The sequence below is a fragment of the Coffea eugenioides genome, unplaced genomic scaffold (assembly GCF_003713205.1).
Source record: "Coffea eugenioides isolate CCC68of unplaced genomic scaffold, Ceug_1.0 ScVebR1_13;HRSCAF=70, whole genome shotgun sequence".
Lineage (NCBI taxonomy): Eukaryota > Viridiplantae > Streptophyta > Magnoliopsida > Gentianales > Rubiaceae > Coffea > Coffea eugenioides.
This window is the reverse complement of record NW_020861799.1, coordinates 42,988-107,442: the sequence shown is the minus strand read 5'-3', so window position 1 is coordinate 107,442 and position 64,455 is coordinate 42,988. Positions and strand designations below refer to the sequence as shown.

The following is a 64,455-nucleotide window of genomic DNA, read 5'->3' as shown; positions in this document are numbered from 1 at the left end:
TCATGAAGGCCTCGGATCCTAAAGGCCTCGGATCAGTCTCAACAGAAACACAGGCGAGGCCTCGGATGTATCTGGTTATGTATGGATCCGAGGTCGGATCCATAGATCCGCGGTCTGATCTTTCTGGGCTTCCTAGGATCCGAGCTCGGATCAGTGTTTCTCTGCAACAATTGCAGAAACTGCAATTTTCCAAACATTTTTCCCCTTTTTCGGCCAATTCCAATTCACACATTGGACAAACATTTTATCAATTCTAATCTCGTACGCACATGTAATTTACCATAACCACTATATCCGAGATCTCAAAACACAACAAACACATTTACATTAGAATTCGAGGGGTGAGGTTCTTTGGTCTTTTTTGCACTTTTACACTAAAAGGGCATATTTTGGCCTTAAATACATATGAAATAACTAAACTTGAGCTTTTATAACCATGATGTCACCAACACTCACTTGAAATGCACAATGCATGTATATGCATGAGAATTTCAAGCACTTAAAAGACAATTTGCCCAGAAAAACTCCCTTAAACCACGTGTTCTTCAATTGCACCTCAAGATGGAAGTTCCGACATGTAACTAATTAACCGTGTATAAAATATAGGTGTACACTCGTATAATGCATAAGAATACTCATATAACCTACTTTTTTTGTACTCATATAAAGTGAGAACTAAGATACGCGCGATCGCAACATTCATACTCATATTATCCGTCATTTTAGAATATATACAAAATGTCACAAACAAAATTGTGTAATCCATAAGTTAGGTTAGTTATACAATAACAATACGAGTAATGGAATCAATGCTGCCCAAGTTTCCCATGAGTACCACATGTTGTTGGTTTGGGTATTCTTTGGCTTCGACGTGGCTGGTTTGGCACTACTGTATGGCCAAGAGTCCGTTGTGTCAACAGTGTATTATCTTGAATTTCAGTGCTTGTGCCTTCACCTCCTTCAAATTGCTCAGAAACATCGCGATGTGAATCCCTATCGGGCGTAAACTCTGTGTAAGTCACAGGGGACCTGTGATAATGGCCAATCGATCCACCTCCGTCATGCATGACATCGGTCTGAGGTGTGACAAAAGCAGATGCGCCAGCTTGGTCTTCAGTTGCCATCGAACCTCCATGGAATGCAGTTTGCATGGTGGGCTCTGGTGATCGGAATCTACGACGTCGCCCACCGCCATGCTGACTTCCGTGGGTATTTCTAGGAGCTCGCTGAACACGACATGGATCAGGGTATAGTGGAATCTCATGTGGTACGTGTGGAGGACGAAATGCAAGTCGGCGGGACTCTCCTACATGATGCAAAGATGTGGATGCAAAGTCCCTCAACTCTTGAAAATATCCGCTGTGTTGTTCATCACTAACGCCAAGAGAGTCCTGTGCCATGAAATACATGCGAGACATGGCATCGCTCTGCAAAACCAATGGACCGAATTAGAAGGACATACAGAATCTCAAAATAGTTTAAAAGGTCTATAAAAGTATTTGTGCTTGTTAAAAAGTGGGTTGGAAATAAACTATACAAGATATTGTGCCCTAGCGCTATCACCCCGGAAGCCCTCAGGGAAAGCGGGAAATCGACTCGGGTTTGAAATATAAATCACCGTGCGCTCCCGATACCACTGAACATACTCATCCGATGGATATGTAGTATCTTCAATTACTGTGCCATCTTGTATATGCACACGTCGATCATTCCAAATATCAATATATTGTCTATGTGTGGTGCTCCAGTCTTGATTCGCCCTACCACGACGATCTAGACAATGTAGAGCTGCCTGATTATCCGTCAACCTCATATCAGGCAGGGACTGATGAAACCCAAACTGCCGCATAACTCGATGAGGGAGGTGCGGCTCAACTACATCCCAGCAAATAAGATACGTTTCGGACCTCCAAATGTCCTGACCTGCAGTACAATACGCAGGAAGAGAAGCGAGAACGTCCGCCGAATATGGCTGCCATACGAACTGGAAAAAAATATAACATGAAAAATCCAAATCTTTTTTTTGTATTAAGAACTAATAAAAGGAACCGAGCCGAGCACGGATCGAAACTGAATGAGTTCGGATCCGGCAGAGTTCGGATGAAAACCGATTTATGAATTCTTGGATGATCCCACGCACATGTAATATAGCAAAAGTACAATACCCACTCTAGCAAAACACATCAAACACATCATATGCTAGTCAATACCTCTTCAGGCCGCAGGCCTGCTAACTGATCTCGGAATGCGGGCACAACATGCCTAACAACTCTGTGTACGTCCAAATCATTGTTCCACCTAAAAAATTAAAAAGTACGGTACATGTTTAGAACAAATTATATGTTGGTGTCGATATCAAAGGTCACGAAAACCCCCGAAATAAGGGCGAAACGACGCACCTAGCTCCATATGGACCAGGGTAATGCTCCAACGGCGCGATTCGGTCCGGACGCATGGTTGGTATATGTTCCCAAATCCATAGCTGTTACAAAATTAGAATCAATGTTAAAAGTGCAAAATGGAAAAATGAAAAAGTCCGGTGATAAATGTCCCTATTGAGTGCAATGTACCTGTAGTAAAACTAATGGACCGGCAATAGCCGATTTGGCAGGATGCGTGGCATCACAAAGTGACCGATAGAGAGTCGCCAAACACGCACTACCCCAACTATATTGCCCAACAGTTTCCAAGTCCCGCAGTAATGGAAGATACAACAAAGGAACTTTGTTGCCGGACTTATCGGACAATAAGTGTCCACCTAATATCAGTAAGAGGTAAATGCGCGCACGCTGCCTACATTCCGCATCTGAAGCATCGGGTGGCAACTCTGTATCCAACACTCTTGCTAAACATCCCAACTTTAGCCTCTGTCCATCAAAGTATCCAACTGCTGGCGAAAATCCAAGGAGCTCCTCACAAATGGCTCCCCACTCCTGAATGCTGCGGTATGTGTCTACCCCTATAACCGGTGGACCATCGATGTTCAACCCCCACAACACCTCTACATCCTGTAATGTCACGGTAGCCTCTCCAACCGGTAAATGGAATGTATGCGTCTCGGGCCGCCATCTCTCGACTAAAGATGTGATCAAAGAATGATCAACCATCTGATATCCACTCTCAAGCACGCCCTCAAATCCAGCCAAGGCAATATAACGCAAAACCCGATCAGGAATAGGCGTATGCGACCAAAATCCTCTGTCACACCGTCTGACATCTAACTGATTGCCCTCAATATGTCCGTGGAAAATTGAATGCGCCCGGTGTGCAGTTCCCCCCGATATAATGTCGTGCACGTATGGTCCTGGATGTAGACCTGCAGGGATAGGAGTGTCGGCCATATTCCGGATGCAAATATCTACATCAATTAAAGACGGTGAGTCATGCATAAGTAAAACCCTAAAAGTGGGCAGTATCCAGTTTTGACATCGTAAATCGCGAACTGAATGTTTTATTTTGTAGCAAAATTTGACCAAAGAACTAAGATACATCGAGTGAGAACTTTGGGGCTGCAGGTGTAAACAGGAAATTCTATACTTATCAAAGCATTGAACGAGTAGCGCATTTGACAAATGATAAATTCAAGTCAGCAATGTAGTTATTTAGAATAAATCCAGCATCGAACACAAATGAACTAGACTATAAATCCCACGTTCAAAAAGTTGAACTAACATGAAACAAAAATATCTAGGGAGTCGATAAAATCAAGGCCTATAATTCGGACAATTTCTCCTATTGTGACCCGTCTGATGACAATTTCGACATCTTCTTGGTTCGTCTGGATCCCTTTCATCCATCTCATTCCGAATTCTGCTAGCTCGCACCCGCCCTGCCCGGCGTGTAATAAATTTGCTCTTGTCTGCCTGCAGGGCCCACCCAGGATAGAGCCAAGTATCTTGATGCGGCAATGGGTTAAACATGCCTGAATACTGGACCGCCCACCTTGTTTTAGTAAACTGCTGGTCCACAAGCAATCCCGGATTGTCACCTCTATTCCTGCACACCGCCAAAGCGTGTGAACAAGGAAGTCTGTATATCTGCCACTTTCCACAAGAGCATGTCTTATCAAAAAACCTGATGGTTTGCGTATTGCCTCCTTTACCATCGACGCGCCGCCCTGTGATAACCTTATATACGCCCGATGGGCCATCGAACTCAATGACTCTGTGGGCGCCTGCCTTCCGCTCAGCATATTTAAAACGCCGCCATATCCTTGGGGGAAAAGGATTGCGACAATGTGAAGCATCTTCCCTTCTCGTCTTGAATAACGCAACTGTCCGATGAAATGTCATGTCAATGCATGCACGAATTGGCAAATGTCGTGCCCCGTGCAAGACATTATTATAGCTTTCGGATATGTTGGTAGTTAGAATACCCCACCGACGGCCATCGTCGTGAGATAGACACCACTTTTCTGGACTAATGGCTGACAGATAATTCCAAGCATCTGGGAACATGCTCCGTAGTTCTCTTCTGAACATCCGCCACTTGCGCAATTGTCTTGCCCTTCCCATTGCCCAACACAACTTACGAAGGTGTAAACCTTTGAAGTGTGTCATCAAATTGCTCCTAACATGTCGCAGGCAAAATCTATGGTAGGCTAAAGGTTCCGCCCAATAGTCAAAGTGTGTCATAGTATAGATGATACCATTGTGGCGATCGGAAATGACACATATAGGATGTCGATCAAGTGCCACATTATATCTTAATTGTTCCATAAACCACGACCAACTGGAAATCGTCTCCTCATCAACTATGGCATAAGCAAGTGGCAGAATGTGGTTGTTCGCATCTTGCGTGACTGCAACAAGGAGTTTGCCCTTGTATTCGCCACGCAAATGAGTGCCATCAACGCATATAACCGGCCTGCACATGTGGAATGCTTCAATAGCCGGTCCAAAAGCCCAGAATACATACTTAAAGGTCTTAACTCGATCCGAACTATCCGAATGATGCGACCACTCCACCACGGTGCCTGGATTGGATTGCACCAGTGCATCGAGATACTGTGGTAGTTCGGCAAAATTCGCTTCCCAAGATCCAAACACAAGCTCAATTGCTTTACGTCTCGCGTACCAGGCTTTTTTGTAAGACACATCAACCTTCAAGTTTTCTTTAACGGAACTTAGTATGTTCTTGACCTTTAATCCAGGGTCATCTTCAATGCTACGGAGGATGTACCTTGAAATAACGGAAGCAGTCAGGCTTGTATTGTTATTTCTAATCATGTCGCCCAAGCAGTTATGGTCATTCACCCACTTTGTAATTTGCCACATTCCATGAGTCTTTTTCTTTACGGCTCTAACACACCATTCGCATGGTGGATACGATGGCGCGGTTGAAGTGGAAGGATGTCGATCAATTGATGACTTGCACTTAGCAAACCACGTGTTACTCTTACTCTCAATAACTCTGAACTCCCTATTGTGATTGATGGACCACATCCTAACTGCTCGGCTGAGCTGCTGCTTACTCTCAAATCTCATATGAAGACGTATATTATTATTCTCCTCACTGAATGTTACAATACGCTCCAATCCATCCTCCTCTTCCATATCATCATGATCTATATTCCCAAGATCGGAGAAAAATGTCATTCCTCTTGGCACATATGCAGAGCTGCCAGCTGTGCTATTGCGTCTGTCCAAGTGGTCCATATCGAGGTTTACTCTTAAACCTCCACCTTCATGCTCATCATCCGAATCACTACCAGACACATCTTGCGACTCCGACTCTTCAACCTCTTCCGCATCAACTTCCGGGTCATCTTCTTCCACATCATCTTCAAGAGAGCCAAGGAGCCCATCGTGTATACTAGCATATACATCATTTTCAGCTGAACTGCGACAACCTTGCCCAGGGTTAGACTCGATCCCAATTGGAGAAATATGGCATGATGGACCTGGATCTCCAAAACTTGGAATCGAATCCAGGCCATGAAAATATTCCTGGGCACCCATGGACCCTGATGTGAGCCTTGGTTCTAATGAATCCATAGATCGATCACCATGCATATAATGACATGCTGATGAAGTCTCTGGAACGACTACACTAGAACCGAAGTGCAACTTTGTTGGATCCATGAATGCATGAACCAGCGACATCATTGGACCAACAGTACCTATTGCTCCAGTGAATACGCTATTAACTACAGGCATTTGGACGATTTCTTCCTTCTCGATATAAATCTCCGCCATGTATGAAACTCTTTCGATCCAAAGATCGTACATTACATCAAGAGTTTCATCATCCACCACTGCGGAAACAGTATATTTGGAACTCTCCAACGGTTGACGAAGAAACAATTTCAGCTTGAACATCCCTTTATCGACCCCAATATAGTGGTAAATCCTGTCAACCAACTCCCCGTATCCAATTCTATGCCTCAAAGTTAATGTCCGGTTGGAAGTACGAGGCATATAACAAACAAAGTCACCTTCGTAATGTATTTGTCCTCCCCAGTATAGGTTTACCCGCAGAGGTCTTTCTACAGACATGTTTGTAAAATGAATCCCTATTTTGGGGACAATATATTAGAATTAGAAGTCCAAGCGTCCAAACAAATGAAAGAGAGGATGGACTATAGGTCGAAATTGGAACTATTATATAGACTAATTTCGATCCATATGTTTATGAAAAAATTAAAAACAGGTATGAAATATGCTATAAATAACGATAGCAATAGCCTAAAACCGAACGCAATCTTTAGAAAATTTGGACAGAGTCTCCCCTAAAATTACACTAAAACTCCCTGCCAACCAATCCGAAAAGGGAAGCCGATTAAGTAGTAATCACATTTGCCACACTACATATTGTCAAGAGACCCTATAATTTTCAAAGTACAGGCGTAAGAAATGTATTTAGAAGTTATATATATTTGGGCTCCACATTCACACCTCATAAAAAGATCCACATTCACAATGATGTGATATTCTAGCTATGAATCTTACAAAATTAATGTTATTTTTTCAAATAACCTAATAGTGAGTTACCCTCACAAAGAAAGATCTACAAAAATTTCGACATAATCTCCCCTATAAATAGCCTCAAACTCCCTGTCAAACAATCCAAATATCCATGAAATTCAAAAGCTCCAATCTATAAACTACATAATGTCAATAAAGTCCCAAAGCTCCAATTGCAAAACATACAATATCCAATGTACATAGTGTTTCGACCAAAAGTAATAGGGTCGATAAATAGATTTTAAAAAAAAATTCTGATGAATTTTAAAAGAATTCTACAAATGGGGCATTTTGAGCATGGGATTACATCCAAAGGGTCTTCGCCTTCAGCAAATGCGAACTCACAGAGCTCGAATTTTCGCACGCTGAAATCCACAAATAATTTTAACAAAAAATAAAACAATAGCTCGCATTTATTATTATGAAATGGACGGATCCGAGCTCGGATAATTTATTGAAGCCCTCGGATCCAACAGGGTTCGGATCCTTCTCGACGGATGATCAGACGAGACCTCGGATCTGAGTAAACAACTATAAATCCGACCTCGGATCCTTATGATCCGAGGTCGGATCTTTCTGACTTTAGTCGTATCCGAGCTCGGATCTTTCTTTTTCTGCAATAATTGCAGAAATCTGCAAATAAACTGCAACTAATTGGAAATGGAAAAATTGCCAGTCATCGAAAAAGATAACGTATTTCCTCAAATCCACCACAAAAATTGCAAAAATAAGCACAACCCACGTCACATTTACACCCAAATTGCACAACAAATCTGAACCTGCCCTTGGATGATAGTATTCAACTATTAATTAAACTTACAAAGCTATACGTGAGGCATTGCAAGTGCAAAAGCCTAACCTTTATGCTGTTTGACAGTTGCAATGGGACGGCAATGCGGTCAAATTTTGGGAAGCGGCAAACGCGAAACCAGTCTTTCGATGCTCCGGTCTGCTCCGGTCTTTGGATGCTTCGATGTGCAGAAACCAGGTCTGTCTGTTTTCTTTGTTTTGCTAAGCAAAATTCGCTTCCTAATTCTTTGTTTTGCTGTTCCACAGCTATTCAACCAGCTATTCTTTGTTGGGTCTTTTTTTTTTTCGAAATGGGGTCTTGGCGGTTGTAGGGGAGCTTGTGAATGCGAGGTGAGCTCGCATTCTGAGAATGCGAGGTCATACAGCTCGCATTCTTAGAATGCGAGGTCACAGAGCTCGCATTCTCAGAATGCGAGCTCGAATCGACCTCGCATTCGCAAAATGCGAGCTCGGTGAGCTCGCATTCTGAGAATGCGAAGACCCCCTTTGTAGAAACAAATCCAAAAACCGCCCTCGTTGTAGAAATCTTTTTTTTTTTCATCACAAAATAAGAATTCACCCTCAGTCCTACCTACCTCAGTTTTGTTTCGATACATTAGAAATACTATTGTTAAGGTTATAGCCATTAATGCTGCTCCAATACCAGAGGTAATGAATATTACATGAGATGTTTTCTTCCTGGTTGACTTGTGATCTATGGAAGTGCTGCAAGGAGGAACAAGAAATCTTGTACTACCACATAGACCTCCATTAGACATGAATGATTGACTCGTGAAGTTTTTGAAAGGGCCATCAGATGGAATTTCACCCCATAAATTGTTTAAAGAAAGATTGACGTAACTGAGAAATTGAAGTGCCACCAAGGACTTTGGGATTAGACCTGAAAGATTATTATTGGATAAGTCCAAGAACACCAAATTTGACAAGTCACCCATCGAGTCTGGAATAGATCCTTGTAGCTTATTTTCTGCCAAAGAAAGTGTCAATAGCATTTGCAGACCTCCAGTTGAGCTCGGAATGTTTAAAGGGCACCAACCGCTTTTGGAATTGAACCTGTGAAAATACAATGAACTTGTGACAAAAATTTGCAAGAACTCGAGTCATTAATAATTAATTGAAAAGCACGTATCATTCATCCATCGACTTACTCATTTCTATAACAGAGTTGATGACTAAAGTTATACCTACCTCTCAAATTGTGGTCACCAAGATATAATAATTCTAGTGTTGTCAAGTTCCAAATTTCTTTTGGAATGAGCCCACCAAAGTTGTTGTAGGACAAGAAGTATTTCAAGTCGTGAACACCGAGATAAGCTAGATGGTATTTGGCCACTTAACTTATTCGAAGACAAACTAAGCTTTTTCAGTTTTGTAAGATTGAGACATACATCAGTAGGCAGATTTCCAAACGGGCTATGTCCAAGCGCTATAGTTTCTGGCGTTGATATGTTGAAGACTGAAGATGGTATGGAGTCATTAAGTTGGTTGGTTTCAATGTCTACATACTTCAGGCTATGAAGATTTCCAATCTCCTCCGGAATGATTCCTTGAATGGAGTTGGATGATAGAATCAAGTTTTCAAGCTTTAAAAGGTTGAAGAGAGAATGAGGGATCAAACCTGTAAAATTATTCTTTTTCAGATTCAAGTATTTGAGGCAGGTTAAGAAGCTAAACCAGGAAGGAATTTGTCCAGTGAAGTTATTGAAACTTAAATTGATCACCCGAAGTCTGTGCAAATAAACAATCTCCTGAGGCAGACTTCCCTGGAATTTGTTGCCACTCAAATCCAGAGTAACCAGAAATGAAAGGTTTCCAAGTTGTCGAGGAATGGTGCCTGTAAGACCCATGTTTGAAATATTTAAGGCAGTCACCCTGTGATGGCGAGAACTGCACGTAACTCCATTCCAGATGCATGTAGATGCAGAAGTAGTTCAATTGGTTTTCAGAAGATTGCGAGGGTCTGCAGTGAGATGGGATTTTAAGGCGAGAAGAGCAGATTGATCAGTGGTGATGTCGTTTGCTGCAATGATTGAGCAAGTTGTCAAACAAAGTATCAACAAATGATGAATCAAAAGGCATGTTTTGTGAGTTTTCTTCATGATCAAATTGTAATTTCAGACCAGAAGGCTATACTTTCTTGGATGAGAGCAGAGGTCAACTTAATATGATTGGCCTGGAGACAAAGGAGCAAATTTTTTTCGGATCCTTGACCAATTATATCTGATTTGTTGTAATTTAATTTCTGTAAACTAAGTCAATATTGTTGGGTACTAGTTAAATATTTAATGCCTGGTTTTTTAGTCCAAGTCATTACTGCAATTTATTTGAACAGATTCGACAATTATGCCCTGATACTTTAGCCAGGTTTTGCTATAGTCAATCATGTTTGAAATTTAATATATGCGCAACCTTATGATTTCAAAGCTTAGGTACTCTCACACCAATTATACCGTCCTTATATCTCTAAGAGCACCTCCATCTATATAGTTAGCGAAAACTGACCTTTTTTTTTGCCAAAAAAAAGAAAAAGAAGTTAAGGAAAATTGAAATTTTAATCCTCAATGTTTAGTGTGTGAACCAAATTGAACTCTGATCCTTGGTCATAGGAAATGTAGTCCCTAACATATTCAATTTTGGCCAAACTTATTCCCCAATGTTTTAATTTGAACAAATATAGTCCCTAAAATATTTAATTTGGCAAAATTTGTCCCCGGTGTTGCATTGAAAAGTTGCAGGACGTCACCAAAAATGTATTTAAAAAACAGCAGAATCCGTTGAATTACAAGAACTAAATGAGATTATATAAGAAGCACAAAGGTTGAAAAAATTTAGAAACCGTAAAATAAGTGTAATAGTACTAAATTCTGTCCAAATGAAGACAATGATAGATTTGGCAGATTTACTGAATTCATAAATCATGTGATGTGCTCCGTTTGTTTATTTGTATACTTTCTTATAATCATGGATTAAGTAATATAAAATGTACAATAATCAAGTTTTGGTTGTTAAAATTATTTTGCTTTATTTACAAGGTGTAATAATAAGTCTAGGACCTGAAACAATAATCTAGTTGTAGGGCATTTTCTAAAGTTGTAAAATGTGTTTTTCTCTTCATAAGTGTAAATTTTATTTACAAATACTATGTAAAATAGAAAATAGTGTATTTATTTTATATTTTTTATTATTTTTTGTAATTTTTGTTTTTTTCCTATAGTATTTATCATTCTAATAGCTTTTTATGTAATTATCATAACTTTTTATGAGATTTTTATGCAAAATGACAGACAATTGAATACTTTTGGGCTACATTTCTCTAGGTCAAGACATTTGAGATCAATTCGGCCTAACTATGTATTTTTGCTTTGGCCCAAATATTGGGGATTAATTTGGTTCAGATCCTGTACATTGAGAACTAAAATGCAATTTTGCCATTAGTGTTTGAAGTCATAATTAAAACTTGAAAAGAATAAATTAGGATTTACACATGGTACAATAGAAAATGAAACTTGAGAAATTGCTTAAACTCCCAAATACAAATATCATCATCTAAAGTTATATAGGAACTTATGCAAAGCAGTATAGAATGAAGCCATAGTAGGAGTTTTGGGGTACTATTCCCATTTCCACTCTAAAAGAGAATATGTTGACATTAACAGAATAACTAATGATAAAAGTAAAATTAACACGGAGGACCAAAAGTTGTAATTCATGGAATTAGAAAAAGCACCATTTTTTGCCTGGGAAGTCATTATTTTATCCAATAATTGTTATTGTCATTTTCATGGGGCTCCGTTAGGTTTAGGTATTTTAAAAAAAGGCAAATAAAATATATTTCCCCAAGGACAGATCCTTCCCCAAAATATTTTAAAATCGTTGTTTTGTACCCCAGGTTTTAACAAAAAAAATTCATAATATCATACTTCTTGTCCCCTCAAAATTTTTTCATGTTTATTAATGAAACTTTTTCGAGAATGAAGCCTAGTAATGAAATGTCTTAAAATGAATTTGGATTTAAGATTCAGTTCAAATTTTTTCAAAAACAAAAAAAAAAGATTCCTTTCAAATGAATACGGCCAGAGGAAGAGTATTTCACTGACAAGCTGGAGTGCATTTTATTGATCTTTATATTAACTTTAAACTGATGTAGAAAGTGTCCAGGTGGAAGGATCAACATGAAACAAGTTGTAGCTGACCTGAAGAAGATTAAACCAGGGAGAGGTTTAATGCTTTCCTGATGATCAACTACTCTAAAGATAATTGATTATAAATAAGGTAACACAGATTGCAAAAAGATTTTGATTTGGGATTCACGAGAATATTTTATTGCATGTAAGGAATTCTTTGGTTAAATACTAGCTAATAAGTCTATAACCCTATAATTAGTCAAAAGACATTAATTTCATATCAATGTTCGCGCTATGGACTTGGTTTGACAGTAGACCATCAATCCCTGAGAGGTCAACCTATTTCTACAATTTTACATTTTTTTTTTCTAGGGAGCTGGTAGATACATCTATTGCAAGTTTGGACCCAAAAGCTCCCAACTGTCGGACATGAAAATTAGAACTACTAGACACTAAATCCATTTTGGCAAAGACTTCAAATTTGTCAATTATGATTATAGCCCTTGTGTAACTATTACAGGCGTTGGTTTCAATTGAATTAAAAGTCTAATGTGATACATTATTATAAGTTCAAGTAGCAAAATGCTTTACAAGAAATTTTAAGGAAGAAATGATGAATTCTAGCAGTTCACAAACAACTGTAGAAGTTCTACCATTGACCGGGGATTATGATTCAGTGCATTCTATCAATTCATAACAGTTTAGACTTGATATTGTTCATTTCTCTAAGCACTGTCTCCATATTGCTCCTCTCCCTTGAGGATTCTCTTGAGCAATTTAGAGCTATTTCCATGATAAACGATATGCAATCCAGCTTTTCTGCAAAGTGTTCTTCATCCTCCTGCAACAAGTTGGCATCTATAATCTGATATAGAGCATTAGGCATAGAACTTTGCACCAAGTCCTTCAAGCTTGAATTGCCGTTGAATCTTGCATCATTAGGCTTTGTCCTTGTGAAGACTTCCATCAGCATGATTCCATAACTATAAACATCACATTTTGTCGATACGAGTCCTTCCAATCCATATTCTGCAAAGAATGCCAGGTTTAAACAGAGATTCACCAAAAAAAAAAAAATGTAAAATTTTGAAGGTAAATTAATTACAGAAAAACAGTACTTGATATATATGTTCAAGAAATCTACTAATCTGGTACTACATAACCAAACGTAGCTATCGTTGCAGTGTGTGTAATACCATCTTCCTGATTCAACAGCTTTGCAATCCCAAAATTACTTACATGTGCAATCATATCTTGATCAAGCAAGACATTACTAGGCTTCATATCACAATGAACGACTGGGGTTGAATAACCATTATGGAGATAATGCAATGCGCATGCCACATCAATCATTATGTTTAATCTTTGTTTCATATCTAGAAAACAGCTGGGAGAATGCAACCATTTCGCAAGACTTCCATTTGGCATTAATTCAAGCACCAAAGCCTTAAAATCATTGTTAGAGCAACCGCTGATGACCTTGGTTAGATTTCGATGGCGAAGGTTCCGTAGTACTTCACATTCTGTGTAAAAACTCTTGAGTGCCCTTTCAAGTTGTACATGGAATACTTTTACAGCAACTTTTCTCCCGTCATTAAGAGTACCACAGTAGACCGATCCAAATCCCCCAGTACCGAGCAAATTGCCTTCATTATAGCGATCAGTTGCTTGCAAAAGCTCATAGTAGGAAATCCTTTCATATGTTCCCAATGATAATAAAGCATTGTCATTGGAAGCTCTATCTTTCTTCTTGTGGTATCGTAGGTACACCAGAAAGACGGCCAAAGCACCCAAAATTGCAATAATCCCTAAAAAAATTAATACAATCCTAGTTGTCTTTGATTTGTGATGATTGGAGATTTTTGGGCATGGTGGCACATGAAACCTTGTAGGTCCACATAATGCTTCATTGGAAATGAATGATTCACTAGTGAAATTTTCAAAAGGGCCTCCACTAGGAATTTGGCCTCTCAATTTGTTGAAAGAAACATCGAAGTACAAAAGGGATTGAAGCCATTCGAGTGAGCTTGGGATCAAACCTGACAGGTTGTTGTGTGACAGGTCTAATGTTTGCAAGCTTACCATCTTCCCCATCGACTCAGGCATTGAGCCCTGAAATTGGTTTTGTGCTAAAGATAGATAATTCAAGTTCCCTAATTTCCCTATTGCACTTGGAATATCTCCTGAGAACTGATTCACTGACAAGACCAATGTTGTTGCAACCTCCAAATTTGCAACTTCAGGTGGTAAAGAACCTGTTAAAGAATTAGAGGATAGGTTGAGCTCTATTAGATCTTTGAGCTGCCACAAGTTCGAAGGGATACTAGAGTCCAGCCTATTTGACTCGAGGTAAAGATATCTCAAAGCAGTAAGATTTCCTAGACATTCTGAAATTGGCCCCGAAATCTGGTTCGTATCATAGTACACAGAATATAGTGTCTGTAATCCGCACAGAGATTTTGGAAAAAATCCACTAAGTTTGTTTTCATAAAGAAACAAACCTTGAAGATTCTACATACGTCCTACAGATGTTGGAATTGGCCCCGTCAACTGATTCCCATACAAACTTAGCAACAACAAACTGCTTAAATTTCCAATTGATTTTGGGATTCTACCTTGGATGTTAGATTTATATCCATAAATTCTTTCAATGGAGGTAGAAAAATTTCTAATGGAAGCTGGAAGTTTACCATTTAATAATGGCATTTTGTCAAACCCCAGAGCTCTCAGATTTCTGAAGTTTGTTAAAGAAGTAATAAATCCCAGTTCTTCATTTGAAGAATCACTTCTTAGAAGGTTGGAAGATACTAATATCCTTTCAAGCAGTTGTAGGTTTCCAAGGGATCCAGGAATAAAACCACTGAATTTGTTTTCATCCAGTTCAAGGACGATGAGTTGAGACAGATTTGAGATTGAGCCTGGTATAACTCCACTAAGGTTGGTTGTGTCGAGATGAAGAAATTGTAGCATGGGAAACCCATAACCGATGCTTGATGGAAGATTTCCTTGAAGAGAATTGTTTGAAAGTGATAGTATTCCTAATGTGGAGATGTTGAAGATCCCTACAGGTATGGAACCTGTTAATCTATTATTTTCTAATACCAATGTTTGCAAGTTGGATAGATTGACAAGCTCAGAAGGCATTGCACCTCTAAAAAAACCACAAAACTTTTCCAATTATTTGTGGGTATAAGACATTTACATAAGAAGATCTTAAATTTTGTTAACTTAAGTAGCAAGCTTCATTAAGCAAATAACAATTTTAGTTATAGACGTAGTACTTATATTTTAGTTGTACACGAGTAAGCGTATCTTACCACTATCTTAACAAAATTTAGTATTTTTTTGATTATTCACTTGTAGTGCCTTTGAATACTTCAAACCACCGCAGCGTTTTCCCACTTAGATTCTCTTACTTTATATTTGGTTCCCTTTTTTATTCTCGACTTTGATTTGCTTAAAATTTTAAGGATGAACTACATATAATCTCCCGTGATTTTTCATATTGCCACATAACCCCTCTTAAGGTTTCAAAATATCCTCGTAACCTCCTTTAATTTTATGCAAAGTGAAAAATTGATTCAAAGCACTAGCAATTATGGTGATTAAGCTAGATGTGTTTTAAAAAATGTGTGTAATAGAATCATAACACCTACTCAATCCCTCTTTAATATGCAATCCACTTTAATTATTCGCATGCAATTTTTGTATTTATTCATGTAAACCCTTTATAGTTCTACACAAGGTGGTCAAGGTATTGTTTGATTTAGTACTTAGATAAGAGCAATATTGGTATTTCAATTAACAACTTATAGAAGTTATTTTTCATCAAGTTTCTACTTTACATAAAATAATAGAGGATTATATAGATATTTTGAAACATTTGACAAGTTATGTGACGCTCTTGGAATCCACCGGGGAGGGGGAATGAGCGTAATTTACCCAAATTTGAATGATAAATTTCCACTAACGTGTTGTTGTCTTGTACGATTCGTTTATAATCCCCATACACTTTTATAGAGCTACCGCATTCTATTCCAAGCGTTTTGCTTAAAATTTACTTTAATTGCAAATCTATGATTCATTTCCAGTTACAAAGGACATTCTCATAAAATTCCATAATTAAGTTTAATTTTGTTAGGAAAGGTATGGATGAGGGACATTACAAGTTGAATTTTATCCAATTCAAACCGATTCGTATAATTTTTACTACTTTTGATGTAGACTCGTACAATTTTGATGCAATTATAAACTTAGTTGTATAAGTTTAACAAGTTGAAGTTTATACCCAAATTATACAACCTTATACCCAAAATTATAAGAATTATATAAACTAATTTGTACTGGACAGAACTCAATCTGTTACGCCCCTAATCCGAAAAGGCAGTTGTCATACACTTCTAGTTGTATGGTAGACACGGTTTTCACATTCATGTAAATTTTCCTCCGTCCATAGGACTTGTTCACACGGTTAAACTACTTCAAAGCAGATAAGGGAAATAACTAGCTTTGTTCCATCTTTAATGACCGCTTCTTGTAGAAGGGTATATATGACCGATTGCAAATATATAACAACAACTTAATTATAGGCTTGTGTCGCTTAAACATCAAAACTTTTTCAAAATCATGAAGCCTGCCAGAAATGTAAGCTGCTGTTTAGTGTTTACTATGGAAATTTATGTTGAGGTAAGTTATCCTTCATAAAAGCGGGGACAGTAAACTGATATGGACGAAAACTTTGAAGAATTTTGACCTTAAAACAATTCTTTCAAAGACTTCAAGAAGGCAAGATGTTACTTTGCAATTTGATAACGCTCTTACCTGTTAGGCCGCTAGTAGGAATTGATAAAACCTGAAGCATAGTTAAATTACCGATCTCTTTTGGAATCACCCCTGCGGAAAAGGATGTGGGATAAGGAATATGAATATTTATTATTTCGGAGAAATTCATCATACTCAATATAACGTGGTTGACATGGTGCGTCATACTTGACATAACATGGTAGACTTGATGCATCATACTCAATATAACGTTTAGAAAATCTTCAACAATCATTTGTATGTCACTGGATACCTATTTATGGGTGGGAAGTTTATGTACTTTATTTTACTATGTCGAAAGCAGATAATTATGGTTAGAAATGAAAATGGAGAATAAAAAAAAAAGTAAATAAATAATCGATAGAAGTACCAGACTCGATAAATTATGCAGAATCTACAATTGTTCGTCATGACATTTAAGAATTACTAAATAGAAATTATAAATAACATGACATCCATTTCCATCCATTCTTTGAGAACAATCTAATACACCAAATCCAAATTAACCAAAGCACTAAAAGATTACTATCTTCTCATATTTTTTTTATACATCTTAGCTTATGCTCGAAGTGATAGAGCATAACAAGAGAAAGTTAGATGGCCGCACCGCCTAGATGGCAGACACATTTCAACTTGAGAGTTTGTTTAATGAATCAGACGCATAAGGACGTGGGCAGCTCGCTAACCTGTAGGGTCCGGATGGTGGGAGATGCAGTAGACTTTGAAGTATTCCAAGTGGCCAAGCGGAAGAAGAATTGGTGGGTTGATTTTCAAAAATATACTTACTATCACTACTTGTGATGAATGATGCTGATTATGAAGTTTCCTTGTGTTCTTTTCTTCCCCCCCCCCCCCCCTCTCTCTTTGCTCCTCCCGGCTGTTAAAAAGAAAAAGACAAACAAGATGTAGCCTTTGGGCAGTCTAACTCAACAAATTCCTTTTCTCTTTTTTTGCATTATGGTACAAGAGAGACTTAAAACAGTTCATTTGCTAAAGGGTGAAGGTCAGGTGAAATGTCGAAAATTTTTTGTTTAGGCATAGTTGATTTTAGTAGTGGACTAATTTGTTTCCAATTAAGCGTCATATTTTGTTATATTATGTGTATTCAAAGACGAAAGTAAACTCAACAGGTTTGCAATTGCCAGTAAAGGCAAGAATGAAGATTTCACCTGTAAAATTGTTCAAGCCAATGTATAGCAACTGAAGCTGCTTCAAATTGCCAATTCCCTTGGGTATGAAACCACTAAAATTGTTGACGGACAAGGATAATACTTGAAGTTGTGAACATTGAGATATATTTGATGGTACTGGACCATATAAATTGTTCACTGATAGGGAAAGCCACCAGAGTTTCTGAAAACGGTTGCAGAGATTTGTTGGAAGACTGCCAGAAAGCTTGTTGCCCACCAAGGCAAGTCTTTCAAGAGAGGAAAGATTGAAGATCTCAAATGGCAATGAACCCGACAACTGATTGAAGTTAATGGCTAGTGTCCTGAGATTACCAACATGTCCAATCTCTATTGGGATCCTTCCTTGTAAAGAATTGGACGACAGGACTAATTGCTCCAGCTTTGACATGTTAGAGATGGAAGTAGGAATCAGCCCAGAAAAGCTAATGTTTCTCAGAGACAAATATTGAAGTTCGGTGAATGAACCAAGCCAAGTTGGTAACTCTCCATCGAGATTATTAATGCCGAGATCGAGGACTTTAAGTCGATGCAGGTGGGATAAATCGTGGGGCAAATTCCCATGAAAATTGTTGGCACTCAAGTTGAGATAAACAAGGAAGGAAAGATTTCCCAGATGAGGAGATATGGTTCCAGAAAGATTCATATTTGGGATATCTAATGCGGTCACTCTCAGGTGCCGAGCTACAAGCGACTCCAATCCAGTTGCAAATTGAGGATGTTAAAGTCCAGTTTTTGGACAAGATTTTGTTGGGGTCTGATGTTATTTGGGATTTGAATGCAAGAAGAGCTGATGGATCAGTGGTGATGTTCACTAGATTTTTGCCTAATGAGGATGGCATCATACATTGGACTAGGAAAACTGCAAAAATAATGTATTTGCACATTGTTCCCATCGTCCAGTGTTAAATTGAGTAGCTGCTGTGCGTTCCAAGGTATTGCAAGTCTACATGTATATATATTAGTCTGGCAACAGTGGGAAACAGATTTTCCCAAAATATATATATATATATATATATATATATATATGTTCATAGTATTATAATCAGGATAATGAAAAATCCATAGCCTTTACAATATTGGTGGAAGACGACCATAAACATGTCTATTTTTTAATTTTCTTTAAGTGCTTTTACAATTAGATTGAACCAATTCCACGAAAATATATGTCCTGTATTCTCAAACAGTTAGCTGAACAGGGCTTGTTTAAAGCACCCCGCATATGGTTTGGGATTTGTTGTGTGCCAATTTCATTCTGAGTTAACTGAATTCCCTGCATATGTTTGGAAAAAAAATTCCTAAAGCTATTGTTTCATTTTTAGCTACAAATGTAGAAAAGAATTGAAGGATCATTTAGTCATGTAAGACTGGGCCAATATTAATGCAAACATGAGGACTCCATTCATCAAATGGTTACAGCGAAACTACTAGGAAACCGATGGTTACCAATAAATTTCAAAATTATTAACTTCAAAAACTTTAAAAAAAATTTTTTTTTGTCTTGTTCTTTCTTTCTTATCTTTTTTTGGGCTCTAAAAACCAATACTTTTTTGTTTTATCTTTTATATGTATAGTAGATACGAAATTTATTTACCAACACCTGTATTATTCTATACTAATGGAAAAGATGTTAACTATAATTAGATTAGAGGAAATGACTCATCTTAAACCAAAGGATTGTATTAGCACACTTTGTAAATATTTCTTTTTTTACTGCATGGTGCAGGACCATAAACCGACTGACAGCTTAGAGGGATTGAATACTTGGTGGTGGCATGGGGTTTTTTTCTCTCTCTCTCTCTCTCTCTCTCTCGTTTTGGGGTAAGAAAGAAGAACTGCATTAATATAAAAAGCTAGGCCTTATTCTCATTTGATTTAGATAGAAATTTGATTATAGAGAATAATTAGAATCTATAAAAACTACTCTTTGATAGATTATAGATTTTAGCTTTTTCAGATAATTACAAAAATCTAGAATCTAAATACAAATGTAAATGGGAATGTTAAAAAAAACTAATTATTTAAAATTAAAATATATAATTAGCTAAAATAATGAATCGAGAACAAACTCTAAGTATCAGAGTAATTTACTACCATATGAGGGAATTCACACCTCTATATATCCTCCAGGCAAAAGGTCCCGTACATCGGGGGATACAAAACAAAATCTTCCTGTTGTAATGCTCAAATCTTTGCCAAGCGGTAAGCATAAACCATTTGCTTCTCTATGGATGTGCTCAAATCTGATTTGCGATCCAGATTCAAGAATTAGCACTATGTTGAATTCCCGTTTGGGCAAATATAATATACAGTAGCAAGCCCCCAAATAATTGTGCAAGTGGGAAATATGTGCTCAACATTCATTGATGAGCTGAATATCTTCCGTATAGAAGACATGGGCAAGTCTACTTGTAAATTGAATGATTGCACTCGCAAATTTCTCCAAAGTGCATCCTTACATCACAATGGACTTTTGCCTTCCGCTTTTCAATACTTAATGCGTAGAAATAATGGATCAAGTTTTTGGATGCTCACAGGTTATACGGGATAGTATTAATTGTTATAGTGCGTTTTCTTCTCTTTTTTTTTTTTGGTTTTTTTTTTTGGGGGAAAGAAGTGGGACTAAAGAAACAGAAAAGGATTGGGATAATAGACCAAGGGACTCATTAATTTTTTGAGATAATATTTCTTTTACAATAAATAATACAAGAGTATCATTGTTTGATATTAACATATAACGTACTTTCTTATATCTTTAATCGTACCTTTGATTAGTTGAAAGAAAAAAGGTGTTCAATCTATAGAACCTGAAAAAAAAAAGTACTGAATTTGAGTACTTTTACCTTTACAACTGTATACTAACAATGTTCCTCAATCCTAGAGAACCCCAAGCAGGAGTGCGATTAGACATTGTATAGATTTTGTATTTTTCTACAAAAAATAATACTATTTGGTTTTCAGAAATTCCCAAACAACGTCTAAACGAAAAAAAAAAAAAAAGAGTGAGACAGAAAATGAATTCACCCTTGGACAATTGCATTTGTGGATTAAACACTACAAGTTTGCAAGTTGAGAGCTTTAAAGTCTTGAATACTGGCAGAAGAGTAGCACTAATCCTCTTGTTGGAACTATGTTATCCCATAAAACTTCACAAATCAAATTGCCAGCCAATTTCTGCACCCATAAACCCCTATTTTTTTGGTGTTGGTGGAGCAAATATCAGCCCAGGCAACTTCTTTCACATTGGCGTTTCCATCTTCAGGTATCCAATAAAGAGTCAAGTTGACGTTTTATCTTCTTAAGTGCTGCCACAACTTCTTTCATATTGATCCGATCTTGTGGGCATTCGGTGCAGCAACTTAGAGCTAATTTGAAGATCATTGAAACACACTCCAATTTCTCATTGAAATGCTTATCTTGTTGCCTGAGTAAGTTGCCATCTATAACCTGAACTGTTGCATTAGGTACAGATTCTTCTATCCAATTCTTCAGGGTCAAATCTTCTTTGAATATCTCATCACTAGGCTTCATTCTTGAAAATGTTTCCATCAAAATTATGCCAAAACTATACACATCAATTCTTGTTGACACTAGGCCTTCAAGTCCAAACTCTGTACTACAAGAGGAAATCTATCAATCTATCATAGTTGAAGGGAAAGAGAAAACTCATGAAATTGACACATTTTCATACAAAAAAGAGATATAAAAGTAATTAAAGCAAAAGTCAGATATGCTCAACCTGGTGCCATATATCCAAGTGTTGCAAGGGTCTTGGTATGCATAACACTGTTTCTCTCATCCAAGAATCTTGCAATACCAAAATCACTTACATGCGCAACCATATGTTCGTCAAGCAATATGTTACTAGGCTTCAAATCACAATGAACCACTGGTGTTACATAGCCAAAATGGAGATATTCCAATGCCGAAGCAACATCCGCCATCATGCTTATTCTTTGCACTAAATCCAAGCAATGGTTGTGGGAATATAACCATTTCTCAAGGCTCCCATTGGGCATATATTCAAGCACTAAGGCTTTGAAGTCTAGGTTAGAGCAACTACCAATCACTTTGATCAGGTTTCTGTGGCGAAGGTTGCGTAGAACTTCACATTCCGTATCAAAACTCCTAGAAGTGACTTCTAAGAGGAAAGTGAAAACTTTCACAGCAACAACTGTCCCATCTGTTAAAGTACCTTTGTATACAGATCCAAAACTTCCTTTGCCAAGTAAATTACTTTCATCATAGTCATTGGTTGCTTGGACAAGTTCATAATATGAAATCCTTCTCGCCAGTCCCATGGGCAACAAATCAGCATTTCTTGAAACCTCATTCTTCCTTTGGCATCTTAAAAGTAAAATTGCAACAGTTGCAACAGCAATTACTGCTGCTGTTATACTCAATATAATGCCTAACATGTGAAATACTTTTTTGTGACCCCAACATGGAGGAACATGAAATCTTTGGGCGCCACACAATTCATCATTATACATGAACGATTCGTATGTGAAGTTCTCAAAAGGACCACCAGAGGGAATTTCTCCTCTTAAGTGGTTGAAAGAAAGATTAAGATGAGTGAGATATGAGAGTACCTCCAAGGACTTTGGGATTGGACCTGATAGATTATTATTGGATAGGTCCAAAACCTCCAAGCTTGTAATATGACCGAGTGAGTCTGGAATAGGTCCCTCAAACTTATTTTGTGCTAAAGAAAGGTTGGCTAGACTTTGCAAACCTCCAATGGAACTTGGAACATTCCCACTAAGATGATTTCTTGACAGACCCAATAGTGTTATTGCCTTCAAATTTTGAACTTCTTGAGGTAGTGAGCCACCCAGTAAATTAGAGGACAAATCCAAATACAAGAGGTCAGTGAGGTTCCACAAGCTAGTAGGAATGCTTGAGTTAAAGAAGTTTCCATCAAAGAAAACTTCTCTCAGCGAACTAACATTGCTTAAGCATGATGGTATTGACCCACGAAGCTGATTTGATGTCAGATACAATTTGTATAAGCTCTTTAACTCGCAAAGACTATTTGGAATTGAACCACTCAGTTGATTGGATGTCAAACTTAAACCTTGGAGTTTTTGCAAGTGTTTCACTCCGATGGGAAGGGGTCCACTCAATTGATTTCCATGTAGACTCAAAGTCAATAGATTGCTCAAATTCCCAAATGCATCGGGAATGCTTCCCTTGATTCTACAATAATAGGCATAGAATTTCTCCATAGATGTTGAGAGATTCCCTACCGATACCGGAAGAAAACCATGCAATGGATTGTCACCAAATGATAAGTGTTCTAGATGCTTACAATTTGTCAAGTAATTGATAAAACCCAATTCTCTTGATGACGGTTCAGTTGTCAAATGATTTTCATAGAGAATCAGCCGTTTTAGAAGTCTTAGGTCCCCAAGAGAGTTTGGAATTGGACCACTAAATCTGTTTGAATTCAAGGCCACACAGTTAATTTAGATGCATTTGAGATTGAGGCTGGTATTACTCCATCACACTCGTTCATATTGAGATAAAGTCCTTCGAGGTTGATTAATCCATAACCCATGGAGCGTGGAAGTCTTCCAAAAAGCGTACTGTTCGATAGGGCCAGTACTTGCAGTGTTGAGATGTTGAATATTTGGGCTGGTATGGATCCAGTTAGGCTATTGAAGCCCAAAAGAAGTTCTTCAAGAAGCTTTAGGTTGCCAAGCTCTTGCGGAATACTACCTAGAGAGTTAGTTACCACGTTTACAAATGTTAGCGCATGCTACGGATTAATTTACTCATGTCAGAATGTTTTAAAGAATTTACTTAAAACCTTCACACAAGTAATTGCTTTTTTTTTCGGATAAAATACTTTCACAACAACCAAGAGATATCTAAGTCAATAGGGTTTGAAGACAATAGAAAGGCAAATTTGCGTATATAGTCAACATGGAATTGTTTTTTCTTTCATATAAATGCATATATTTTTGCAGATTAATATGCTTAATAATTACAAACATGATAAAATCTAGAAAAAAACCATATAAAAAGATTCAAGCTTATATATATACATATATATATATATATAACTTCACACAAAATTTTAAAAAAAAAAAAAGGGAAGCCTAAGCTTTGGTAGTTTGCTGAGGTGATTTTGTCATTCATATTTTGATTATTACGTTGGGAAATGTTATATGGTCTTTTTTACTACCACATATGTTTAATAAGAAAATTCTTTGTATTCTTCTTTAGTTACCGAAAGTGTTACCAACTATTTTTTCAGGTTTGATAAGTAATTACCTTTATGTTGTTCTATAATTTGTGTACCTCGGGATTTCCTTCATACAAGCCTTCAAATTACTAATCAATATATTATTTAATTGTTTGAGAATATATAACTAGTAATATGTAGCTCTTTTTTTTTTTTTCTAATTTCAGCTAAAATGCAAAAAGAGTTGGGCTATTACCAGCAAAAGTAATAGTCTCCAATGGCGAAATATTGAACACTATCTTCAATTTGATTGTTAATTGTTGATGTTCACTATCTTCAATTTGTTTAGATTCCGAATCTCTATTAGAATTGTCCCTCGTAGAGAATTGATGTTTCTAGCTTTGGTGATTAATTAGCTTTGAAATATTTATTCTAAAATATAAAACAAAGTTACATTAGATTACGAACTTTGTAATGCATGCCAAGGTCAAGAAATACTTATTAATACACGCAACTTATTATGTAAATGCCTCTTTACACTTAGTCAAATTTCCCTAAATGACAATTAAAACATGGAGCAGGATGGTACCAATCAAATTGTTCCGGCGAAGATGTAGTCGCTTGAGCGCCGTCAAGTTCCCAAATCCTTCCGGTATCACTCCAATCAAATTGTTGTCCCGAAGAAATAGTTCCACTAGCGCCGTCAAGTTCCCAAATCCTTCCGGAATCACTCCACTAAAGTTGTTGGCAAACAACCTCAGTACCTGAAGCTTCGAACACTCCGATAACGATGGTGGTATCACACCACTTAATTTGTTGAAGCCAAGGTCTAGCCATGTGAGTCCTTGAAGACGGGGACATATGCTGGATGGAAGACTGCCAGATAAGCTATTATTTTGAAGAGCAATAACTTCCAGTGAGGAAATATTGAACATCCCCAGTGGCAGAAAACCGGAAAGCTGATTAAAGTCGAGGAGAATTTGCTTCAACTTTTTTAATTTCCCAATCTCCATTGGTATTGCTCCTTGTAGAGAATTAAACTGCAGATTGAACGTCTCTAGCTTTGACATGTTGGAGATAGAAGGTGGGATAAAGCCTGTAAAGCTATTGTTCTTTAGAGAAAATTGTCGGAGTTGTTGGAAGGAACCAACCCAAGAGGGAATATTTCCGCTAAGCATGTTAATGCCTAAACTAAGGACTCGTAACCTGGACAGACGAATCAATTCATTGGGAAGTTCTCCGTAAAAGTTGTTCCTGCTCATATCGAGGGACATGAGAAATGAGAGATTGCCCAGTTGTGGAGGAATGGTGCCGGTAAGGCCCAAGTTGGAGATATTCAAGGCAGTGACTCTGCGGTGGCGGGAGCCGCAAGTGACTCCTCTCCAGTCACAAACTGAGGAAGTAGCCGACCAGTTGCTTGCCAAGATTTCGTGAGGATCCCCAGTGATTTTGGCTTTCAATGAGAGAAGGGCTGATTGATCCGAGGTAATGTTGGGGGCGGCCATGGCTAAGCAAGATAAGAGAGAACCTAGCAAGAAGAGTCCAAGGGGAAAATACAAGTGAGATAATTTCTTCATGATTAATTATACTTTCAGTTTTGCTAGCATTTAAGACAACAGACACGGGCTAATAATGTCTATTGCATGTACTTATATATATACATACCAGACACTTGGTACATCTAATGCACGTATGCCAGGACAAAGATAGAGACAATAATAGCATGAATTCTGACCGGATGAAATTTGGTTTTGGAATTATCTTCCAGATTAAAACATACTTCTGTATGGCAAGTCAAAGCTGGTTCTTTTTTACTTTTTACTTTACATCAAATTTTAAAAACCTAAATACCCTCTATTTTCTCCCAGATCATTTATAGGGGATATTAGGTGTCAATCCCCCAGAAAAAATTGTCAATTACCAATGGTTTTCAATTTCTTTATTCTTTAGATAACCACAAATTGAAGCAAGTAAATCGAATCTACAATCATAAAATTAAATAAAGTAAAAATGACATTAAAAAACTCCTAGGGTTATGAAATTCCTTCCTACTCTTACAAGTAAAATTACTGGTTAATTGAATGTTATTATCTTAACTAAACATTGTGTAATTAGGGGTGGCAATGGGGCGGGGGACACCTCCCCCAACCCCCGCCCCGTTGCATTTTAATTCCCCCTGCCCCCGCCTCGCCCCGCTTCCCCCGCGGGGGCACCCGTGGGGTTAAAAAAATTTTATTATATAATTTCATTATAATTAAATTTGAGCAAATAATCAAGTACTAAAATATCAACACATCACCAAATTATTATTCATTGTAACCTCACAATTGAAACTCATAAAATAATTAAACAAAGGTTATTTGAATACAATCTAATATAATAAAACAAATATAACTAAAATAATCAAGTTTTCACTTTTGATACAATTACAATCACTAAATTATTATTGTGTTTTTTTAGAAAAAAGTGTTATTGTATTAAGTGTAGTTAGGAATTTAACATAAATGTATTAATAAATTTAGTATAAATAATTAATAATTTTTATTAATAGACATGTATAATTAGTAGTATAATTGATAATATCATTATATATATATATAATTATGTACATATATATATATATATATATATTTTCAAACGGGTGGCGGGACGGGGGAGTATACCCCCGTCCCCTGCCCCATTTCTAAACGGGGGGAAAAAATTCCCCCCCCCACCCCAACCCCTGCTCCAATGACCCCCCACGGGGCGGGTGCCTGTCCCCGTTGCCATCCCTAGGTGTAATTTCCTAATCTATGTAAAACATGTTTTTGTAGTGAATCATCTATACTTGTTATTAAACTATAACTACTCTCGTAGTTATAAAATTAACTACAAGTTCATTTTGTCGGAGAAATTACATGAAATAATACCACCAAAGCCAAAAAAAAAAAAAGTGCACGTCTACTCTCGTGAGTGCATTTAGTGTTAAATTTTAATTCTCATTGCAAATCTAATACATTGAAATTACCATAGTTAATGTCCAGTAATCATGATTACATAAATAAAATTGCTAAATAACTTGTTCAAAATCATAGTATCAAATAACCAAGTAAACATCACAAACAAGATACAGGAAGTTCATGCATAACTCTAGACATACACTTTAACAGCACATGATGAATATAAAATCCAAATTTGTATAATAATTAAACAATAGAATCCAATACAAAAGACAAAAGAATCCAACCATGAATCTTTTATTAATCGGGCTAATGTCTCTTCAAACTAAACTCAATCTTCTTTAAAATTAGAAACATGCTTGGAAAATTGATTTTTTTTAAAAAAAAATGAAAGTTGAAAGGTGATTGAACTTGTTGGGCCAAAGTTTTTTTTTTAATCAAAAGTTATTTGTTTAAGCAAATAAACTATCAAATGAAAGTATAAAAAATGACACTGCCTAAACCCAACAAGCAACAAATGAAGTATCAAAGAATTAAATTACCAAAATTGGAAGAAAGTGTCTGAAAAACTTGGAAGAAAGTATTAAAAAAACCCTTTTACATAATCTTTTAAAGATTAAAACCGTAGAAACATATAAAAAGATGCATATTACACTTAAAAGAATATTTGGATAACTATTTCATTCACATTTTGATCTTTAAGAAAACATATATAAGTCACAACATTAAGTGCTCGTGTCCTTCCATACAGGCATTTTTCGAAAAGAACTAATAGGTTGCATTTTGTCATTTAATTTATGATTGTTTTCCCCTTAATTTTGGCCAAGCATTGCATTAATTGGTAGATTTTATTTATTTTTTGTGACTGGTGTTGTTTGTAGGGATCTGGAGCGAAAAGAAGTTAAGAACGTGATTTTAACTAGGTTTCTATACACTTCGACGTAGGTGCATCAAAGTCTAACTTTACATGACCAGAAACTCGGGATTTGACACGTGATTTTTAATCTTGAATTTTAGTTGATTTGAAGCCATGGAAGTCAAACTCTACAGCGCATACTAGTCTCCTATTTCTATTAGGACACCAGTTTAGTTAGTTATCTTGACTTTTTGGAAACAATCTTTTTATAGGAGATATAGGAGATGAAATCCAAAAAAATAGCATCGTAACTTTTTCTGTTCTCCTTTGTCATAAGAAATGAACGGACGTCTTTTCTTTTCTTGTTCATCGCACTTTTTGGAGAATGGTTGCAGCACTAAACTCAAATATTTCACGCGTGGCTTTTTCCATGATGATTAACTAAACATTTTATTCTAATAAAAAATAACAGAGGATTTGGTTCATCTAAAATTGTGAGATCGAATTGATTATATTTAATTTTTTTATTACTGGTATTCGTACATTCTCTAATTTAATTTCTTATTGTTATTATATTGTTTGAATATCAAGGGCGTCTGATATTTAATTCAATCTAATAACCTAAAATCAATTAGAGTAGTTAAATCCATAATTATTTAATTGCTTTACAATAATCGTAACTGGCATGATTGGATTTGTGTCAGGGAACATATGAGTTAATTTAAAATAACTCTCGTAACGTCTTATTTGGTTAGAATAGGGTTTCTCTAATTCTTAAACAATTGAAAAATTGAACTCTAAGGTCGTACCCAGGGTTATTTTCTTGATTAGGGCAGTAGTTAACGATCGTACCTTAATCACCAATATAGCAAGAAGAAATTGATTATCATCGCGTGTTTGACAGTTATAACTTTATTTATCCGTTAATAAGTTAAATTATTATTGCATCAGTGATCAATTTTAGTGAACCATTTCCGAAATTATTCCTTGGTTAGAATTTATTTATTAATGTTTCAATTTAATAACTTATCAGTTAGGCCTTGTGGCTATATTGAGCACTCGCTCTCAACTCACTTTCGGTCGGTATTACCTATTTGAAACGAATTATTTTTAGTTCCTGTGAATTCGACCATTTTCACGGTTATATGTAAAATTTATACTTTATTTGAATAGATATTTATTATTCAAGAACAACCGTTCATTACACCAATTTTGTGGCTATATTGAGCAGTCGCTCTCAACTCACTTTCGGTCGCACTCGCTTTCTCAACTTCTTCATCTGTTTTTTCTCCAAGACATTTTTACAAGTCTTCGACGTGTATTCTGGGCTAACGGGCTAAGACAAACCGAGACGACCAAGACTTTGGGATGTACAACGACACTACAATGCCATTTTTCCACATAATCGGAACATTATCTTCCCATTCGACATAGAACACAATTTTGTATTTTATACTCATCTTCCCAATCAAGCCGAAAGACATACAAACAAATTTTGCTGATCTTAGACGTAAATCTATGAAATTGTATTGCTTAAATTCACCATTCAATCGTTTTCCTCAGTTGCAGTCTTCATTGCAGACAGTGCCATAGTCGTCAAGGTGGTGAGGTGACTACAAATATGAAAGGGTACTTTGCCAGTGTTAACATTCTCATTTAGTGATACAAATTTATCTCTTTTTTTTTTGTTCCCACTATTTCAAATATAGTCCAATGAGAAGCAAATTGAAGGTGTGAGTAAAAAATCTTTGCTTCCTATCTTTTAACTTCATTTGATGACATGTAGAAGTATGTTGAAGGGAAAAAATCTTTGAGTTTACACAAAATGAACAAAAGAAAACAAGAAAGAAGAAAATTTTTGTCATCACAAGATGATTTGAAATAAAGCAAGAGATGCAGACACTTATGTAAACTACAAATGAGTTGCTCTATGCTCTCTTATTTTGGAAAATAAGTCGATCTCGGATCTTAAATAGGAAGTATGGATTAAATTATCTTCATATATATCTTATAGATTTTCATGAGAAAATTTCTGACCAATTGTAATTTCAATTATTTGAGATAATTTGTACAAAAGGAAGACCAATTATTAATAGAGCTGCTATATTAAAATGCAATAATACTTTATCCAAGAGAATTCACAATTAAAACAATTAAAGAGCATTGTCCAAAATGAGGACCGAAAGTTATAAAAAGTGGACCAACTATAGCCAAACGCAAAATCTAAGAACATTGGACAAGTAAATTTTTAAAAGCTTTTCTTAAAGCAAAAGCTTGGAGAGGAGGCGAGGTGGAAGGCAATGGGCATAGGGCATTTTCCCAAAATTATAGGCCAGCGAGATAAGGACTTCAAAAGTATTTCTCAAAATTTATGGGGGATCAAAGTTCAAAACCCCAGCCACCCTCTCTTTTGCAATTTCTCATTTGCACCTAACCGGCCGAGATTCATCTTTACGTACGTCAAGTTTTATACTGCTAAGAGAAAGTAACATTATTCATGGAAAGGTATAAATAGAAAATAGATAAAGCCAGCAATTTAAGATACTGATCCAAATTGAATTTGAAAAAAAAAAAGGATATTAAACGGGTTCATAGAAATAGCCTTGTACAAAATCTTCAGCTGATGCTTGCAAATGAACCCTCATTCCTTATTATTTTACTTTATTTAGTTATTTATCTATTTACTTGCTCGAATTTTCTCATATTTTTAAACAAAAAAAAAAAAGACAAAGATCAAAATGTAGGACAACTTTCAAGTGATTTTTGAGACCTATCAACATTTCAAATCAAGACCGCAATCTCGACACCTAATAAATTTTTCCACCTGCAAAGAATGATGACAAGGGTATTGATTAATTATATTACTCTTGTGACACGTCTTTGGGTAGTTCAATAGGCCAACTGTCGTGCTTTCATTTTGACAAGTTTTATAACGCGTATCTTAAATATTTCGGTTGGGAAAATGTTACGCTTTCATTTTCAAATTTATAGCATGTGCTTATCCAGTTCTAACATGCCCAAGACTTGCAACTAACACCGACAATGGAAGTGTTTCTTTCCACAAAAATTGGCGCATCATCTTCCCAATCAACCCAGAGCTACTAATTATACCAATTTTTGAGCTTTCAAAAAACAAATAATGAAAGCTTGGGGTTAGTTGGGATTATTTTACCAATTCAAGTCTCCAATCTTTGTAGTCAAGGTCTTCTTTGAAAGTGAATGTTGGACTTTCTCAGCCAAAATGTTAGAGCTTTATGGAGATGATGACAGGTGGGCGACATTTAATTTCTGGAACGTCTCTATGGTTCATTTTGTGGCACAAGTCAAGCTTCAATTACTATTGATACGGTAGCAATTCGCATATACAGTGTGTTGGTACCTACATATTTACATGGTTTTATTACGTTGTCCAAAGTCTTTACTTTTTATACACTTGTTTTACGTTGTCCAAATTTAACGGTAAATTTAACGGAATCCGATAAATTTAACGGGCGATACCGTTATTTTCGTTAAATTTAACTAATTCTGTTAGTTTACAATTTAATTTAAAACATGAGATATTATTTTATATATTTTGAAACCACGAGAGATTTTTTTGTATATTAGGTATATTACAGAGCTTTTTTACTTTTAACCCTTTTTCTAACCCGTACCGATTCTTTGGCAAATTTTTTCTACCCGTCGAGAACCAAGATTTCGCAAAAGGTTATAATAGTTCCCAAACCAGCATATCATAGAAAAATGAAAGAAAAAAGCAGTGCAATCCGCTTACAGTGTATGTCGATACTACATTATCAGAAGCCTACACACACATACATGTATACATCTTAAAGAAAAATCTATCTATCCAGCTATTAAACTATTCTTATTGCCCATTTATAGCCCCTTAATAATACATTGTCGCAAACAAGTCCCTTAAAACAAAGTTGGTGCTAACGGAACGAGGGGTAATATTGATCAAACACAATAATTTCTAAACAGTTTTTTGACGAAATTGTCCGTGCGACCATTGAACTATTTTTTTGCACTCCTTTGGCCCCTCAATAATGCACTGTTGCAACCAAACCCTTCAAAAAAAAAGTGTCACATTGAAGGACTTACGTCAAATTTAGCTATTAGTATTTACGAAATAAGGGGTAAAATTGACCAAGACATCAAGAGAAATGTTCTAAAAGGCGTCACAGATGAAATTGCCTCATTATTTCATCAAAGCCCAATGAAGGTTAAGAAAAATGTCAAGAAGAAAAACATTAAGAAATTTTCTTGTTTGGTCAATTTTACCCCTCATTCTGTCAACACTAACGGCTAAATTTGATGTAAATACTTAAACATGACACTTTTTTTTGTTGAGGGGCTTGTTTACGACAATGTATTGTTGAGCAGTTAAATGAACATAATAGGAATAGTTTAGGGTCGGGCAGATAATTTCCTTGATACCTTCTTGTGTTTGGTCAATTTTACACCTCATTCCGTTGGCACTAATGGCTACATCTAACGTAACCCCTTAAACGTGACACTCTTTCTTATTATTTTATTTTATGCACTTTACTTGCTAAATGGCTCACACTTGAAGCTACCTGCCCATCCCAAGTCACTCGAATCTCCCATAGCATGAAGAGCTGTAGGGATACAATATGTTGAACACACCAAAGCTACTCTCCTGTACGTTCAAATGTGATATTTATCATAAGAAAAGACAAATGATATGTTTACTCCAAAAAAAAAAAAAAACCTCCGTGCACTCTACCCTTCTTTTTTAACTTAATGAAATAATATAAAAATCTATCAAATATTCTTGGAGACAGCATTACCCTTCTATGTATTCGCCAGTAACTCTGTCCCTTCAATTTGCTTAGTTTTTCCTACTCTAAAATGAGGTTTAAATTGTTATACAACCAAGAAAATTTCTGATACTTTATATACAAAATCACCTAATTGTGTTTACTATATTTTTCTAAAATAGTAATATCCGGGAAAAAAAGTTTTTTGGTGTTTTTTTTTGTTGGGGGGGGGGGGGGGGGGGAGTGGTTGTATTGGGGATACCTTTTCCCAGTTCTATTGGAGTCCAAGTCTTCTTTGAAAATGAAATATGAAATTTTTCTCAGCCACAATATCAGATCATAATGTGGTTGATGGCAAGTTAGCAACATTTAATTTTTCTGGGCCTTATTTGAAGGGCTTTTCCTGTATAGCAATCTGTCAACTGTTTGTGCTCTTCATATCAGTTGGGGTGTTCAACAGAACCGCATATATGGTGTTCAGAGCGACTTGATTCCGGGGAAATGTCTCGATATGGAGCAAAAGGCCAAGAACACAAATAGTTAACTAACCGAGGAAGATGATTAACCAACAAATAGCAGAATAAGAGCGTTGAAGAAATCAGCAAACGACTACACAATGGAAAACGCTGATCAGCAATGACGCCCCACCTTATCAACCTGTCTTTAGTATCCAATCGATATTTCTACACATAACTCATATGATAAAGGCAGGTCACAACAATTTCATGGCTGGCTTAACAAAAGGATAAAAAAAAAACACAATCTCATTCCTTTCTTCTTCCCATTGGCAGTTTAATTCCATTGAACTTCACCAAAAATTGAAGAGGACTTGGCCTATAAACTACTACCAAACTGCCTCACTATAGTACGGCCATGTTTCAGCAACAGAGGTCCATGAGGGTAACATTAATTTTCGAACCATATAAAAGCGGAATCTCCATTGCCAATCACTGACACGATATAATCTGGTGTTAAATGTGTCTTAGTTTCACCATTTTTTCTCCAAAATCAAGAATAGTCAATAGGACTAGATATTGCCAGGCCAGAGTAATGTCACTCAAGTTTTAGAAGTTTGATGGGAAGTTGTATCCTCACGTAGAAACTCAGCGTATACCCTTTTAGTGTTAATTAAATTTTTTATGATACGAGGAACACATTGCAGAACCATCCTTAATCAACCAATGCATTTTTTGAGTGTGTTTTTTTTTTTTTTTTTCACTAATTCTGACGAAGGTTTCAAAAACCTCACTCGTTGAAAATCTTTTAAAAATTATCCTTTCTCGTTGAAAATCTTTTAAAAATTATCTAATCCATTTAACTCTAAAATGTTGAGTATCTAATCCTTTTATCCCAAATGGTACGCCATATGGAATTGCAATTAATATGTTACTGAATGCTCTGGTAAGTAATATAGTGAAACTGTTTTGGCATCCATATAGACAATTCATATGGACTCTTTTCTTTTCTTTTATTTATGCCCTTGTGACTGCTATCCATCTTAGTTCTACACAATCATGACTCTTTTCTTTATGCCCACCTTGAGTAAATTCAAAAACTTTTTTGGTCTTGAAGTATATTGAGCGTAGCCCTACACATTGATGCCAATTTCACAAGTTGGTTGAGATTGTTAGGAGACAAACTCAACTAGTTAAGGCCCAACCTTCCTAGCTACAATATTTTTTTTTTTTTTGGGTAGCGACATAGGTTTAATCATATTGTAGTCGGATTATTCATTTGATGCATAATATTCAAAACAACTTATTATAATGGCCATTGTTTTCGCATTTTCTAACTCAGAACTGAAGTGGTCTGGTGGGATCTCATGCGAGGCCATACTAAAGAGATACTTTCTGTAAATCACATTATATACTAGTTCCACTATACATTTAGTTAATGCAAAATGGATTTTTTTTAAGCACCGCTTGTTTTCAAATACAGGTTCAAAAAGGCAAAATGTTCAAATTGGCCAAACTGTGAGCTGCTATAATTAAAAAAGCTTAAATGATTTATTTCTTTAGTTGGTGTGATCAATGAATATTTAACCCCCAACAGATTACGCATTTCATAAATAACGATTATGTGATCATGATTACAACCCAAAGTGGAATGAATTAACAAATGGAACGCTAAATAGTTAATCAGCAGGTGAAATTTGGGAAGGATACTGTTTGAAGGACTGAATTGAGAAAAGAACTAAATGATGGTGCGGAAACGAAAATCCAACTCCATGAATTACAAAAGTGAACAAATGTTTTGATCTTAGTTATATGATACATTTCTGTTAATGTAAGAATATTTAATTTCCCATGAATCTTATATACACCATAGAGGTAAATTACTTTTAAGGAGCATTGTCCAAAGTTTGCTCTCATCAACAACATAGAAGACAACACTAGATGAAACTTTGGGCCCAAACTAATCGAGATACAAACCGAAACGTTTCTAGTACAACTTTAGGCTGCTAAATTCGATTTTTACAACGACATAATTGTAACCTTCAAAAATTTTCTTTGTCCAATGCCCACCCATGGAGAAGACTCGTGAGATTGCATTGCATATTTTTCTGGTCAATCGAGAGAAAAAAAACACCTGTAAATACCCACGAAGAGTAAGTGCACGATGGGCTTCTCAATAGTGTTGGGACTGTGTACTTTTTAAATCGGCCTGTTAGGCAAAAGTTACTACTATCTTCTTTTGGGCCGATGTTCACATACATAATTTATGGATTTTTTGTTTGGGGGTAGAAAAGGTAGAGTCCTTTGTATTCACCCCCAACCTAATAAATAGAGATTTCACTTGGTTTAATTTAGTCCAGACAGAATTTTGCTGATTACCTAACATTTTTACTTAATAGAACTATATACATGTATATGAGTAAATCTTATATACACAGTGTATACATTATTACCGTTGGATCTATGACATATGTATAGAAATTGAATTTAAAATTTAAATTTTACATATTTGTCATTTATTCAACGCTGACAGTGTATGAAAAATTAATCCTATTGTGTGTGTGTGTTATATATATATATATATATGGGATAATTTCAGAAACCTCCCCCGAGATTTTTTATAATATCACTTAACTCTCCTAAGGTTTTTAAAATTTCACTTACCTCCCTTGGATTGACATTTCTTGTAACATTTTAACCCCTTTGGAGGAAATACAAGAAAAATAAAACTTGTAACATTTAGACTTTTACGACACATCACGTGTGCAATAAAAACTCATGTTACTTAATGTGTACATATGTGTTAAGCGACGACAGTCACTGTGTGTGATTGTTTTAGGTTCTAAAATACAGAAAACTTCCCTCTGCAGGGTTATGCAAAGATTAAAAAATTCCCTTATTTTTCAAAAATCCCCAAATAACGTCCCTATACTTTAGACTAATCTGGAATTTGGATGGCAACCATTTGTCTAAGTGGAAGTCTGTGAAATTTCAATATTACCCTATTTAATTATATTATCATTTTTATATTTTAAATTTTTATTTTTCCTATTTGCGTTTTTTTCTTGTTTCCCTTCTCTTCTTCCACCATCATCACCAGACCCAAATTTGGAATGATTGAAAACCAAATCAAGACATGACCCAAGATTTTGCTTTCTAAATCCTCTTAGAGCTTCCGTATCTATAGACGAATTTACCACTATCATCACCCAAAATCGAAACACGCCATGAATGAACAAATTAAATCTCCAACACCCCAAGAAATTCGCATTCCACCCACTTTAGTGCTAGTAGTGCCACTGCCAACTCAAGGTTCATCATTTTCATCATCATTCTTGGTCGCAGAAGATTATTGCACAAGCCAAAGAAAAAAAGGAAGAAACATGTTTAAGCGTGCAAATTATAAAACTCTAATAAAGATTTTCATGAAACAGAACTAAGAAAATGAACATGAAACTGGGCACAGACAAATAGATTGACAGAACTTTTTTGCATCTTAATAATATATTATTGAGTGGAGCAAACTTGATCAGTTGGATTAAGTAAAAGAACGTACTTTCATGCCGAGATATTCGGAAAAGACTCAAGTTGACGTTTTATCTTTTCAAGTGCCGCCACAACATCCTTCATATTAGTCCGATCTCGCGGGCATTCAGCACAGCAACTCAAAGCCAATTTGAAGATCACTGAAATACACTCCAATTTCTCATTGAAATGCTCATCTTGTCGCCCCAGTAAGTTTGCATCTATAACCTGAGTTGTTGCATCAGGCAGAGATTCTTCAATCCAACTCTTCAGGCTCAAATCATCTTTGAACATCTCATCACTCGGCTTCATTCTTGAAAAGGTTTCCATCAAAACAATGCCAAAACTATACACATCAACTCTCTTTGACACCTGCCCTTCAAGTCCATACTCTGTGATGTAAAAGGTAATACATCACGCTTAAAGCGAAAAAAATAGAAAACTTGGAAGATTGACATATAATTCACGTAAAAAACGGATAAAAAAGCAACTAAAAAGAAGTCAAATGTGCCAAACCTGGTGCCAAGTATCCAAGCGTTGCAAGTGTCTTGGTATGCAGGACACTACTTTCTTCATCCAAAAACTTTGCCATACCAAAATCACTCACATGAGCAACCATGCTTTCATCGAGTAATATGTTGCTAGGTTTCAGATCGCAGTGAACCACTGGTGTTGTATAACCAAAATGGAGATATTCCAATGCGGAAGCAACATCCATCATTATGCTTATCCTTTGCAGCAGATCCAGGCAATGGTTGTGGAGTACAACCATTTCTCAAGGCCTCCCATTGGACTTATAATCAAGCACCAAGGCTTTAAGTCCAGTTAGAGCAGCTACCAATCACTTTGGTTAGGTTTCTATGGCGAAGGTTGCGTAGAACTTCACACTCTGTATCAAAACTCCCGGAAGTGACTTCTGCTAGTAAAGTGAAAACTTTCACAGCTACAACTGTCCCATCCGTCAAAATACCCTTATATACAGATCCAAGACTCCCTTTGCCAAGTAAATTGCTTTCAGCATAACCATTGGTCGCTTGCACAAGTTCATAGTATGAAATCCTTTTTGGCAATCCCATGGGCAACAAATCAGTGTTTCTTGAAATCCCATCCTTTCTTCGGCATCTTATAAGTAAAATTGCAGCAGTTGTAAGAGCAATTATTGTTGCTCCAATACCTGATAGAATGCCTAGCATATGAAATACTTTCTTCTGACTCGATTTGTGAATCCGAGGAGAAGGACATGGAGGAACATGAAACCTCTGAGCGCCACACAAGTCATCATTAGACATGAATGATTCATATGTGAAGTTCTCGAAAGGACCACTAGAGGGAATTTCTCCTCTTAAGTGGTTGAAAGAAAGATTAATGTGTTTGAGATATAAAAGTGTCTCCAAGGACTTTGGTATTGGACCTGATAGATTATTAATGGATAGATCCAAAAATTCCAAGCTTAACATGTGACTGAGAGAATCTGGAATAGGTCCCTGATGTTTATTTTGTGCTAGTGAAAGCGTTGCTAAACTTTGCAAGCCACCTAAGGAACTTGGAATATTTCCATTAAGCTGATTTCCTGACAAATCTAATAGCGTTACTACTTTCAAATTTCCAGTTTCATAAGGTAGTGAGCCACTCAAGGAATTATATGACAGGTTCAACCTCAAGAGATCAGTGAGGTTCCACAAGCTACCAGGTATGCTTGAGTTTAATAAGTTCCCGGCAAAGTCAATTCCTCCCAAGGAACTTATATTATTTAAGCATGATGGTATTGACCCACGAAAAATGTTTTGCCCCAGATAGATTTGGTACAATCTCTTTAACTTGCAAATGCAATCCGGAATTGAACCACTCAATTGATTAGCACCCAAATCCAAACCTTGAAGACTTTGCAAGTATTTCATTGTGCTCGGAACGGGCCCACTCAGGTGATTTCCTACTAGATCCAAAATCATTAGGCTGCTCAAATTCCCAATTCCATCGGGAATGCTTCCCTTGATTCCGCAACCATATGCATAGAATCTCTCCATAGAAGTTGAGAGATTCCCAACTGATATCGGAAGAAAACCGTGCAGCGGATTTTCAGCAAAACCTAATATTTTCAGGTACTTGCAATTTGTTAAGTAACTGATAAAGCTCAATTCTCTCGATGAAGGTTCAGTTGTCAAATGGTTTTCATCGAGACCCAAATGTCTTAGAAGTCTTAGGTTTCCAAGAGAGTTTGGAACTGGACCTCTGAATCTATTTCCACCCAAGTCTAAAAAAGTCAGCTTAGACGCATTTGAGATTGACGCTGGTATCACTCCATCAAACTCATTCAAAAAGAGAGCAAGCCATTCAAGGTTGATCAATCCATAACCTGAGGATAACGGAAGTCTTCCAGAAAGCGTATTGTTCGATAGGGATAGTACTTGCAGTGTCGAGATGTTGAATATTTGGGCTGGTATGGATCCAGTTAGGCTGTTGAATTCCAAAACAAGTACTTCAAGATGCTTTAGGCGGCCAAACTCGTGCGGAATACTACCTAGAGAGTTACCACGTTTACAAATGTCAGTGCATGCTACGGATTAATTTACTCGTGTTAGAATGTTTTAAAGAATTTACTTAAAACCTCATTACAAGGAATTGCTTTTTTTTTTCGGATAAAATACTTTCACAACAACCAAGAGATATTTAAGTCAATAGGCTTTGAAGACAATAGAAAGGCAAATTTGCATATATAATCAACATGGAATTGTTTTTTCTTTCGGATAAATGCATATATTTTGCAGATTAATATGCTTAATAATTACAAACATGATAAAATCTAGAAAAAACCATATAAAAAGATTCAAGCTTATATATTTATATATATATATATATATATATATATAACTTCACACAAAAAAAAGGGAAGCTAAGCTTTGGTAGTTTGCTGAGGTGATTGTGTGATTCATATTTTGATTATTACGTCTGGAAATGTTATACGGTCTTTTTTACTACCACATATGTTTAATAAGAAAATTCTTTGTATTCTTCTTTAGTTACCGAAAGTGTTACCAACTATTTTTTCAGGTTTGATAAGTAATTACCTTTATGTATTCTATAATTACCTTTCAGGATTTCCTTCATACAAGCCTTCAAATTACTAATCAATATATTATTTAATTGTTTGAGAATATATAACTAGCAATATGTAGCTCTTTTTTAATAGTATATCAAATAGTTAGGAAGGTACCAATCAAATTGTTCCCGCTAAGATATAGTTGCTTGAGCGCCGTCAAGTTCCCAAATCCTTCCGGTATCACTCCACTAAAGTTGTTGTCAAACAACCACAGTACCTGAAGCTTCGAACACTCCGATAACGATGGTGGTATCACACCACTTAATTTATTGCGGCCAAGGTCAAGCCATGTGAGTCCATGAAGACGGGGACATATGCTGGATGGAAGACTGCCAGATAAGCTATTATTTTGAAGAGCAATAACTTCCAGTGAGGAAATATTGAACATCCCCAGTGGCAGAAAACCGGAAAGCTGATTATGGACCAGGACTATTTGCTTCAACTTGTTTAAATTCCCAATCTCCATTGGTATTGCTCCTTGTAGAGAATTAAACTGCAGATTTAATGTCTCTAGCTTTGACATGTTGGAGATAGAAGGTGGGATAAAGCCTGTAAAGCTATTGTTCTTTAGAGAAAAGTGTTGGAGTTGTTGGAAGGAACCAACCCAAGAGGGAATATTTCCGCTAAGCATGTTAATGCCTAAACTAAGGACTCGTAACCTGGACAGACGAATCAATTCATTGGGAAGTTCCCCGTAAAAGTTGTTCCTGCTCATATCGAGGGACATGAGAAAGGAGAGATTGCCCAGTTGTGGAGGAATGGTGCCGGTAAGGCCCAAGTTGGAGATATTCAAGGCAGTGACTCTGCGGTGGCGGGAGCCGCAAGTGACTCCTCTCCAGTGACAAACTGAGGAAGTAGCCGACCAGTTGCTTGCCAAGATTTCGTGAGGATTCCCAGTGATTTTGGCTTTCAATGAGAGAAGGGCTGATTGATCCGAGGTAATGTTGGGGCCGGCCATGGCTAAGCAAGATAAGAGAGAACCTAGCAAGAAGAGTCCAAGGGGAAAATACAAGTGAGATAATTTCTTCATGATTATACTTTCAGTTTTGCTAGCATTTAAGACAACAGACACGGGCTAATAATGTCTATTGCATGTACTTATATATATACATACCAGACACTTGGTACATCTAATGCACGTATGCCAGGACAAAGATAGAGATAATAATAGCGTGAATTCTGACCGGATGAAATTTGGTTTTGGAATTATCTTCCAGATTAAAACATACTTCTGTATAGCAAGTCAACGCTGGTTCTTTTTTATTTTTTACTTTACATCAAATTTTAAAAACCTAAATACCCTCTATTTTCTCCCAGATCATTTATAGGGGATATTAGATGTTAATCCCCTAGGAAAAATTGTCAATTACCAATGGTTTTCAATTTCTTTATTCTTTAGATAACCACAAATTGAAGCAAGTAAATCGAATCTACAATCATAAAACTAAATAAAGTAAAAATGACGATAAAAAACTTCTACGGTTATGAAATTCCTTCATACTCTTACAAGTAAAATTACTGATTAATCGAGTGTTATTATCTTAACTAAACATGGTGTAATTTCCTAATCTATGTAAAACATATTCTTGTAGTGAATCATCTATACTTGTTATCAAACTATAACTACTCTCTTAGTTATAAAATTAACTATAAGTTCATTTTTTCAGTGAAATTCTATGAAATAATACCACCAAAGCCAAAAAAAAAAAAAAAAATTCACGTCTACTCTCGTGAGTGCACTTAGTGTTAAATTTTAATTTTCATTGCAAATATAATACATTGAAATCATCAAAACTAATAGCCAGTTAATTATGATTAGATAACCAAAATTGCTAAATAACTTCTTCAAAATCATAGTATCAAATAACCAAGTAAACATCACAAACAAAATACAAGAAATTCATCCATAACTCTAGACATACATTTTAGCAACACATGATGGATATAAAATTCAAACTTGTATAATAATTAAATGATAAAATCCAATACAAAAGATAAAGAGTCCAACCACGAATCTCTTATTAATCAGGCTAATGTCCCTTCAAACTAAACTCGATCTTCTTTAAACTTAGAAACATGCTTGGAAAATTGATTAAAAAAAAAAAAAAACAATGAAAGGTGGTTGAACTCGTTGGACCAAATTTTTTTTTCTTGACTGAGACCAAAAAGTTAATTGTTTAAGCAAGTAGACTATCAAATGAAAGTATAAAAAATGACAATGCCTAAACCCAACAAGCGACAAATGAAGTATCAAAGAATTAAATTACCAAAATTGGAAGAAAGTGCCTAAAAAACTTGGAAGAAAGTATAAAAAAAAACCTTTTACATTATCTTTTAAAGATTAAAACCGTAGAAACATATAAAAAGATGCAGATTACACTTTAAAAAATATTTGGATAACTTTTTTCATTCATATTTTGATCTTTAAGAAAACATATACAAGTCACAACATTGAGTTACATTAAATGTATCCCGGGTCTACCCATACATGCATTTTTCGAAAAGAACAACCGTTAATTACGCCTATTTTTGTGGCTATATTGAGCACTCGCTCTCAACTCACTTTCGGTCTCACTCACTCTCTCAACTTCTGTTCATATGTTTTTTCTCCAAGACATTTTTACAAGTCTTCGACGTGTATTCTGGGCTAACGGGGTAAGACAAACCAAGACGTCCAAAACTCTGGGATGTACAGCAACAATACAATGCCATTTTTCCACGTAAGCGGAACATTATCTTCCCATTCAACAACACAGAACACAATTTTGTATTTTATACTCATCTTCCCAGTCAAGCCGAAAGACATACAAACAAATTTTGCTGATCTTAGACGTAAATCTATGAAATTGTATTGCTTAAGTTCATCATTCAATCGCTTTCCTCAGTTGCAGTCTTCATTGCGGACAGTGCCACAGTCAAGGTGGTGAGGTGACTACAAATACAAAAGGGTACTTTGTCGGCGTTAACATTCGCATTAAACGATACAAATTTATCTCCCTTTTTTTGTTCTCACTCTTTCAAATATAGTCCTATAGGAAGCAAATTGAAAGTGAGTAAAAAAATCTTTGCTTGCTATCTTTTAACTTCATTTGATGACTTGTTGAAGTATGTTGAAGGGAAGATTTTTTTTTTATCACAATGATAATATTCTTATAAACTAATATATTCTATTTTATAAGGAGGGAAGTCTAAAGAGGTTGTATAAGGAATTAACAAGTATACAGATCCGACTAAACTAAAGAAATATTTGTTGGGATATCAAGTGTGAATCAATGTCCCACATCGGAAAGAGATGAGTAGAATGAGGAAAATATAAGTGGGAATGATCCATAGATCCAATGCCTTAAGGTTTTGGGTTGGATGTGGTGTCAATCCCATGGTTGTGGTTCTTATTTCTCCCCGAGTTTGGCTCTCTCAGAGCCCAACTTGGTAGATTTCTTATTTTGTGTGGAAGTAACTAGTTTCCTAATTGGTTTTAGTTACTTGAATTAGTAGTCAAGTAAAGCCCTATTTAGCTAGATGCTATTTTCTACTCTATATGAGTTTAGGAAATAGTATTGGTTTCCTATTGTTATTTGATTTTTTGCCAGTAATATTCTCTATAAATAGGTGGGTTGGCATACTACACAAAGGGAGATACAAGGGCAAGATGTAGCCTTATACCTGGGGTGTGAGAGAGGGTTTTTGGGAGATGAGAGATGGTATACAATGGTTGGATTTGGGTTCAAGTTATATTCTTGTATAGGATTTTCCTCTCATAATAAAGAACGTATTTCTCTCCGTGGATGTACGCTCAATGGTGGAGCCGAACCACGTTAAATATTGTGTGTCGTTTATCTTTCATGCTTGTGGCTTGTTTCTCATAAATTGTTGTGCACTTGATGTCTCAATAGTTGTTTGTTCCGCGTCTGGATCCTAACAAGTGGTATCAGAGCCTAGTTGCGAGACTGGGCAATAGAGCAAAGTTCGTGGTTGGATCCTAGTTAACTATTGAGATCAAGTGAATTGGTAGTTGTTACTAATTGAACAATTTAATGAGTGATATCCTTATTTCAATGGCTTGGCAAAAAGCATTGATGGTGAAGGATAGGAAGTCGAAAAGCTTGAAAATACTTGACGGTGAATCCAGGCAAGTGATTCAAGGGTCAAGGAAAAGGTAGAGTCCAATGCTGATTTTGGATGTGAACCGGTGGAGAATTTCTCACACCTCCAACGGTTGATACTTCATCCCGGTGGAGTCTTGGAAACCACACGTGGCAAGACAGTCCTGATGATGGGAAGAAGTATGGTGATTTTACCACTTGGTTGTCTCAATGGTTAGGGTTAGAGCTCATAGAAGGGGATCCCGGATTGCAAGTGGTGGTGAGAAGAAATCCTGCAAAGGGAGATGGTGAATTGAGGCACCTTCTCGCGAGTTAACAGGAGGTTAAACTTGGGGGCAACTACACATGTTTATTTGCCGATTGAATCAATTTGGTATCAGGACTGTATTGATTCGGGTATGTAGTTTGGTACCATATTATTTGGTAGTTGAAGGCAAATGGTTGCTAAAAGAAATTTTCGCCAAGGTGGAGATTTGTTAGGAAATTGGTTTAATTTCTTTTAGGTAGATTTCTTGTTTTGCGTGGAAGTAACTAGTTTCCTAATTGGTTTTAGTTACTTGAAGTAGTAGTCAAGTAAAGCCTTATTTAGCTAGATGCTATTTTCTACTCTATATGAGTTTAGGAAATAGTATTCGTTTCCTATTGTTATTCGATTTTTTGGCAGTAATGTTCTCTATAAATAGGTGGGTTGGCATACTACACGAAGGGAGACACAAGGGCAAGATGTAGCCTTATACCTGGTGTGTGAGAGAGGGTTTTTGGGAGATGAGAGATGGTATACAAGGGTTGGGTTTGGGTTCAAGTTGTATTCTTATATAGGATTTTCCTCTCATAATAAAGAACGTGTTTCTCTCTGTGGATGTAGGCTCAATGGTGGAGTCGAACCACATTAAATATTGTGTGTCGTTTATCTTTCATGCTTGTGGCTTGTTTCTCATAAATTGTTGTGCACTTGATGTCTCAATAGTTGTTTGTTCGGCGTCTGGATCCTAACAATATTCTAGCACTTTTTTTGGATTTTTTTCACTACAACCTAAAGAGGGACTTAATTCCTTTTTAGTGGCTACTAATCCAAAGTTCAGTGGTTATGTTGATGGGAAGATGTCTTTCAATTTACACAAAATTAACAAAGAAAACAAGAAAGAAGAAAATTCCCGTCATCACAAGATGACTTCAAATAAAGCAAGAAATATAGACACTTATATAAACTATAAATGAGTTGCTCTATACTCTCTAATTTTGGAAAATAAGTCAATCTCACTTCTCAAATCTTAAATAGGCAGTATGGATTAAATGATCTTCATATATATCTTATAGACTTTCACCACAAGGATTTCCGACCATTTGTAATTTCAATTATTTGAGATAATTTGTACAAAAAGGAAGACCAACGATTAATAGAGCTGCTATATTAAAATGCAATACTCTATCCAAGAGAATTCGCATCTAAATCAATTAAAGAGCATTGTCCAAAATGAGGAACGAAAGTTATAAAAAGTGGATCAACTATAGCCAAATGCAAAAATCTAAGAACATTTGACGAGTAAATTTTTAAAAGCTTTTCTTAAAGCACAAGCTTGGGGAGGAGGCGAGGCAGAAGGCAATGAGTCATTTTCCCAAAATTATAGGGCAGAGAGATAAGGAATTCAAAAGCATTTCTCAAAATTTATAGGGGATCAAAGTTCAAAACTACAACCCATGCCACCCCCTCTCTTGCAATTTCTAATTTGCACTAACTCCACTCTGTATCCTTAATGTTTTTATCAATTCAATTTTTACCTTTCTATTTTTTTGGTGCAACTTCACACCCAATAGTATTATTATACTCTTACTTTGCAAATTATATTTGCACACGTATGTCTTCATGACCTAACTCAATTTGGTGACAACATTAATCAGGATGTCGCAAGATCCTTAGTTTGATTCTCAAATTTTCCTTTTTTATTTTTTATCCTTATAAGGTTTAGAGTCTTTCTTGAACCAAAATAATAATAATAATAATAATAATATCAAATAACATAAAATTGTATGCTAACTAATTCACAATCTAAAGTTACTAACCCATCCCAATCTTTCACACTATTAAGAGAGGTACGGAAACTTAGGATTACGCACATCCCAACAGCTCTCCTTTATCATTAAAAAAATGGGGTGAGTTGACCTTACTAGGAAAAAAAAATAAAGCTACTCTCCTTTGTCAATGAAGAAAATTATTGTACATCCACGTATTAATTTCGCCTATTTCTATTAAGAGTGCCAAGAAATGAGGTAACATGGGACGTTTTGCCAACTCAAGGATGCAAATTAAGTCTTGAACATGCAAAATGAGAATGGATGGTCATTACTTAGAATAAAGTAGTTCTTGATTAGATTATTCATCGAAAGGAGACAATAATATCAAGGATGCAAAGTCTGAGATAGTGATAGCATTCACCGACCGTGCCACAAAGGGGCTGGGAAAGAAGGGGACGGGCAGGGCATGGTGTCCTTGCTTAAGAAAACATGAGTGATGGAGATTGAACTTCTAGAACAAAGATATTTGTACTAATTTTACCCAAAAAAAAAAGAAGCTATAATGTCCATCTATTCTTTATCACATTCATGTCGATATAATATATATATATGCTAGCTTATTGAAAAGTCCGATTCCAAGTCCAAGTCTGCACAACGATTACGCTTCATGTATTCAATAATTGGGGTCCCAAGTCTTGTTCGAAAGTGAATTGCGGACTTTATCTCAGCCACAATGTAGCAGATACAGCAAATTAGCTTGATTTCTAGGGCAACTTTCTGGGACAACTCAGAGTGACTTGACTCCGGGGCAATGTCTCGATATGGAACAAAAGGCCAAGACTTGAGAGAAAGTTCTGATTCCACAAACTTGGACCAAAAAAAAAAAAACACACACAGCTGAATAAGAGCATTGAAGAAATCAATGGCTAAAGTATTCATGGCAACCGTTACACAACGGATCAGCAGTGACGCCCCACCTTACCAACCTGTCTTTAGTATCCAATCGATATTTCTACACATAACTCATACGATAAAGGCAGGTCATAACAATTTCATGGCAGTTTAACGAAAAAAAGACACCATCCCATTCCTTTCTTCTTCCCATCGGCAGTTTAATTCCATTGAACTTCACTAAAAATTGAAGAGAACTTGGCCTGTAAAATACTACCAAACTGCCTCACTATAGTACGGCCAAATTTTTGCAACAGAGGTCCATGAGGGTGCCATTAATTTTCGAACTATATAAAAGTGGAGTCTCCATTGCCAATCACTGACACAATATAATCTGGTATGTATTAAACGTGTCTTAGTTCCACTTTTTCTTTTTCTTTTTTTCCAAAATCAGGAATAGTCAGTAGGATTTGATATTGCCTAGCTAGAACCCAGAACCTCGTCCATAAAGTTTCAGAAGTTTGATAGGAAGTTGTATCGTCACATAGAAACTCTCGTATACCCTTTCATGTTTTCTATCATACGAGGAACACATTGCGGGAAACCTTCTTTAATCAACCAATGCATTTTTTGGGTGTGTTTTTTTCACTAATCTGAGGAAGGTTTCAGAAGCGTTGCTAATTGTAAATCTTTGAAAAAATTATCTAATCCTTTTAACTCGAATATGTTGAATATCTATCCATTTATTCCAAATGGAATGCCATGTGGATTTGCAGTTAATATGAAACTGAATGCCCTGGTAACATACTAAAATTGTTTTGGTGTCAATATAAACATGGAAAAATGGCGCCTATCATCCTTCACATTGTAGTTAAAAGTTTCTTTCGTCCTTCACTTTTAAAATAAAATAAATTAATCTGTCACATTCTAAAAGCGAAGCAAATTAGTCCAAAAATGACAATTACATATAGATCTTAGGGGTAAAATTAGAATATTATTTTAATTTCTTCCAAGTCTAACTACACCTGATATGCAATGAATGTTCATGTATAATATATAGATGTGTATTGTCGGATTTAGCTATGAGAACATAGTTTAATTTTGAGGTACCCGAGAAAGTTTCGTGTTGATGTTTCATCTTCACGAGTGATGTTTCATCTTTTTTCCAGTTAAGTGAAAGGCCGAAGCCAAATCGCATATATTCTTAGATGTCTGCTGCTGCATGTTATGCTCAACAAGTGTTGATGATGTAAAGTCACCTTTACCAAGTCCGCATGAGCATGTAACCAAGGTCATGCATCAACCATCATTGTGAATTCTAACTAAATTTCGTCAAAACATCCACAAAACCAAACTCTTTGGTGGTCGGGTAACAAGATTACCCATTGAAGAACCATTTTCAACTTGGTCCAGCCCATCTTAAGAAAATCCAAACTTTTTTTTTTTATTTGATCTTTAAGTATATTGAGCTTAGCCCTACACATTGATTCCAATTTCACCAGTTGGTTGAGACTTAAGGCCCAACTTTCCTATCTACAAATTATTATTATTTTTTTGGTGGGTAGGATTATTCATTTCATGCATATTATTCAAATTAAACAACTTATTATAATGGCCATTGTTTTTGCATTTTCTAACTCACAATTGAAAGTGGTCTGATGGGATCTCATGCGAGGCCATACTAAAGAGATGTTTTCCGCAAATCATATTTTATACAAATTCCAGTTCAAAAAGGCAAGTACAGCTTAAAGTATAAAAGCGTACCATAGAACTAATTTTGGGCCTTGACAGTGATAGGGAATATACTATATTCCAGCCGAGATGTGATCCTCTCTCATTGGAACGAGTCCAGCTTCCCAGAGTCCTACTGGAAAGCCTTAATCTTCTGTCAACAGTTACAAGAATGTTTACAACCCAAAGTCGAATGAATTGACACTAGTTAATCAGCAGGTGAAATCTGGGAAAGAGACTATCTGGGGGACTGAATTGAGAGAAGAAATAAACGATATTGCGGCAGCGAAAATCCAACTCCATGAATCACAAATGTTTTCATCTTAGTTATATAATGATATATTTCTTTTAATGAAAGAGTATTTCATTTCCCATGAATCTCATAGATACCATCAAGGTAAACTATCTTTAAGGATCACATTTAGAATTTTACGACATGTCACCTGTGTAATAAGAACTTATGTTACGTGTATGTATGTGTTAAACAACTACAGTTGCTTGCGTGACGATTGTTTTAAATTCTAATGACTGACTTAAGTCCATTTTATATGGATTGTATTAAGTATTAGTTACACAACTGGAGGAGAAAACAAAAGGAAAAAGGAAAAAAAAAAAAAAGAAGCATTGCTAACCTCTATTATTTGTTATGCTAAATTCCTTTTTTTTTTTTGGTTGCCCGCCCGGTATCCGAAGCTTTGCCAGGACTAATCCGGACCCGACCCGCGTCGCGCACCTGGCTATAGTGGGTGAGTCTCCCAACAGAGGTAAATTCACTTATACAAAGAATACCACAAAAATATAAATGCGTTATTAAAACTTGTAAATCTGTTACTGCATTAGCTATTAAGCATCATAAGCAATTCATGCAAGTTGAAGTTATAATTTTTTAAAACTCTTTATATCTATGTTTGCTTAAAAGGAAGCTTTGTGCATCATAATATTTGGAGGGAAGGAGTGTAAATGTGAGGTTTTGGGTTCAAGTCCTTCCATTTATTAAAAAAAAGAGAGAGAGAGAGAGAGTTGCAATCACCTTATAAAATCTGCATTGATTGGCAAATAAAAGTTCTTCAAACTTATGTTTATCGCATTCTACAAGATCACCTTATATAATCTGCATTGATTTGCAACTAAAAGTTCTTCAAACTTATCTTTATCTTGTTCTACAAGATCGAAAACTGTGGATTTTTTTTTTTTTTGTATATGACAAATATTAATATTCCAAAAGACAACTAATTCAATTGACAATTAATTTCGATTTTTTTCTCAAATTCTTTAGAATAAGAAAAGAAAGAAACAACTTTAAAATTTGTAAGATTGATAAGTTCACAATTAATATTCTTATGCTCTTTACCCTGCAGCAATAAGCAAAAGAATCGCTCTTTTTTTCTTTTAGTGAAAGTAACATATTTTGTATTAAAACTGTTGGAATGAGTTAAAAATATGCCTTAACTTATAAATTAGATTGCAACGAATGATGTACTTAAAAAAGCCAAGATCTATTGGGTATAAAAACTTTTGAAAATGAATTATTTTCGAGAAAGGTTATTATTGGTATCAAACCAATAGCGATTCATACAAGTCTAATCTTCTAATTGATAATTAGGCCAAAGAGAAAACTTTAATTCAATTAATTTTTTGTTATTTTCATCAAGATTTTTCTTTTTATCAAAACTATTGAGTGTTTTTGGATATTAGATTATTTGGGACAGTTTTTTGAAAAAAAAAAATACAGTAGCACTCTTTTGATTTGATGTATGTGAAATAAAAATGTGATTAAAAAATGTGTTGATGATGTAAGTAAATAAATTTTAAAAAATAATTTAGTATCCAAAAAAACCCATTAATGTTTTCATGTTGTGATAAATCGAATACTATATAAAATAGCATTTATCTATAAACATAAAAGGATTTGCTAGGGAGTAAGAAGCCCTTCACTACAACAAAAATGACTTTTCCTGACATGTTTATAAGGACACTTGCTGGTTTATGTCATTATAGCACCATATTATGACACTTATTAGTAATTCAATAATATATACTCTAATTTTTTTTATTTTATCAGATATAAAAGTAATAATGTACCTTTAGACTGCCTAACATGACACTTGAAAAAATGTGAGATGTACCAAAAAAAAAAAGAAAGACACAAAACGTCATCGTTTGATTTTGGCGGAAGATTCATTTGCTCTAAAACACTCAAAATTTTCATTCTACCGGCCAAAACACTTGGTCAAAGCACTTGCTCAAAATTTTCATTTTCCAGCTCCACCATTTCCAGCCCCCCTCCCCCTCTCTCTGTGGAGGTGTTGGGTGTACTGCTCAGGCCAAGAATAGGCATTCAAATGGACAAGGTCGCTGGCCTGTTAAATCTGCTAGCTTCATTTTGGATTTGCTCAAGAATGCTGAAAGCAATGCAGAGGTTTGTCTATGTAGGTGAAAGGCTTGGATCTGGATTCACTTTTCATTTCTCACATTCAAGTGAATCAAGCACATAAACAAAGACGCCGCTACAAGATGAGATTCGTCTCACTACTTTTTTGTTAAACAGGGTTCTGTGTTGGCAAGAACTCTTTGGGGTTTTTAGGAATCTCTCTGCTGATCCCTCAGAGGATTTTTCTCCCCAACCCTTATGTTCGGAGCCCCTCATGCCTCTAGCCTCATTGTCAAAACCTAGGCTTTGTTGCTCTCTTTTGGCATTTGGGCTTTGGGGTTGGAGATGGAGGTCTTGTGGTCTAGTAGTGTTGGAAGGAAAGCCTTCTGAGCTCTGCAATGGTGGCTTTGTTGGCTGAGATTTCAACTTCGGTTGTAAAGTCTCTGTCTTGCCTACTTTTAGTGGTAAATTCCAACAACTCTCTCTCTCTCTCTCTCTATTTTATTGCAGATTTTTTTCCTTTTTTTTATGTATAAACATATTTTCTTTATGGGTTCTGTTTGTGGTCAATTTTCATTGACTTTGTGCAAAGATTGAATTTTTTTATGTAAATTTGTTAAACAGGGTTCTGTGTTGATCTTTGTGTTGAGTAATGTTTTAATTTTTGATAGTGGTATGATGTTTTTATTCTACTTTTTGTTTCTTACAAGATCTTAAATGTTTTTATGCGGTTTTGGATAATGTCAGGGTGTTTCAAGCTTCTGATCAGAAGATTTTGAATGAAAAAATTTGGCCCTTTTTAGAAAGTAAACTTTTGTAGTATAGATATGTATATTGGGTATTGAGATGTGTATTCTGCTGTCGGTGATAATTTTGTTTTCCTTTTGACTACAAAGTGGAAACATATGTATTCTGGGTTTGGGTTTGGGAACTTGGGTGAAGCGGCACAAATTTTCATCTGTTTGTTCTCTTCTGGGGCTTTTGCATTGCTGGTATTGGTCAACTGATACCTTAGTTAAATACTCCTGGAGGGCTTTGCTAATGCAAAATTCTTATTGATATCCAATTAATCTTCGTTGTCTTCAAGTTGAAAATAAAATAGTCATTTTGATATAGGATATATGCACCATCTGTCGTATCAGTACAAGGTAGATGGCACTGGGATTTAATTGGTGCAAATTTGCTGATGTTTCTCTATGCATCTTGATTACTAGCCAGTATATGTTTCTTTCCTGACTTTATTCATCAAGGATTTGTATAACCATAGGCCAGTAGTTTACTTAGAGTGATTGGGGGAAACTTTTCATCTATAGGACATTAGCCTTCTATGGTCCCAACTCCCAAGCATCAAGACACTTGCGTAATGATTGCTACTTAGCATTGAATGACTGTTAATCTCGTAAATTGTATTGATTTGCTTTGGCCCTTGATTAACTTTACATGTTTCAGATATCTAAATCCTTTCTTATTATCATTCTGTGACTGGCTTTGAAGCCCTCAGGGTAGGAAGAAAGCTTCAAGAATTGAGGTAGTTATTTGGCCCTGTTAAGTAGTAGGTCCGGTGACTTTTACAAACATAAATTTATTAGGTGATTGTTGGGTTATGGCTAGCTCATGTTTGAGGAGCTAAACATGTCAAAGTGCTTGTGCCTAATAACAGGTTATATAAATCTTTATGTAACACACATCATTGTAAAAAAAGTTTGTTCAGAGGTTATATAAAATTTTGGGGAACTTCCTACCCCCTCACTACTTGAGGTGAACTACTATAACAAATCTGCAGAGGATTCTGCTAAAGAACTTGGAGAGGAAATTGAAGGTCTGAAGGTTGTCATGAGAAGTGATATTTAGGTGAAAATATCATCAAAGATTCTGGATTTCTAATTTCTATGTGCACCAATGAGTTGGAAGTTAGAAATAAGTCTTGTTACTAATTTTCTACTGTCAGTGGTATACTATTCTCTGTACTTTAGAATTTTATCAGTCTTTCCCCTTTCACCTTTTCTTTAGCATTACATGCTATGTTGTAATTTTTGGTTGTATGACAGGCTCCTGGACTCTGCACAGTGAAAGCTTGCAGTTCCTTTTGCATTGTGGATATTGTCCTTGCATTTTGTGATGATGGTAATCCCATGCAATGTGCATGATGTCATTAATTCCATTCTAGAGTGTATTACTACTTCCAGTCCTGTTTGAGCACTGAGGGTGTTTAATTTCTTGACAAAAGGAAGCAGACCAACCGTATACGAGGACTAAATTTCTGGATATGACTTTCAGTTTATATAATAGATTATTATTTCAACTTACACGTAGGTTGAACTTTCTGCTGATTTTTTCTTAACTGTATATGTGAAGCAGAAATTGAAGACGCATGTGGTGAGGAAAAATGTAAATCCTGAGTGGAATGAAGACCGTACACTGTCAATTGCAGATCCAAGCATCCCAATCAAGCTAGTAAGTATCATACTTTTTTTTAAGTTTATTATAGTGGTGCTTTTTGAATAAGGTGCAGTTATGAACTGTAAAGTTTTTTGCCTTTTTGGAAATTGAGAAACATTAGGTTCATTCTCAATACAAAATGAATTGTATGACGAGAGTTGTTGCACCACTGATGCTCAAGTAGGAACAAAGTCTTCTGTTTGAAATAACTTATGTTGGATTAGTGTTTGCAATCCTTGAAAAGTTTAGTTTCTTGTTGCGAAGGCTGAAAAATAAAATCTACATTATGTTCTGCGAAGGATTAAGGCATATTGATCATTGATTGACTCTATCCCCAGATGCATAGCTCCAGTTAGATAATTGGGTTCCTGTCATCTGTGTGGTCAAGGTCCAAATTTTTGTTGATGCATTATTTACTTAATTTTCTTACCATGTTAAAGCTAATTCAATCAGCATAGATACTTAGCCTCGCTCTTAATGGTGTGCAATGCAGCAAGTTTTTGACAAGGATACGTTCAGTCTTGATGACAAAATGGGAGATGACAAAAGGATTAGGCATTCATTTTCTATCTATCTAAATTTGCTTCATACTCGTGTACAGAATTTTGCTTCTTGGCTTTTACTTTATTAGATGTTTACTTTCATTCCCAATAAAGCTGTCTGATAATTAAAAAAAAAAGGAAGTGGAGCCCGGACATTAGATTATTCTCATCAAGTGGAATCTAGGAATGTCTGTCACAAATAATTATTTGGCTCTCCAGCTATAACTTTGGAGTTGCTTGCAACTTTAGCATGACTTTGATTCTTGTACTTGTTGGATCTTTGATTCCTATTTTTGAAGCTTCGTTTCTGCTTGTAGCTCAAACTAAAATATTTATGGTTAGGTCTATTTCTTATACCAAAGTACTTTGTGCACAGGTGGTACCAACTAAAGATTGATGGTGTCTTTGTGGTTATGACTGAAGGCTCTCATTTGGTTGGAAAGTTTGGAAGCTATTACAAGTTCTTTCAACTTTTTATATTAGAAGAGTCTTTTACTTTAATTTTAGCTAGTGGCATTGTTTAACATTGCTATTCTACTTTAAACAACTTTTTCGATTAGTATGTTAGTACTTGTTGTTGACTTTTAGTTCAATAAATGATATTTGAGCATTGATTTTTGCTTTTAAATTACTACATGCATTCTGTTCTTTGGGATAATTTTATAAGTCCTTTGTGTATCTGATTGACGGACTGTATAGCAGGGAGCACAACCAAGTTGCTTCTTTATTTAAAAAAAAAAAGAAAAAACTCTTGGCAGTTAAAAGTGTCCGCATAGCTCAACAACTTCGACAATATCCTGACACTTTTGATTGTCAGGAAAAGAAATTTTTGTTGGCAGATGGAATGTTATAACAGCATAGTTTTCCTGACACTTTGAATAGTACGAGCCTATCCCCACATTGGAAGGGACAACACTCGTCCGAGGTGTGAGGAAAGGTAAAGTGTCAGTTTAGATAATCTATACTGACATCTTTAAATGCCGTTAAAGGTCATTTTTGTTGTAGTGCTTTCCCAGAATTTTTTTTTTTTTTTGTGGAGGGGGAGGGTCTATGGGAATTTTGAACTTCCTTCCCAAAAAATAAAGCATTTGCCTTTCTTGTGCTACTTTCGCCCATTATAATATTTAATGGAAAAAAAGTTGGTCTTGTGTTGATTGCATTTTTTAGGAATTTTATAGGAAAAGAAACTATAGCAGTGTAATGTGTGTAAAATAAAAAAGTAATTGAGAAATATGTTTTGAGAATATTTCAAACATTTTTCATCAAAAACTCACAATCTAGACAAGTTCATGTATGTTTTTCCATTCCGTTGAAACAAAACCCAAAGTAAAATGCAGTTATCTACCTAAGTTATTTTCATATTCTTAGGCTGTCAACTGCTCAAGCAAAAAAGTATGCAGAAATGGGATTGGAGACCAAAATTTGAGTTATAAATTATTTTAGGGACCCAAATGCATCATTGTTTATGCGAGTAACTAAAGAATGATTGGTCGTAAATGTGAGGGCCTATTTGTGCAATTTTTCTTCTGTTTTGTTCTCTCATAGCGTGTAATCATGGTATAACATCTTAGCAGCAGGGCACCCTGTGGGGTTAAGTTCCCACATCGCTTGGGGGGGTTTGGGGGGTTTAGTAGTTAAGTGCTGCGGAGCACTTCAAAAGTTGCCGGCTTTTGAAGTGTCTTCGCAGGGTCCATTTATCGAAACACTCATACAAAAAACTGTGAGTTATGAAAGGGTGTAATCATGGTATAACACCATGCTTGACTCGTTTTATAAGATTAATCACATTTTAGCTTTTTATAAGTAGCTATACATTTTAATTAAACACGCTAAAAGTGAAAAAAAAAAAAAGGTTCCTTCTTGAGAAAAAAAAATTGTATTGGATAAAGTATAATGCTTCAATTGAGCCGAGTTGGGCTTAACTGGTAATATACTTAACTTGAACTCAACTATTTAATGAAAAGTAATTATACTTTATTTTGAATTAAAGTTTGCTGAGTTATGTACAATTAGTAAGATTTTGTTTTCAAAATTTAACTATATTTCAAGAAATGTGTTTTTTTCTACTTTTTTTTGTCTTAATATGATATTTACTTAATTCTAAGTGACTCATTAATTCTCCATTTTCATTATTGAATATTAGGTACGTTGCAATAATGGCTTACATAAAAAAAATTACTATTAATTTTTGTTATGTTACTAAAATTTCAAATATTTAAAAGTGTTTCCCAACACATTACACGAGTAAACACTCTCACACAAAAAATTCAGCCGAGTTTCAAATCCTCTAGTATATCAAAATTACAACCAACTAGGAATTTACTTGAAGAATACTAGAGGATTTATCCCGGCAATGCTTCAATTTCCTAACAATATTGGGGCGCTTTCACAATTTCCCATTTTCACTCCCGAAGAGAAGCTGTAGGAGGAGAAACACCAAAAAGAAGAGAGCTGGAATCACATGGGATGCTGCTTGGTTGATGGGGTCCACTGACCTTTCCCTCTCTTTCCTTTCTTCCAACCGACAATTATGAGCTTTAAACAACAGCAACAAAAAAACCAATTATATTTCCCAATTCATTCTTCTTTTTTCCTCCTTTCCCTTTTCCAATCTAAAATCATGGTTAACGATAAGGTAACCATTCCAATTCACATTCTCACTTTTTTTTTCTCTCTCTCTTTTTTTTTTAATTCCAAAATGTTCAGTCTTGTTTCTTTCTGCTGATAATTAGTTACAGAGTCGTGGAGTTTTTTTTTTCTCCTTATTTTTCTTTTTGGATTTAACTTTATAGCAAGTTAAGTCAAAGGTAGCATTCTTCTTGTTTAGATTTCTTGAATTTTGTTGGAATGATGCAGCTCTTGACTTGGAAAAAAGAACCTATTTTTAGAAACTGATGATTAGTTAAATTTTGGTTCAAATTTGTAGTTTAAGTTAATTTTAGTGACTTCTGACGAAATCCCTCTTTTTAAGTAAGTCTGTCGAGTTGAATGAAGTTGGTTTATGGTCAATTTTCTGGATAGCCAAGAGAGGGGCTTGATCTGTATTCTACTTAAAGACATTTTCAACTTGGTCCAGCCCATCTTGAGTAAATTCAAAAGTTGATCTTCAATATGTTGATGCCCATTGCACAAGTTGGTTGAGATTGTTAGAAGACAAACTCAACTCAACTAGTTAAGGCCCAACCTTCCTAGCTACATTTTTTTTTGTGGGTGTAGACACCAAATTTTGGTGTAATTTCATTTGCTGTTTATTTTTAATTTTTTCATTTTAGTTTTATTCGATTTTTAGTTTTAGTTTCTAGTTTTATTTTTATTTTTAAGCTGTTAGCATAGAATCTCTTGGAAAATGAATGAAAATGAGAAAGTGAAAAGAAAAGAGGAGAGAAAAGAAAAAAAGAAGAAAATTGCCCACAAAATATGTTTTATGTCTTCTAAATTCAATCTTTTGGCATTTTGTTTATTTTTGTTAAGTTATTTTGAAAAAGAAAAGAAAAGAAAAAAATGATGAGAAATGATGAAAAATGAAAGAAAAGATCGAAAATGGTAATTTTGTTATTTTTAGTTTGTTTATTTCGATGTGTTTGTAATTAAAATTGTGGTTTTTATTATTATTTAGTTTTACTATTATTTTTGTTAAATAATTAAGGCGAAAAAAAAACAAAGAAACAAAAAAAAAAATCAATCAAAAAATCACAATTCCACTTCTGCCGGTTCCAATTCCCACTTCTCATTCCAGCACCTTCCATTTCTATTGTCGACCCAACCCCACTCACAATACCTCAATATATGCATTCCACTAACCACACACTACACTGGATACCATTTCCAATTCACCACAATATCACACGTCCATTTTCTTTTCTGCCGTGAGTTGCGAGTGGAGCGCAAGAGAGAGCCGAGCTTCCATTCCTTTTTTTTTCTGTTCGAAAGCTAAAAAAAAAAGAGAGAGAGAGAGACCTGTTGTTATCCTTTCTTCCATCCGTGAGTTGGAGAAGGCTTGAGACCAACTTCCTTAATCCAGCCGCAAGCCAGAGCAAGGGAGAGAGGGAGAGAGCTAGCGGTCTGCATTTTTCTGGACTGCCGAGGGGAGGAAAATAATTTCTGCTGCTAATCGTGTGTGTGTACTCCAAGCTGAGGTAATTTCTGGAATTAAATTGACTAGTTAAGGGTAGGAGGTGTTGACTATGGGCTTGCATGTGGTGGTTGTGTGGTTAGATGTTAGATTAAGTCACAGAAAAATCTGATGTTGAAGGAACTGTGGTTGCCGAGAGCTTAAGCTGGAAATTTGCAACTTTATTTGACCAACTCATGATAATCTGAGTTAGTTATGTGCTTAGCTAGCTGGAAACTAAATGATTATGCTATACGCGAGGGTAATCAGTTCGGATTAAACAAGAAAAGAAAATGAAACAGAAAACTGGTTGCATGCATGTCAACCGAGAGAATTGGATGAAATTCTGGTTAGATGTTTTTTTTTTATGACATCCGAAATTGGTTTTGGATTAAATCTGATGGGTAGCTGTTTGTTTGATCATGCATGTAGCTGAATACGGGTTGCATGTTGGTTTTAAGCCGTGACTAATAATTTGTGGCTGAAGGGAATTTTGATATATAAAAAATGTGAGTTGGACCTAAAGTGAGGAACCGAGAGCTTGCATGTTGTTTTGCAGCTTGTGATTCTAGTATAACAGAAATTTATGTTGGTAAGGCATAAAAATCGTTAGCTTTATGTGTCAAGTGAAGGTTAGTTGCAGCAATTATTTCTACGTTTTGAGTTCCTTCCTATGTCTTTGCTTGTTCGATTGTCAAAATTTTGTTTGTTTAGTTCTAAGTTCGGATGTTATATCAAGAAAACTTGGTTAAGGTATGTGATTGGGTCTGAATTTGGTGTTGGAAGTTGGAACAAAATTGCAGCAACAAGATTGGAGCTGTTTGTTTTATTGCCGCAATGATCATTTGATTGGTTACTAAGGTTCCTGTTATGTGCAAGTTTCAGTTTTGTTTGTTAATTGGTGTATCCTGAGCATGTTTGCCACGGGCCTTTTCTCTTGCATCTTTGCTGCAGTTTTTCATAACTAGTTGTCCTTTTGAATGTGCTAAAAATGTTACGGTTCCTCCTTGTTTCACGGTTTGAACTTTGATGAATCTGGTTTCATCATTGTCTCATGGCCAAATAGGAGGAAAGTTGCAGGTGCATGCCTTTTGGTTTGTGTTTTAAATTCAGTATTCAACCTCATTAGAATGATTAGATTTGGCGTTTAAATTACTTGGCTTCTAACGAAGTGGATAACGCTGATTTTTCTGTGCTTGGTCAAGAAACCAAGGAAATTGCAGCAGTTTTATATCCAGTGCTGCACGCTTTCTCTACCTGAATTTTGTGCTTCAAATCCTAAAGTTTTGTGTTGCAAAGTGAGATGATTAGGTGGTTGTCTTGTTGTTTTAGTTCATATTGAATTTGAGTGTGTTTAGGAGCTGTGGAAAGCTTTGCGGATAAGAATTGCCGAAAAACTTTGCTGCACTTTCCTTTTCTCTGTCGATCAAAAATCAGATTTGTCATCTTAATCCTGCAAACAAAATTTCATGTTTTGATTTGGGTCAATAATTTCTGGTTTGGTGAACTTGTTTGTATGATGAAATGGATGTATTTGCTGCTAAAAATTGCTGAAGTTTTGGAAACAAAAAGGGCAGCAGCATGCGTTGGTTCTTGATTTGCAGAAGCTTGTTTTGTAGCTTTGAATGAAAACCTGCATGAAACTTTTCCAACAAGTGCATTATTTAGACATGTTCAGCCATGTTTTGATTGGAATTTGTTTCAAAGCGTGGCATAAATTTGGTTTGCTGAGATTACGTGAAGTTGCAGCAGCTTTCTTTCTTCAAATGTTTGCATATGTTCCAGATTTCTGCACTCTTTTCCCTCTGAACCTTATGCTGAATGTAGGAGTTTAAGGTTAAAGCTGGGAAAAACATTTGATGATCTTGCTTCTTTGATCTAAGTTTTAGTTTGTTAAGCCATTAGCTGAGTCGGTTTAGCAAACAATGGGTTTTGTGCATTTTTCTGGTATGAAACATGCCTGGTTTGGAGATGCAAGAGTTGCGGCAGAAATTGCAGAAGAGCTTCTACGTTGTTTGCATGAGTCTGCATGAATATGACTTCCAAAAATTGCCTCTAAACCCCCTCAAGTTTTACCTTATGCTTTTATGACCCACAAATTTGAGAAAACTAATCAATTGGGTCCCTGTGATTTTTGCAGCAATGCATTATGGCCCGAGGTCATTCCATGTTCTTGAAATTGAGTCCTAAAGTATTTGCAACCTGAACTATTATTAGCCTTTCTCTTTGCCCTTGGACCCTTGAAGTTCTTAAAAGTGTTTGATTAAGCTTGAATGCTTGGTTAGTGTTTACAATTGAGTCTTTGGCAGCACTAATATTTCAATTCAATTGCTTGTTTGCCTTCATTGGTTATCATGTTTTGCTAAGGTGATGCTTAATGCATGGATTGTGAAACTTGGTGTCTAAATGAGCTTGTGTTCGCCTATCTTCTTGAATTTTCTGAAATAAATTGGCTTTGGCCTTTTTCTTACTCTTGGACTTTCAAATTTTCTAAAATGTTTTAATTGCCTTTAAATGCTTGATGAATGCTTGCAATTGGGTCCTTGGTGGATCCCTTTATTGGAAATTATGTATTATTTTGATTTCATTTAAATTGCAATTAGGAGAGATTTGGTGACTTTGTTATACTTTACTATTTGAGGTACCGTGACCTTTTTATTGTTTTGAAGCCATTTTTCTTCCATTTGGACACCATTCAAAGGGGGCGGTATAATTTCTTTTATCCCTTTTTGTGTCTCTCCTATGTGAACCAACGTGCTACGTGAGAAATTTGCATGTCTACTTGCTTTCCTAGCCGCTCATTATTTCATTTCATTTATTTCATTTACTTTCGATTTCTATTAATGGGGTATGTGTACACCTCTTGGCTTGTAATAGATAGGGCGTAGCAAGTAATTTGGTCCATTTTCCCTTTCCCCTTTGTTTTAGCTAGCAAATGTAATAGTTAGGGCTTTAACCGTCTTATTTGTCTTGCATGCTTAGTTACTATGTGTTAATTTGCTTTGTTAGGTCTTTGCATCTAGTCGAGCATGCTAAGTGTTATGTGCTATATGTTTATGAGTGTTTTGGCATGTCTACTCGCTTTTCATAACCTGAATGAGTGTGATGGATGAATGTACGTCACCACACTAGTCCAACGCTAGTTGTGGTTCATCTTTTTCACTAATCTAATGATAGTAGGATGTCATAGAAAGAGTTAGTCCAATGCTAGACCCAATAGGTTCTTTTTTTTCCTTTTTCATTAAGTGCATGATCACCACATATCACGCATTTTTCTTTAGTTTATCATTTGGCATGTTCCTCAAACACCTTCCCCTTCACTTTAGGACTTGCATCTCATGCTAGTTAGGGTTCATTTGCGTGAAAACCCCCTTGGGTAAGGGAAACGAGCGAGTGTGGCTTCAAAATAGCCTTAGCACGCTAGTTTTTCCTTCTAATCAAAGGGAAAATTAAAATCACAAAAACTAGAGGTCATTCCCGTACCCGACCTGATGCATTCCTCTAAGTTCATGCATTTTCATATCATTTTCTCACTATTTTCCTCACTAATTATATATTTTAAATCCACATGTCATATTCACACACTTATTCACTTTCTTTACTTTTCACTTCACACATTGTACCTATTTTACTTATATATTTACTATTTTCATTCGCTTGCACACGAGCATTTATATTTTTATTCATTTGCACACAAACACTTTCAAATTGCACACATGCACTTTTTTCTACACTTTGCACACTTACACTCTCATTTGAGTCCTCATTTGCATCATTCATGATTTTCTATGAGGTCTTTCCTTATTGACCTTCACAATTCATGTGAATGGGATCAAAAGCCTCATCAGAGACATTTCTAGACTTTAAGACTGCATTTCTCATCCATTAGTCATATCCAATTTGCAAATACATACTTTGGGTAGAAAAATTAGGAAAATAAGGGTTAAATCACGCAACTAGCCTTGGCTAGGTCGAAGGGGTGCCTTGGATTTTTATCCTTGCCTTCCCCTTCGTCAAATGTGACTCCCGAACCTTTTTCTTTGTTTGCGTAGACTAGGAGTCGTTCAAAAGGGTTTCTTACTTTTTTCCTTAAAAAATTCACTTTTTGGGTGACTTGGTACACCCTAACTCTATACCAAGTGGCGACTCCATTTTTCATATAAAAAACCCTTTTTGAACTATTTTTCTTGGGTCAAATCGTCGCATTTTCAAAAGTCCCATTTAGACCCATTTTTATTTTTATCAAAAAATTCACTTTTTCCAAACCAATAAAATCACAAAAAAACAATTATTTTATTTTTTCCAAAAAAAAGTGGGGCGCGACAGTTGGCGACTCCACTGGGGACTTCCTAAGTGGGTCCAAGCATTTGATTTAGCCATTCTTTTCCTTTTTTCTACCCTTTTTATGTATAGCATTTGGATATTAGGATTGCATTTTCCCTTTCTAGGACTTTTTGCCACGTACGCGCATATCAAACTACTCCCTCACTCACGTATGTATGATTGGATGATTGGATGTATGATTGTACTTGCTTTATCTCGCGCTTTGCATTTGCATTTTGGGGGGGGTGTGTGTCACCCTTAGAGCCACGCGTTGGTTCTCGATCCCTCCCCTCCAAAACGTATACTATCATACGCGCATACGCTTTATTATTCATCCCTCTTTATTTTCTTTTTAGTGGCTTGTCACGCCACTCCACCCTATTAGGATTAGGAGACCCACTTGGACGTGTGATCGTGACACGACGTGTGCGTAGCACGATCCAATGGGTCACTCAATCTTCCGCTTTAAACTTTGGGTTGATAACCTTTAGTTTTTAGTCGAAGGTTGAGGGTTTTTTATAGATTCACTCAAACATGCAGCCGTAACACGACGTGTGCGTAGCGGTGTTTGGGGAATCGCTCGAGCCACCGACAAAGGGCCTTGGGAGTGATGACCCTTGGCCACGAGTCTGAAGGCTTGGGGACCTGAGCTTATCGAGTTAGATGCATTAGTGAACCCCAACCTCATGCATTCATGTAGTTCACCTAAGGTAGAGTCTGCCTTACCCTATTAGGGACACCACTCACGAGGGGAGGGATCCCACCCTTCTCCTTATTTATTTTTCCTGCTTTTTATATCATTTAACTGTCCAACGTGTTATGTGTTAAACTAACTTTCTTTGTCTCTCGCCTTTGCATTCACAAACATTAGGAAATAAGGGGTCTGGCGTGACCTTCTTTTAGAGCCTACCGTTATAGATAGCTATTACATGTTTAACAATTATAGTATATACCATTTTAGGCCTACCCTGGCAAACAAAGGCCTCCTTAGGTCACGTCTCATTTCAAATTGCATTTTTCCTTGCTTTGATAAGAATGGCATCATGCATCTACCTTAGAAGGGAATGCCACGTAGGGAATCCCATTTTAGAAATAAACCACCCCATGTCTCGGATATATAATCCAATGAGACCTGCACGTTTACCTTTCTCGTACCATCCAAAGGGGTAGTGCACAAGGTAAGGTAAGGATCCGATCCTTTTGAAGAGAATAAAGCAACTTTTGCACATTAGGATATGAGCGTCTAGGAATCACTTTTTGGCCATTTTTTATCAAAATTGGTAAAATTCCCTTGCGTAAAGGACGTTAATTGGAAGAAATTCACAAATAATTCCTTTATCGTTGAGACAATTAATAAATTGAGGCCAAATCGTGATTTTAGAAGGCTCATAGACTATTTTTTTGAAACCACCAATGGCCGAACGATTCAGTCGATCCGTTTTGTCAATTAATTTTGAATGAACCATCATTTTACCAATTTACCCTTTTTAGGGTCATTCGGTCTACTTTTGAATAAATCAATTTCATTTGACCAATTTACCCTTTTTAGGGTCATCTGGTCGATTTTTGAATACAATTACCATTTGACCCATTTACCCTTTTAGGGTTGATTTGGGCCGATTTCATAACTCCATTTCATTCACTTTGGCCAATTTATCCATTCTTAGGGACGCAAGTCAAAGTTGATTTTGAAGGGATCTCCAATTTCTTCAATTCAGTTGACAAGTCTATCTATTCGATCAATTTTGAATAAATCGTCAATGTTATCCAGCTTACCTATTTTTAGGTAAATCGGTCGATTTTGAATAAATCACCAATTTTATCCATTTGACTCGCTTTTTCCCCTTTAGGGTTCACTGAATAAATTAATCGAGACATGACAATCCCTTTCACAAATCATTTTATGTGTAGATCAAAGCAAGCAATCCGTTCCGACTTCGTCCTCATGTTTTAGGGCAAATGTCTCTTCTCACTCCAAGTGGCCAAATTTTTCAAATCATTCTTCACACGATCAGTCGATCGGATCCATCAGGTATTGTATAGTGCCTGCTCTGGAGGACTGCATTTTCATGCTAGGCCTACCCTTGGCACAAAAGGGTTCCCCCATAGGACATGCATCCGAATTTTCTGAATATCTACTAACTCTTGTTTTTTCTTTTCTTTTTCTTTGTTTTTATTGGA

At 36.0% G+C, this 64,455-nt stretch overlaps 6 protein-coding genes across 6 annotated transcripts; all 6 read right to left on the bottom strand.

Moving 5' to 3' along the window:
• Positions 1-8,162: 8,162 nt before the first annotated feature.
• On the bottom strand, positions 8,163-15,043 carry LOC113755301 (LRR receptor-like serine/threonine-protein kinase FLS2). The gene is made up of 5 exons (XM_027299340.1): positions 14,419-15,043; positions 13,849-14,154; positions 9,039-9,591; positions 8,351-8,828; positions 8,163-8,240 (listed from the first exon to the last, which is right to left on the bottom strand). The coding sequence occupies exons 1-5, from the start codon at positions 15,041-15,043 to the stop codon at positions 8,163-8,165; spliced, it is 2,040 nt and encodes a 679-aa protein (XP_027155141.1).
• Positions 15,044-17,815: 2,772 nt separating this feature from the next.
• On the bottom strand, positions 17,816-18,553 carry LOC113755300 (probable LRR receptor-like serine/threonine-protein kinase At4g36180). Its single transcript, XM_027299339.1, has one exon. It carries the CDS (start codon positions 18,551-18,553, stop codon positions 17,816-17,818), a length of 738 nt encoding a protein of 245 aa, XP_027155140.1.
• A 2,612-nt stretch (positions 18,554-21,165) lies between these two features.
• On the bottom strand, positions 21,166-23,135 carry LOC113755299 (LRR receptor-like serine/threonine-protein kinase FLS2). Its single transcript, XM_027299338.1, has 2 exons — positions 21,647-23,135; positions 21,166-21,518 (listed from the first exon to the last, which is right to left on the bottom strand). Exons 1-2 carry the CDS (start codon positions 23,133-23,135, stop codon positions 21,166-21,168), a joined length of 1,842 nt encoding a protein of 613 aa, XP_027155139.1.
• A 221-nt stretch (positions 23,136-23,356) lies between these two features.
• On the bottom strand, positions 23,357-25,602 carry LOC113755298 (LRR receptor-like serine/threonine-protein kinase GSO2). Its single transcript, XM_027299337.1, has 2 exons — positions 24,687-25,602; positions 23,357-23,628 (listed from the first exon to the last, which is right to left on the bottom strand). Exons 1-2 carry the CDS (start codon positions 25,600-25,602, stop codon positions 23,357-23,359), a joined length of 1,188 nt encoding a protein of 395 aa, XP_027155138.1.
• An 11,084-nt stretch (positions 25,603-36,686) lies between these two features.
• On the bottom strand, positions 36,687-37,425 carry LOC113755296 (probable LRR receptor-like serine/threonine-protein kinase At3g47570). Its single transcript, XM_027299336.1, has 2 exons — positions 37,170-37,425; positions 36,687-37,045 (listed from the first exon to the last, which is right to left on the bottom strand). The coding sequence occupies exons 1-2, from the start codon at positions 37,423-37,425 to the stop codon at positions 36,687-36,689; spliced, it is 615 nt and encodes a 204-aa protein (XP_027155137.1).
• Positions 37,426-37,468: 43 nt separating this feature from the next.
• On the bottom strand, positions 37,469-40,708 carry LOC113755294 (receptor kinase-like protein Xa21). The gene is made up of 2 exons (XM_027299332.1): positions 39,865-40,708; positions 37,469-39,171 (listed from the first exon to the last, which is right to left on the bottom strand). The coding sequence occupies exons 1-2, from the start codon at positions 40,706-40,708 to the stop codon at positions 37,469-37,471; spliced, it is 2,547 nt and encodes an 848-aa protein (XP_027155133.1).
• Positions 40,709-64,455: the final 23,747 nt, after the last annotated feature.

Coding starts and splice junctions, on each gene's coding strand:
- LOC113755301 (XM_027299340.1), bottom strand. CDS start 15,043: ATGCCTTCTGAGCTTGTCAATCTATCCAACTTGCAAACATTGGTATTA. Junction 9,592..13,848: donor AGGCCAAATTCCTAGTGGAG/GCCCTTTTGAAA, acceptor TTCCTCGACAAC/TTGGAAACCTTTCATTTCTG. Junction 8,241..8,350: donor TGTATCGAAACAAAACTGAG/GTAGGTAGGACT, acceptor TCGCATTCTCAG/AATGCGAGCTCACCGAGCTC.
- LOC113755300 (XM_027299339.1), bottom strand. CDS start 18,553: ATGAATCTTTCTGGAACCATATCTCCTCATCTGGGAAATCTTTCCTTC.
- LOC113755299 (XM_027299338.1), bottom strand. CDS start 23,135: ATGGAGAAATTCTATGCCTATTATTGTAGAATCAAGGGAAGCATTCCC. Junction 21,519..21,646: donor ACTTGGATATATGGCACCAG/GTTGAGCATATC, acceptor CTTGTAGTACAG/AGTTTGGACTTGAAGGCCTA.
- LOC113755298 (XM_027299337.1), bottom strand. CDS start 25,602: ATGGCCGCCCCCAACATTACCTCGGATCAATCAGCCCTTCTCTCATTG. Junction 23,629..24,686: donor TCGCCGGAACAATTTGATTG/GTACCATCCTGC, acceptor CTAACTCTCTAG/GTAGTATTCCGCAAGAGCTT.
- LOC113755296 (XM_027299336.1), bottom strand. CDS start 37,425: ATGGTTGTACTCCACAACCATTGCCTGGATCTGCTGCAAAGGATAAGC. Junction 37,046..37,169: donor GCTTGGATACTTGGCACCAG/GTTTGGCACATT, acceptor TTTACATCACAG/AGTATGGACTTGAAGGGCAG.
- LOC113755294 (XM_027299332.1), bottom strand. CDS start 40,708: ATGGCCGGCCCCAACATTACCTCGGATCAATCAGCCCTTCTCTCATTG. Junction 39,172..39,864: donor TAGCGGGAACAATTTGATTG/GTACCTTCCTAA, acceptor GTAACTCTCTAG/GTAGTATTCCGCACGAGTTT.